Here is a 72,089-nt window from a genome sequence, read left to right on the forward strand (position 1 = left end):
TCTCTTATTTCTATATCAAACTTTTGCAGAAGCAACACCCATCTTATGAGTCTGGGTTTTGAATCCTTCTTTGTGGGGAGATATTTTAGGGCAGTATGGTCAGTGTACACAATCACTTTTGATCCTACTAAATAAGATCTGAACTTGTCAATGGCATAAACCACTGTAAGCAACTCCTTTTCTGTGGTCGTGTAATTCTTCTACGCGTCATTTAAAACACGGCTAGCATAATAAATGACATGCAGAAGCTTGTCATGCTTCTATCCCAATACTGCACCAATGGCATGGTCACTGGCATCACACATTAGTTCGAATGGTAATGTCCAGTCTGGTGCAGAAATGACTGGTGCTATGACCAGCTTAGCTTTCAGAGTCTCAAAGGCCTGCAGACACTGTGTGTCAAAGACAAATGGTGTATCAGCGGCTAGCAGATTGCTCAGAGGTTTTGCAATTTTTGAAAAATCCTTTATAAACCTCCTATAGAATCCTGCATGCCCCAGAAAGCTTCTGATTGCCTTAACATTGGCAGGTGGTGGTAATTTTCAATTACCTCTACCTTAGCTTGATCCACCTCTATTCCCTTGTTCGAAATTCTGTGTCCAAGGACAATTCCTTCAGTCACCATAAAGTGACATTTCTCCCAGTTTAAAACCAGGTTAGTCTCTTGGCACTTTTTCAGAACAAGTGCTAGATGGTCAAGACAGGAGCTAAATGAGTCTCCAAATACTAAGAAGTCATACATGAAGACTTCCAGAAATTTCTCTACCATATCAGAGAAGATAGAGAGCATGCACCTCTGAAAGGTTGCAGGTGCATTGCACAGATCAAATGGCATCCTTTTGTAGGCAAATACTCCAGATGGACATGTGAATGATGTTTTCTCTTGGTCCTGAGGATCTACTGCAATTTGGTTGTAACCTGAATAGCCATCCAAAAAGCAGTAGTATTCATGACCTGCTAGTCTCTCTAGCATCTGGTCTATGAATGATAAAGGAAAATGATCTTTTCTGGTAGCTGTATTAAGCCTTCTGTAGTCAATACACATATGCCACCCTGTAACTATTCTTGTGGGAACCACTTCATTCTTTCATTATGAACCACTGTCATACCTCCCTTCTTGGGGACAACTTGGACAGGGATCACCCAAGAGCTATTAGAAATAGGATAAATAATCCCAGCCTCTAGTAACTTAGTGACCTCTTTCTGCACTACCTCCTTCATGGCTGAATTCAGCCGCCTCTGTGGTTGAACTACTGGCTTAGTATCATTCTCCAATAGGATCTTGTGCATGCATCTGGCTAGGCTAATGCCCTTGAGATCACTTATGGACCACCCAAGAGCTGTCTTGTGTGTCTTCAGCACCTGAATTAGTGCTTTCTCTTCCTGTGACTCTAAAGCAGAGCTTATGATCACAGGAAAAGTGTCATCTTATCCCAGAAACGCATATTTTAGAGATGGTGGTAGTGGTTTGAGCTCGAGTTTAGGAGGCTTTTCCTCTTCCTAAGGAGTTTTTGGAGGCTTTTCTGTTTCCTCTGGTTCCTCCAGATCAGGCTGGACATCTTTAAAGATGTCCTCTAGCTCTGATTCGAGACTCTCGGTTATATTGACCTCCTCTACCAGGGAGTCAATAACATCAATGCTCATGCAGTCTTTTGAGGTGTCTGGATGCTGCATAGCTTTGACAGCATTCAACTTAAACTCATCCTCATTGACTCTCAGGATCACCTCCCCTTTTTGGACATCAATGAGGGTTCGTCCAGTCGCTAGGAAAGGTCTTCCTAGAATGAGAGTTGCACTCTTGTGCTCCTCCATTTCCAGCACCACAAAGTTAGTAGGAAAGGTAAATGGCCCAACCTTGACAATTATGTCCTCAGTTACGCCTGATGGAATTTTAATGGAGCCATCAGCAAGTTGGAGGCATATCCGGATTGGTTTAACTTCATCAGTCAAACCAAGCTTTTTGATAGTGGATGCAGATATCAGGTTGATACTTGCCCCCAGATCACATAGAGCTGTCTTGGTACAAGCATCCTCTAATGTGCATGGTATCATAAAGCTTTCGGGATCTTTAAGCTTCTCTGGTAAGCTTTTCAGAATGACTACACTGTATTCCTCAGTGAGGAGAACTTTTTCAGTCTTTCTCCAATCCTTCTTATGACTTAAGATCTCTTTCATGAACTTAGCATAAGAGGGTATTTGCTCAAGTGCCTCTGCAAATGGAATCTTTATTTCAAGAGTCCTGAGATAGTCTGCAAAGCGGGCAAATTGTTTATCCTGTTTTGCTTGACAGAGTTTCTAAGGATAAGGCATCTTGGCTTTATATTCTTCAACCTTAGTTGCTGTAGGTTTATTTCCTACAGAAGTGGTTGGAGAAGCCTGCTTAAGGGGTGGTGCACGAAATTGTAAATCACAATTTCTTCACAACTTCGCACAACTAACCAGCAAGTGCATTGGGTCGTCCAAGTAATACCTTACGTGAGTAAGGGTCGATCCCACGGAGATTGTTGGCTTGAAGCAAGCTATGGTTATCTTGTAACTCTTAGTCAGGATATCAATTATAATTATCAGTTGACTTGCAAATGAATAAGAGAGCATGAAATAAATACTTGTTATGCAGTAATGGAGAATATGTTGGAGTTTTGGAGATGCTTTGTCTTCTGAATCTCTGCTTTCCTACTGTCATCTTCTTCACGCACGTAAGGCTCTTTCCATGGCAAGCTGTATGTTAGTGGATCACCGTTGTCAATGGCTACCATCCGTCCTCTCAGTGAAAAAGGTCCATGTACATGGCTAATAATCTGTCGGTTCTCACTTGTGTTGGAATAAGATCCAATGATCCTTTTACGTCTGTCACACGCCCAACACTTATGAGTTTGAAGCTCGTCACAGTCATCCCTTCCCGGATCCTACTCGGAATACCACAGACAAGGTTTAGACTTTCCGGATCTCAAGGATGCTGCCCATGGATTCTAGCTTATACCACGAAGACTCTGGTCTCACGGATCTGAATGCTCTATTGTCAAGAGAGGCAATCAGACTTGTGAGCCAGGAACCCAAGAGATACTTATTCAATCTAAGGTAGAATGGAAGTGGTTGTCAGGCACGCGTTCATAGGTTGAGAATGGTGATAAGTGTCATGGATCATCACATTCATCATGGTTAAGTACGAATAAATATCTTAGATAGAAACAAGCATGTTTGAATGGAAAACAGAAGTAATTGCATTAATTCATCGAGACACATCGAGACACAGCAGAGCTCCTCACCCCCAACAATCGGGTTTAGAGACTCATGCCGTCAGAAATACAAAGTTCAGATCTAAAATGTCATGAGGTACAGAATAAATCTCTAAAAATTGTTTAAATACTAAACTAGTAACCTAGGTTTATAGAAAATAAGTAAACTAAGATAGATAGTGCAGAAATCCACTTCCGAGGCCCACTTGGTATGTGCTGGGGCTGAGACTTGAGCTTTTTACATGCCTAGGCTGTTTCTGGAGTTAAACGCCAGGTTGTAACCTGTTTTGGGCGTTTAACTCCAACTTGTAACCTGTTTCTGGCGTTTAACGCCAGAATGGAACATGGAACTGGCGTTAAACACCAGTTTACGTCGTTTATCTTTGAGCAAAGTATGGACTATTATATATTGCTGGAAAGCCCTGGATGTCTACTTTCCAAAGCAATTGAGAGCGCACCAATTGGACTTCTGTAGCTCCAGAAAATCCATTTCGAGTGTAGGGAGGTCAGAATCCAACAACATCAGCAGTCCTTTTTCAGCCTGAATCAGATTTTTGCTCAGATCCCTCAATTTCAGCCAGAAAATACCTGAAATCACAAAAAAACACACAAACTCATAGTAAAGTCCAGAAATATGAATTTTGCATGAAAACTAATAAAAACATACTAAAAAGTAGCTAGAACCTACTAAAAACTACCTAAAAACAATGCCAAAAAGCGTATAAATTATCCGCTCATCACAACACCAAACTTAAATTATTGCTTGTCCCCAAGCAACTGAAAATCAAATAGGATAAAAAAAAGAGAATATACTATAAATTCCAAAACATCAATGAAGCTTAGTTCTAATTAGATGAGCGGGACTAGTAGCTTTTTGCTTCTGAACAGTTTTGGCATCTCACTTTATCCTTTGAAGTTTAGAATGATTGGCATCTATAGAAACTCAGAATCCAGATAGTATTATTGATTCTCCTAGTTTAGTATGTTGATTCTTAAACAGAGCTACTTTATGAGTCTTGGCCGTGGCCCTAAGCACTTTGTTTTCCAGTATTACCACCGGATACATAAATGCCACAGACACATAACTGGGTGAACCTTTTCAGATTGTGACTTAGCTTTGCTAAAGTCCCCAATTAGAGGTGTCCAGAGTTCTTAAGCACACTCTTTTGCTTTGGATCATGACTTTAACCACTCAGTCTCAAGCTTTTCACTTGGACCTGCATGCCACAAGCACATGGTTAGGGACAGCTTGATTTAGTCGCTTAAGCCTAGATTTATTTCCTTGGGCCCTCCTATCCATTGATGCTCAAAGCCTTGGATCCTTTTTACCCTTGCCTTTTGGTTTTAAGGGCTATTGGCTTTTTCTGCTTGCTTTTTCTTTTTCTTTTATATTTTTTTTCGCCATTTTTTTCGCAAGCTTTTGTTATTCACTGCATTTTCTTGCTTCAAGAATCAATTTTATGATTTTTCAGATTATCAATAACATTTCTCTTGTTCATCATTCTTTCAAGGGCCAACAATTTTAACATTCATAAAATTCAATATAAAAAATATGCACTGTTCAAGCATTCATTCAGAAAACAAAAAGTATTGTCACCACATCAATATAATTAAACTAATTTCAAGGATGAATTCGAAACTCATGTACTTCTTGTTCTTTTGTGTTTAGAACATTTTTCATTTAAGAGAGGTGAAGGATTCATGGAGTTATTCATAGATTTAAGACATAGACACTAGACAATAATGATCATGTAGTAAAGACACAAAACATAGACAAACATAAAGTATGAAAATCGAAAAAAAACAGAAAAATAAGAACAAGGAAGTTAAGGAATGAGTCCACCTTAGTGATGGCGGCTTGTTCTTCCTCTTGAAGATCTAATGGTGCTCCTCTATGTCTCTTCCTTGCCTTTGTTGCTCTTCCCTCAAGGCTCTTTGATCTGCAATCAAATGCTCTACCACTGAACTATGGACCCTTGAGATAAACCTCTCTATCTCTCATGACTCAGATGTGGAAGCAACTGCCTTCCCTTTCCTCTTTCTAGATGTTTCTCCGTCCTTAGGTGCCATAAATGGTTATGGAAAAATAAAAAGCAACTTTTTTTCCACACCAAACTTAAAAGGTTTGCTCGTCCTCGAGCAAAAGAAGAAAGAAGGGAGTAGAAGGAGAAGTGGAGGAGATGGAGGTGTGTGAATGAGTGGGTTTGGGAGGGGAATGGTTTGAATTTGAATGGTGAGGTAGGTGGGGATCCTGTGGGGTCCACAGATCCTGAGGTGTCAAGGATTTCTCATCCCTGCACCATTTAGGAGTGTAGAACGCCCTCTTAGTGCAATCCTGGCGTTTAACGCCAGACTGCTGCTTGTTTCTGACGTTAAACGCCAGCTTGCAGCCTGTTTCTGGCGTTTAACGCCAGCTTGCAGCCTGTTTCTGGCGTTTAACACCAGCTTGATGCTCCTTTCTGGCGTTAAACGCCAGTCTGATGTTTCTTACTGGCGTTTAAACGCCAGTAAGCTTATCCTCCAGGGTGTGCTATTTTTAATGCTGTTTTTGATTTTGCTTTAATTTTTGCAGTTGTTTTTGTGACTTCACATGATCATCAACCTAAAGAAAACACAAAATAACAACGGAATTTTAACATAGATAGATAAAATTGGGTTGCCTCCCAATAAGCGCTTCTTTATCGTCTTTAGCTGGACTATTACTGAGCTTTAATCCAGTCTCAGTCTTGAGCATTCTTGCTCAACATTGCCTTCAAGATAATGCTTGACTCTTTGCCCATTAACAATGAATTTTTTGTCAGAGTCACTATCATGAAGCTCTACATATCCATATGGTGACACACCTGTAATCACATATGGTCCTCTCCACCGGGATTTTAATTTCCCGAGGAATAACCTAAGCCTAGAGTTGATTAGCAGAACTTTCTGCCTTGGCTCAAAGACTCTGGATGACAACTTTTTATCATGCCATCTTTTTGCTTTCTCTTTGTAAATTTTTGCATTTTCGAAAGCATTGAGTCTGAATTCCTCTAGCTCATTTAACTGGAGCAATCTTTTCTCTCCAGCTAACTTTGCATCAAGGTTTAGGAATCTGGTTGCCCAGTAGGCCTTGTGTTCCAGTTCCACTGGCAAGTGATAGGCTTTTCCAGACACAAGCTGGTATGGAAAGGTCCCTATAGGAGTCTTGAATGCTGTTCTGTATGCCCACAGAGCATCATCCAAGCTTCTTGCCTAATCCTTTCTACGGTTAATCACAGTCCGTTCCAAGATTCTTTTAAGTTCTCTATTAGAGACTTCAGCATGCCCATTTGTCTGTGGATGATATAGAGTTGCTACCTTGTGGGTAATTCCATATCGAACCATAGCAGAGTAAAGTTGTTTGTTGCAGAAATGAGTGCCCCCATCACTGATTAGTACTCTAGGGACACCAAATCTGCTGAAGATATATTTTTGGAGGAACTTCAGCACTGTCTTAGTATCATTAGTGGGTGTTACAATAGCCTCCACCCATTTGGATACACAATCCACTGCCACCAGAATATAAGTGTTTGAGTATGATGGTGGGAAAGGCCCCATAAAGTCAATACCCCATACATCAAACAACTCAATCTCCAAGATCCGTTGTTGAGGCATGGCATAACCGTGAGGCAGATTGCCAGACCTTTGGCAGCTGTCACAATTACGTACAAACTCTTGGGAGTCCTTATAGAGAGTAGGCTAGTAAAAGCCACATTGGAGGACCTTTGTGGCTGTTCGCTCACTTCCAAAATGTCCTCCATACTACTGCGCTTCTTCTTTAGGCACAGATCTACGGATTATTCCGTCTGCACATCTCTTGAAGAGATATGGTTCATCCCACAAATAGTACTTTGCATCCGAGATCAATTTCTTCGATTGCTGCCTACTGCACTCTTTGGGTATGAATCTTACAGCCTTATAGTTTGCAATATCTGCAAACTATGGTGCTTCCTGAATGGCAAAAAGTTGCTCATCCGGAAAGGTTTCAGAGATCTCAGTAAGAGGGAGGGACGTCCCTTCTACTGGTTCTATTCGGGACAGGTGATCTGCTACTTAGTTCTCTGTCCCTTTTCTGTCTCTTATTTCTATATCAAACTCTTGCAGAAGCAACACCCATCTTATGAGCCTGGGTTTTGAATCTTGCTTTGTGAGTAGATATTTAAGAGCAGCATGGTCAGTGTACACAATCACTTTTGATCCTACTAAATAGGATCTGAACTTGTCAATGGCATAAACCACTGCAAGCAATTCCTTTTCTGTGGTTGTGTAGTTCTTCTGTGCATCATTTAGAACACGGCTGGCATAATAAATGACGGGCAGAAGCTTGTCATGCCTCTGTCCCAACACTGTACCAATGGCATGATCACTGACATCACACATTAATTCAAATGGTAATGTCCAGTCTGGTACAGAGATGACTAGTGCTGTGACCAGCTTAGCTTTCAGAGTCTCAAACGCCTGCAGACACTCCTTATCAAAGATAAATGGCGTATCAGTAGCTAGCAGATTGCTCAGAAGTTTTGCAATTTTTGAAAAATCCTTTATAAACCTTCTGTAGAATGCTGCATGCCCCCAAAAAGCTTCTAATTGCCTTAACATTGGTAGGTGATGGTAATTTTTCAATTACCTCCACCTTAGCTTGATCCACCTCTATTCCTTTGTTCGAAATTTTGTGCCCAAGGACAATTCCTTCAGTCACCATAAAGTGACATTTTTCCCAGTTTAAAACTAGGTTAGTCTCTTGGCACCTTTTTAGAACAAGTGCCAGATGGTCAAGACAGGAGCTGAATGAGTCTCCAAATATTGAGAAGTCATCCATAAAGACTTTCAGAAATTTTTCCACCATATTAGAGAAAATAGAGAGCATGCATCTCTGAAAAGTTGCAGGTGCATTGCACAAGCCAAATGGCATCCTTCTGTATATAAATACTCCAGATGGACATGTGAATGCTGTTTTCTCTTGATCCTGGAGATCTACTACAATCTGGTTGTAACCTGAATAGCCATCCAAAAAGCAGTAGTAATCATGACCTGCTAGTCTTTCTAGCATCTGGTCTATGAATGGTAAAGAAAAATGATCCTTTCTGGTGGCTGTATTGAGTCTTCTGTAGTCAATACACATGCGCCACCCTGTAACTGTTCTTGTAGGAACCAGTTCATTCTTTTCATTATGAACCACTGTCATGCCTCCCTTCTTAGGGACGACTTGGACTTGGCTTTCCCAGGGGCTATCAGAAATAGGATAAATGATCCCAGCCTCTAGTAATTTAGTGACCTCCTTCTGCACCACTTCCTTCATGGCTGGATTTAGCCACCTTTGTGGTTGAACCACTAGCTTAGCATTATCCTCCAATAGGATCTTGTGCATTCCTCTGGCTGGGCTAATGCCCTTAAGATCACTTATGGACCACCTAAGAGCTGTCTTGTGCGTCCTTAGCACTTGAATTAGTGCCTTCTCTTCCTGTGGTTTTAAAGCAGAGCTTATGATTACAGAAAAAGTGTCACCTTCTCCCAGAAATGCATATTTCAGGAATGGTGGTAATGGTTTGAGCTCGGGTTTAGGAGGTTTCTCCTCTTCCTGAGGGGTTTTCAGAGGTTCTATTATTTTCTCTGATTCCTCCAGATCAGGCTGAACATCTTTAAAGATATTCTCTAGCTCTGACTCGAGACTCTCAGCCATATTGATCTCCTCTACCAGGGAGTCAATAACATCAACGCTCATGCAGTCATTTGATGTGTCTGGATGCTTCATTGCTTCAACAGCATTCAACCTGAATTCATCCTCATTGACTCTCAGGGTCACTTCCCCTTTTTCGACATCAATGAGGGTTCGTCCAGTTGCTAGGAAAGGTCTTCCTAGGATGAGAGTTGCACTCTTGTGCTCCTCCATCTCCAGCACTACAAAGTCAGTGGGAAATGCAAATGGCCCAACTGTGACAATCACATCCTCAATCACACCTGATGGGTATTTAATGGAGCCATCAGCAAGTTGAAGACAGATCCTGGTTGGTTTGACTTCTTCAGCCAAGCCAAGCTTTCTGATAGTGGATGCAGGTACTAGGTTGATACTTGCCCCAAGATCACATAAAGCTGTCTTGGTACAAGTATCCTCTAATGTTCATGGTATCATAAAGCTTCCAGGATCTTTAAGCTTCTCTGGTAAGCTTTTCAGAATGACTGCACTGCATTCTTCAGTGAGGTAAACTTTTTTAGTTTCTCTCCAATCCTTCTTATGATTTAAGATCTCTTTCATGAACTTGGCATAAGAGGGTATTTGCTCAAGTGTCTCTGCAAACGGAATATTTATTTCAAGAGTCCTGAGATAGTCTGCAAAGTGGGCAAATTGCTTATCCTGTTCCGCTTGGCGGAGTTTCTGAGGATAAGGCATCTTGGCTTTGTATTCTTCAACCTTAGTTGCTGCAGGTTTATTTCCTACAGAGGTGGTTGGAGAAGCCTTTTTAGAGGGGTTGCTATCAGCACTTGTATGTGTCTGATCCCTCACTGGCGTTTGAATGCCAGGGTTGGAAGCTGGATTAGCGTTGGACGCCAACTCCTTACCTGTTTCTGGTGTTTGAACGCCAGAACTGAGCTTCCATTGGGTGTTTAACGCCAACTCCTTGCCTGTTTGTGGCGTTTGAACACCAGAACTGAGCATGGGTTGGGCGTTTAACGCCAGCTCTTCACCCTTTTCTGGCATTTGAGCACCAGAATTATTCCTCTCTGGGCTCTTACTATCCTCAAAGGGATTTTCGGTAGCAGTTTGTTCATTTCTTGGCTTCCTGCTGCTTTGAAGTGAGGTATTTAATATTTTCCCACTTCTTAATTGAACTGCTTGGCGCTTTTCTGTTATTTGTTTTGATAACTGCTGTTTTGTTTGCTTCAACTGTACTTCCATATTCATATTAGCCATTCTTGTGTCTTGTAGTATCTCCTTGAATTCGGCTAGTTGTTTTGTTAGAAAATCTAATTGCTAATTGAATTCAGTAACTTGTTCTGCAGGACTGAGTTCAGCAGTTACTATTTTAGCCTCTTCTTTCATGGAAGACTCACTACTTAGGTACAGATGCTGATTTCTGGCAACTGTATCAATGAGCTCTCGAGCTTCTTCAATTATCTTTCTCATGTGTATAGATCCATCAGCTGAGAGGTCCAAAGACATCTGAGCTTTCTCTGTAAGCCCATAATAGAAGATGTCTAACTGCACCCACTCTAAAAACATTTCAGAGGGGCATTTTCTTAGCATCTCTCTGTATCTCTCCCAGGCATCATAGAGAGATTCATTATCTCCTTGTTTAAAGCCTTGGATGTTCAGCCTTAGCTGTGTCATCCGTTTTGGAGGGAAATATTGATTCAGGAATTTTTCTGACAGCTGTTTCCATGTCCTTATGCTAGCCTTAGGTTGGTTATTTAACCACCTCTTAGCTTGGTCTTTTACAGCAAATGGAAACAGTAATAATCTGTAGACATCCTGATCTACTTCCTTATCATGTACTGTGTCAGCAATTTGTAAAAACTGTGCCAGAAACTCTGTAGGTTCTTCCTGTGGAAGACCGGAATACTGGCACCTTTGCTGCACCATGATAATAAGCTGAGGATTCAACTCAAAACTACTGACTCCGATGGAGGGTATACAGATACTACTCCCATATGAAGCAGTAGTGGGGTTAGCATATGACCCCAGAGTCCTTCTGGACTGTTCATTTCCACTTAGGTCCATGATGGAGAAAGGGAGATGTTGTGAATTGGAGATTCAAATAGTATTAAAATATTTTTTTTTAGAAAACAGAAATTAAAAAATAAAATAAAATAAAATGAAAAATGGGTGAGGATTTTCGAAAAATGAAGAGAGAGAAAAAGTGGTTAGGAGGTTTTGAAAAAGATTTGATTTTTGAAAAAGATATGGTTGAAAAGATTTGATTGGAAAAGATATGATTGAAAAAGATATAATTTTTAAAATTGATGACTAATTTAATGCTAAATTTTCGAAAATTATGAGTGGAATGAGGAAAAGATATGTCTTAAAATTGAAGATATTTGTAGGAAAATAAGTAAGAGAAAATATTTGAAAAAGATATGATTTTTAAAAACTTGACAACTAAGATATGATAAGGTAAAATTTTGAAATTGAAATCTGATTTTTTTTTTTGAAAAATTTCAAAATTTTTGCTAAAAAATAGTTAGAGAAGATATTTTTTTTATTTTTGAATTTTATGATGAAAGAGAAAAACACACAAAAGACACACAACTTAAAATTTTTAGATCTAATGTTCCTTATTTTCGAAAATTTTGGAGGAAAAATACCAAGGAACACCAAACTTAAAAATTTTAAGATCAAAACACAAGGAAGACTCAAGAACACCTTGAAGACTCACAAGAACAACAAGAACATGAAGATAGAACACCAAACTTAAAATTTTTAGAAAATCACAATGAAATTTTTGAAAACTAAAGGAAAATTAACAAGAGAACACTAAACTTAAAAATTGACACAAGATTTAATCAAAGAAAAATTATTTTTGAAAAAGTTTTTTAAAAGGAAGATACCCAATTACCAAGAACATAGGCACAACGCTCTAGCCAATTGAGCTACAAATTTAACGTATTTTAATAAGGTATTTAATAAATAAATTTTTGAAAAGATTTTAGAAAGAAAGACTCAAAGGAGTAACTATTCACAAGAACATAGACACATTCAACAAATGCATGGACTAAACAAAAGAGAAGTATTTTTGAAAAATTGAAGGAAAATAACAAGCATGCAGTTCGAAAATTATGAAAAAATAAAAAATAAAAACATGCAATGGACACCAAACTTAAAATATGAAACTAAACTCAAAGAAAAATTAAAAATTAATAAGGAAAAATAATATTTTTGAAAAAAATTTTTTGAAAGGAAAAATATGAGATGCAATCCTAGTGACTCTAAACACAGCAAAATAAATTATTCCTAATCTAAGCAACAAAATAAACCGTTAGTTGTTCAAACTCAACAATCCCCGGCAACGGCGCCAAAAACTTGGTGCACGAAATTGAAAATCACAATTTCTTCACAACTTCGCACAACTAAACAGCAAGTGCACTGGGTCGTCCAAGTAATACCTTACGTGAGTAAGGGTCGATCCCACGGAGATTGTTGGCTTGAAGCAAGCTATGGTTATCTTATAACTCTTAGTCAGGATATCAATTATAATTATCAGTTGACTTGCAAATGAACAAGAGAGCATGAAATAAATACTTGTTATGCAGCAATGGAGAATATGTTGGAGTTTTGGAGATGCTTTATATTCTGAATCTCTGCTTTCCTATTGTCATCTTCTTCACGCACGCAAAGCTCTTTCCATGGCAAGCTGTATGTTGGTGGATCACTGTTGTCAATGGCTACCATCCGTCCTCTCAGTGAAAAAGGTCCATGTACATGGCTAATCATCTGTCGGTTCTCACTTATGTTGGAATAAGATCCAATGATCCTTTTGCGTCTGTCACACGTCCAACACTTATGAGTTTGAAGCTCGTCACAGTCATCCCTTCCCGGATCCTACTCGAAATACCACAGACAAGGTTTAGACTTTCCGGATCTCAAGGATGCTGCCCATGGATTCTAGCTTATACCACGAAGACTCTGGTCTAACGGATCTGAATGCTCTGTTGTCAAGAGAGGCAATCAGACTTGTGAGCCAGGAACCCAATAGATACTTATTCAATCTAAGGTAGAACGGAAGTGGTTATCAGGCATGCGTTCATAGGTTGAGAATGGTGATAAGTGTCACGGATCATCACATTCATCATGGTTAAGTACGAATAAATATCTTAGATAGAAACAAGCGTGTTTGAATGGAAAACAGAAGTAATTGCATTAATTCATCGAGACACAGCAGAGCTCCTCACCCCCAACAATGGGGTTTAGAGACTCATGCCGTCAGAAATACAAAGTTCATATCTAAAATGTCATGAGGTACAGAATAAATCTCTAAAAGTTGTTTAAATACTAAACTAGTAACCTAGGTTTACAGAAAATGAGTAAACTAAGATAGATAGTGCAGAAATCTACTTTCGGGGCCTACTTGGTGTGTGCTGGGGCTGAGACTTGAGCTTTTCACGTGCCTGGTCTATTTCTGGAGTTAAACGCCAAGTTGTAACCTGTTTTGGGCGTTTAACTCCAACTTGTAACCTATTTCTGGCGTTTAACACCAGAATGGAACATGGAACTGGCGTTAAATGCCAGTTTACGTCATTTATCTTCGAGCAAAGTATGGACTATTATATAATGCTGGAAAGCCCTGGATGTCTACTTTCCAAAGCAATTTAGAGCGCGCCAATTGGACTTCTGTAGCTCCAGAAAATCCATTTCGAGTGCAGAGTGGTCAGAATCCAACAGCATCAGCAGTCCTTTTTCAGCCTGAATCAGATTTTTGCTCAGATCCCTCAATTTCAGCCAGAAAATACTTGAAATCACAAAAAAATACACAAACTCATAGTAAAGTCCAGAAATATGAATTTTGTATGAAAACTAATAGAAACATACTAAAAAGTAGCTAGAACCTACTAAAAACTACCTAAAAACAATGCCAAAAAGTGTATAAATTATCCGCTCATCAAGGGGGTTGTTATCAGCACTTGCAGGTGCCTGATCCCTCATTGGCATTTGAATGCCAGAATTGGGTGCTGTATGGGCGTTTAACGCCAGATTGCCACCCAAACGCCAGAATTGGCCATCCACTGGGCGTTTAACACCAACTTCTCACCCTTTTCTGGCGTTTGAACGCCAGAATTATTCCTCTCTGGGCTCTTACTATTCTTAGAGGGATTTTGGGCATTGGTTTGGTCATCCTCTGTCAGTTGTTCCTTTCTTGGCTTTCTGCTGCTTTGAGTTGAGACATTCAATATCTTCCCACTCCTTAAATGAACAGCTTGGCACTCTTCTATTATTTGTTTAGATAACTGCTGTCTTGTCTGATCCAATTGTGCTTCCATATTCTTGTTAGCATTTTTAGTGTCTTGTAGCATCTCTTTAAATTCTGCTAACTGTTTTGTTATGAAAAGCAATTGCTGATTGAGTTCAGAAACTTGTTCTGGAGGACTCACTACTTAAGCACAGATGCTGATTTCTAGCAACTGTATCAATGAACTCTTGAGCCTCTTCAATTATCTTTATCATGTATATAGATCCACCAGCTGAGTGGTCTAGAGATATCTGGGCCTTTTCTGTAAACCCGTAGTAGAAGATGTCTAACTGCACCCATTCTGAAAATATTTTAGAGGGGCATTTCCTTAGCATCTCTCTGTACCTCTCCCAGACATTATAAAGAGATTCATTATACTCTTGTTTAAAGCCTTGGATGTCCAGCCTTAGTTGTGTCATCCTTTTTGGGGGGAAATATTGATTCAGGAATTTGTCTGACAACTGTTTCCATGTTCTTATGTTGGCTTTGGGTTGGTTGTTTAACCACCTCTTAGCTTGGTCTTTTACAGCAAATGAAAACAGCAATAGTCTGTAGACATCCTAATCCACTTTCTTATCACGTACTGTGTCAGCAATTTGTAAGAACTGTGCCAGAAACTCAGTAGGTTCTTCCTGTGGAAGACCGGAATACTGGCAATTTTGCTGCACCATGATAATGAGCTGAGAATTTAACTCAAAATTGCTGGCTCTGATGAGGGGTATACAGATACTACTCCCATATGAAGCAGTAGTGGGGTTAGCATATGACCTCAGAGTCCTTCTGGACTGTTCATTTCCACTTAGGTCCATGATGGAGAAAGGGAGATGATGTGGATTGTAAATAAAATTTTTTTTTTGACAACCAAAATTAAAATAAAATAAAAATAAAATAAAATAAATAAAAAATTGAATATAAGTTCAAAAATTAAAAGAAAAATAAATAAAAAAAATTGAAAACTAAAATAATTAATTAATTAAAAAGATTTGAAAAGTTGTGGATGAGGATTTTCGAAAAATGAAGAGAGAGAAAGTGGTTAGGAAGTTTTGAAAAATATATGATTTTAAAATTTTAAAGATTAAAACTTTCTTAACAAGAAAACACCAAACTTAAAATTTTTCAATCAAACTAATAAAATAGGACAAGTAATTCGAAAATTATACAAAAAAGAAAAAGGATTTTGAAAAATTTTATAAAAGATTTTTGAAAAATATAAAAAGAAAATTGAAAAAGAATTTGTTTTGAAAAAGATTTAAAAAGAAAAAAAAAATTTAAAATTGAAATTTTGACTTGACTAACAAGAAACTACCAAATTTTAAAAATTTTGACTAAGTCAACCCAAGGAATTCGAAAATGATGAGTAAATAAAGGAAAAGATTTTTTTTTTGAATTTAACGAGGAAAGAGAAAAATAATAAAAAGACACAAGACTTAACAATTTTGGATCAAAACAAAGAAAACAACCAAGAACACCTTGAATGTCAAGATGAACACCAAGAACACTTTGAATGTCAAGATGAACACCAAAAACTAATTTTTGGAAATCTTTAAGAAAATTAAAACACAAAGGACACCAAAGTTAAAAATTTTTATACTTTGGACACTAATATTCGAAAATGCACAAGAAAAATAAGGAAAGACACAAAACAAGAAAAACTAAAGATCAAACAAGGAAAATAAACAAGAACAACTTGAAGATCAAGAAAGAACAAGGAACATAAAACTCGAAAATATGAAGAATAAAAAGAGCATACAATTCGAAAAATTGAAGGAAAATAAAAACATGCAATTGACACCAAACTTAAAACATGAAACTAAACTCAAACAGACGACTCAATTATTAGTTTATTGGTTTTTATCTATTTCTTAAAATTTTTCGAAAAAAATCTAAAAAAAGAAAACAAGGATTTTAAAATTTTAACAAAAACAATAATAAAAAAACTCAAAGAAAAATTAAAGATTAATAAAGAAAAATAAGATTTTTGAAAAGAAAATAAAAGACTCAAATTTAGTGACTCTAAACCAAAAAGATAAATTTTTTCTAATCTAAGTAACAAGATGAACCATCAGGTGTTCAAACTCGAATAATCCCCGGCAATGGCGCCAAAAACTTGGTGCACGGAATTGAAATCACACCTTTGCAACTCCGCACAACTAACCAAAAAGTGCACTGAGTCGTCCAAGTAATAATTCCTTACGCGAGTAAGGGTCGATCCCACGGAGATTGCCGACTTGAAGCAAGCTATGGTTATCCTGTAACTCTTAGTCAGGAGATTAGTGATAAAAATAATTTCATTTGTAAAAAATAAAAGAGCATGAAATGAATGATACTTGTTATTCAGTAATGGAGAACAGGTTGAGGTTTCAGAGATACTCTGTCTTTTGAATCTCTGCTTTCCTACTGTCTTCTTCTCCAAACACGCATGGCTCCTTCTATGGCAGGCTGTATGTTGGTGGATCACCGTTGTCAATGGCTACCATCCTTCCTCTCACTGAAAATGGTCCAAATACGACTTCTGTACGGCTAATCATCTGTCGAATCTCTCGTCTCGGATGAAAAATGCTCTGAGTACAGCTTCCGCACGGCTAATCATCTGTCGGTTCTCACTTGTGTCGGAATAGGACCTCTCTGTCCTTTTGCACACTGTCACTGTGCCCAACGTTTGTGAGTTTGATGTTCGTTTGTTCTAACCTGTACCACGAAAGTTCTGATCTCACGAGTTTGAATGCTCTGTTGTCAGAAGATGCAAGTCAAACTTGTGGATTAGAAACCCAAGAGATATGCACTCAAGTTGTCGCCCAATGACTACGTTGAGCTCGGATAGAATGGAAGTGGTTGTCAAGCACGCGTTCATAAATTTGAGAATGATGATGAGTGTCACGGATCATCACATTCTTCATATTGAAGTACGAGTGAGTATCTTATAACAGAAGCAAGCGTGATTGAATAGAAAACAATAGTAATTGCATTAATCCATTGAAACACAGCAGAGCTCCTCACCCCCACCTATGGGGTTTAGAGACTCATGCTGTAGAAGATACAATATGAGATGTAAAATGTCATAAGTTCCAAAATGAATCTCTAAAAGTAGTTCTTATACTAGACTAGTAACTTAGGTTTACAGAGAATGAGTAACTAGGTGTAGATAGTGCAGAAATCCACTTTCGGGACCTACTTGATGAGTGTTTGGGCTGAGCTTTCAAGCTTCCACGTGTATGTGCCTCAAATTGGAGTTAAACGCCACCCTGGGTGCCAAAATGGGCGTTTAACGCCAAGAAGTGTGCCAATTCTGGCGTTTTACACTAGAAAATGGTTTCTGCTGGTGTTTAATGCCAGTTTGGGCCATCAAATATCGGACAAAGTATGGACTATTATATATTGCTGGAAATTCCAAGATGTTAGCTTTCCATCCCAATTGAGAACGTGCCAATTGGATTTTTGTAGCTCCAGAAAAATGCGTTTGAGTGCAGGGAGGTCAGAATCCAACAGCATCTGCATTCTTTTCTCAACCTCTGAATCAGACATTTGCTCAGGTCCCTCAATTTCAGCCAGAAAATATCTGAAATTATAGAAAAATACACAAACTCATAGTAAAGTCCAAAAATGTATTTTTGAATAAAAAATAATAAAAATATAATAAAAAATGAATAAAAATGCTAAAAACTATATGAAAACACTACCAAAAAGCGTATAAAATATCCGCTCATCAGAAATCCCACAACAGCCTCCTTGACCTCATCTACATCATCCAAACCATACTTCTCCACAGGAGAAGCCTCAGACCAGTATAAAAAAAGCGGGGAGAAGAATTTTCATCCAGGAAAAAGGGGTAGTGACCATCTACAGCTTGAACTTTAAAGAAGAAGTTTTTAAAGTCATGAAAGGACTCATCAAAGAGATTGAAAATTTTCCGACCTTGAATGGCCTGGAAGGAAATCTACTGCTGTTTATTATTTTGCTCACTGAAGGGCTTAGTCATATGAAAAAGATTAAAGAAAATCTTTAAAGAGGTCGAAAAGTCCAACTCTCGACTAACAAGCTGTTAGATTTTCATAAAACCCCAAAAGTTGGGATGGAGTTGAGTTGGAGCAACTTGGCAATGATTTAAAACTTCCACCTCAAAGTCAGAAAAAGGCAGGAGCACCCCCAGGTGGGTAAAAAGACTCTCATACATAAAAAGGAAATGAGGGTCAGCATCAGCAGCCTTCCCGAAACAAACCCGGTCTCTAGGACCCGAGGCAATCAATTCATATTTGGGTTCATCCTCATCAAGAACACAAATTCTATGGTGAGTACGGAGGTCAGTAATGTAATCAGTATCAACGAGGGGTTCCTCCCCGAGAACAGTAACATCCACCCATCGTGAAAGAGACTCGAGAGAATACATCTTTTTAGTAAAAAAGGGGCGACGAAACCTACAAAGAAAAAAGGGGAAGGGTCAAACACAGGGTCTCTACAGGGCCAAGATAAGTTTCTCCACAAAACAGAAGCACTAGGCCTACAGTTAGACTCACTATGAACACTCCCCTAAACAAAGCACGCGAACAAAAAAGCATTCATTAGTAAAAGAACTGACCTTTGCTTGCGAAGATGAGCAGATGCGACGGTGACTCGAAGAAGGAAGAAGTTTCTTTTCGAACAGAAGAAGTTTCTTTCAGAGAGTGAAGGCAGAAAAGTTTTTCAGAAAGAAAACAAAGAAAGAGAGGGAAAAGTATTTATAAATACCCCAGGGGCATAAAGGTAAAATCAATACGGCCATTAAAGAGATGCGCCGTTACCAATGCAACTGCTCCCCGCGTGTAAATACAAAACTCCTAACGGACGCGACGTTTGATTAGACGCGACTGTTGAGAAATTTTGAATCACGTCGGTTTCGAAAAACCACGTCGGTTCCTCACCACATCGGCTACAAGCCCGAGTTAAAATACTCGAGTCTAACTCTTAAAGAAAAGAGATTATACTCGAGTAGGGGCACTGTTCATACCCTAACCCAACACCAAGGCCCAAGTCCAAGCAAAAGGCCCAATCCAAAGGATGGTCCTCATTCGACACCGACCTTCTCTCAAGAAGTCGAATCTAACCACGACTTGCTCTAAGGAAGTCGGGAATAAAGATTGGCCGGCAGATAATACCCATTCAAATAAATAACTGCCCCTAAAATCTCTCAACCCACTTCCAGGAGCCATATCCCAACTTCCCTAAAATAAAGGGACAGTTATTTTCCTTAAAAGGTGGAACTACTCCAACGGTGGTTATTGGTTCACCATTATAAATACACTGAAACCCCTCAAGTATATCTAAGTTCCAATACTCTCTAAACTTGCTTAGACCCTTTCTAGCTTAAGCATCGGAGTGTCTTTGCAGGTACCACCCCCCATTTCCTCACACATACAAGTCGGACGGAGGCTCTCAGACGCGGAAATAGTCGAAGGGCTTTCTCCTTCAGACGATTGGGCCAACCCAACGAGTCCAATCAACTAATCTCCGGTTACCCATTATAACAATATTATATATATAAATTTTGGTATTTTTGTTATTCCATTAATTATATCAATCATTCACATGCTTTTCTTTTTTGATTTTTTCTCTCTGTTATGATAGATATCTATAATAGACATATAATATCTTTCCGTGATAATAACACTATATTATAAGATATAGGAAGCAAGCATCAATATAATGGATGAATAGAAAAAAAAATATATCTTGTGATTGTTGATCATATTTTAAGAAAATTTTAAAATGTATTGATATATTAGTGTTTTAATATTTTTAATCATTAATTTTAATTATAAAAAATATATAATATATATAATAATTAAGATCAACGAATAATAATAATAATAATAATAATAATAATAATAATGTCATATTTAGGTGGAAATTAATATTAGCCAACCGTACTATTTCTTATTACATTTTATATATATTTTTATTTTATTTATATTTTTTTATTTAATTTTTAAGTTATCACAATATCCTCAACTACAATTTATTAAATTCGATATGTTATTATAGCATAGACCCACTAGCCACTCCTGAACAAAATCACATTTCTGAGATTTTAATTTGGAATTTTAGACCCATATATGTACAATGTATCTACTAATTAAAAAATCATTATTCATATTTGATTCGAGTGAGTTTTATAAAAAATAGATTAAGTGAAAAATAGTTAAGATAAAAGATTCGGGTAAGTAAACTTGTGAAGAAATATTTTTATTGTGAAACGTGGTAAAATTCAGTTAATACTAATGTCATTGTAACTATCTCGTTAAAAATTTTTGGCAAATCAAATTTTTTGGACAACAAAATCTTAATCACCTACTAAAAAAATAATTATTAATATTACTTGATAACTATTATTAGCATTAACAATAACATTAATAAAAATATTAATAATTAGGCACAACAATAACTGTTACAATAATAATAATATATTAATAATAACAGTTAATAATATATTCAAAATAAATAAATAAATAAATAATAATAATAATAATAATAATAATAATAATAATAATAATAATAATATATCATTATATGAAAGAGCTCTTCTGAATAATACATATTAATATTAACATGATCATAATAATAAATTATTATTGTCATACTAAACAGTATTATACAAAATAATAATAATAATAATAATAATAATAATAATAATAATAATAATAATAATAATAATAATAATAATAATAAGAAGAAGAAGAAGAAGGAGGAGGAGGAGGAGGGTGACAGCTATCACATGATATTATTATTTGTAGTCGCATCAATAAAAAGAAAGGTACAATAACATTTGAAAAATAATGTCCGAAACGTGCATATAATTATTAATTTTATTAGTTATTACATATGTATACAGCCAACGGCGGATTTACTCCGGGGGCTAAGGTGGTCATTGTAACACTCTAACTATCAAAGCTCGCACTTCCGGCTGCGCGACTCTGATAGTTCGGACATTACGACGACACTTATATTTATTAATACTAAAATATGAGCCTGTTTAAAACTTTAAACCGCAATACCGCTTCCAAAGATACTTTCGTTCGATAACGTACATCCATAAATACCATACAACTTACAAAACTCATAAAGAGTACATCCATATATACATACATATATATATATATATACAAATATATTTACAAGCATTAACCAATACAATCCATATCCCTCTCACAGAATATATCAAGATAAAGGCGAGGGTACAATAAATAATCTACATCAATACAGAACATATCAATAACTAAATAAACTCTTCGTGACTTCTGCGCCCATATCCTGAAAGGGGAAAAATGTAGGGGGGTGAGAACATCATCCTCGAAAGGGTTCTCAGTAGAGGGTTTTTGGGAATTACTGTAATAAGATACGTGAAGATAAACCGTACCAGTGATTCATAACCGTCTTATGCCTCTTTTCAAAAACAACGGTTTACAATGAAAGTAAAGTCGAAAATCTTTTCGGAAAGAAGAACCGTTCAATTCTCAAAAACTCAAAAGCCTTTCAAAGCGGTTTATCTAAGCGAAACCAAAATAGCCTTTCATATTTTATTCCAAACCAGAAACACAAAACCGAAATCAACCATCAGTTCATCTCATTCCAACCACGGCCCTAGGCCCAAACAATCCAACCAACAACCAATCACCACAATCCAACAGAGTCCCAGATGCAAACACAGATAGGAAGTTCAAGCACAAACAAACAGTTATTACAAGTAAAACAGTTAGCAATTAATCACATAGGCAAACCAAGTATAATATGCACACCCAACCAATGTCACACAAATGCATATAATGCATGCCTGTCCCTAGTGGCTGATGATATCATCTGTCGGTTATAGAGCCAACCCGACAAGTCCTGGTAGCTAACCATTGGACTGTCCCTCTGTCGTGCATCCCCAACTCGAGTTATACTCATCATAAACTTGATCATAATCATGATCCATATCCATCACCCTCACTGGTGAATATTTATCCATCACCATCACTGGTGAATATTTATCCATCACCATCACTGGTGAATATTTATGGGGGCGAGCTCATCCGGGCCTTTCACAGTGCCCGGCCACACTTACGACATTGGGTTAACAGAGCTTCGAGTCTCAACCTGAAGCACATGGTGGCTAGCCATTGCTACTACCCAGGGAAACCCTCATCTCCAATAGTAGAAGTGCAAAAATCACAATTATCAATAATTCAGCATATACATGCATTCATTCTCATCCATGGATCAACATCCATCTCAGCCATCCGGCTTACGGTTCAGTCCAGAACCAGCCAATATTGATAATCACACACAGCCATTCCGGCTCACGGTTCAATCCAGAACTAGTCAATATTCATAATCATACATAGCCATTCCGGCTCATAATAAAACAGCACTTCCACATTCAAAATCATCAAATTCATGAAATCGGCATTTAAGCCATAAATCATTTTCTCAATTCATTTCACTTTGAAATCAAGTTTCAACTCTTTTCAGCCTTGGCTTTAAAGATCTCATTTCTCAAATTATCTCAGGCTCATAAGCCAATTTTACTCAAGGAAAATTCCCTTTTTGAAATAAGCCACTCTCGGCTTCCTCTTTCCAAAACTTCCAAAACCATGGAAAGTTAAAGATTTATTTCAAAGCATTCAAAATCACCCATACAACAATGGGATTTCATAACAAAAGTTTCTCGGCAGAGTCCCAAGTCTTTAGGGGAGAATAACATAACTCATTTCGCCAAATTCATTTAAAATCATTAAAACATTGGCTTTCTGATTTGAGTAAGCAAATAGGATCTAAGCCGAACCGAGTCATGTAATCATTTACTTCTTTCAAAGCCGCTTCCTTTACTTAGGCAAAACCAACTTCAACCCCCATGATAAATTCTAGAACGTTTCAACTGTTCAAAATTGTTTTAGTCTTGCAAGAATTCAGAATTCAAAGAGTACTTAAAACCTTTCTCAAAACATTTCAAAATGAAACTTGTCAATAGACATTCAGGTTCTTTCAAAGTCATTGAAACTTCTTTAATTGAAACCCCCAAGTCAAATTCAAAGGCACAAACCCTTTTCACATCCAAACAGCTTTAAAACACAAGTTTCATCTAAATAACCTTCTCCTGAAAGAGATACAATGCCTTTCTTAAGAAGCAAGACTAAATCACAATTTCCTCTTTATTAATTCATTTCGAAAGCATGAATCATCCTTTTCTCGATAATTCAAATAAAATAGTAGAAGTCTTTAACTCATCATTTTCCAAACAACATTTCAATAAAGACTCGGATTTTATAGAAATTTCGGCAGCACCTCCCCTAAAACTTGGACTTTTGCCACCCGGTTCGGGTCCCAACTAAACCGTTTCTCATTCCTTTTCAACAGCTCAAAACCAGAAATCAATTCAAAAGCAAGCTAAATCCAACAGTCGCCTCAATGGCATACCTCAAGGAAACCATTTCAAAATCAACTCAATATCAACCGATTTAACTCATTTATAAAGCTTTAAAGAATCGGTTCAGCAATAAATCATTTATCAAAACCAGAGCAATTAAAGCAACCCAGGCTGGATTTCAAGAGCATTCTATCTTTCACATCATCAAAATAATTGACTCAATTCAAACCAATCCTCAACGGATTAAACTCATTTCAAATATTTAAAGAATCAACTTCAAACATTATATTTCACAAGCCACACAACAATTCAGCCAAGCCAACATCCATAATCATTCGAGTCAATCAAATAATACATAAGGCAGATACAATCACTAATTACACCATATCTCACATCAGTATCCATATGTAATAATTCCAATAATAAACTGTAGTTTTCGGAAAGCGCCCCTACCTCAAAACGCAAATCCATAACTCAAACACGTCACAGAGTCCTTTCCGCCTCAACCCGAACTGACGGCAACTAAAACCTCAGCTCCCAGTCACGTTCGCAACAACCATCGCAACACTATTCGCAACATATAATAATCAGGACTCGACCCCACGTTATCAAAACTCATATTCATTAACCGAACACAACGTAATACTAACGCGAGGCTTTTCAAAACATAATTTCTTACCGGAATAACAACACGAAGCAGTTCCAATTTCGAACCAGCGGCAGCAACAGCTCCGGCGGCGGCCAGAAACTCCGGTGGATCAACTAGAAAAACCGCACTGCATCAAAACCATCTCAAAAACCAAAGAGGCAGAAACCTCAAATAAAACCCTTACCGACAAACTTTTCCGGCGACGGCAGGAGTAGCCAGAAGCTCCGGCGGTGGTCCCGGGAGTCGCAGAACCACTCCTGGCGACCAGAACCCTTTTCTGATGGCGCCAGTTCCGACCGAGGCGGCGCCGGTGATGCGATCGGGGGCCAGGCACGGTGTTTGGGTTCCCAGCACACCTTCAGATCTCTCTGTCTCTCCTGCTCGGCGTGACTGAACGGCCTTCCTTTCAACGGTGCACCGGCGGCGAACCCTAGCAGTGGCGGAGGTAGGTGGCAGTTTCTGACGGCCATGGAAACTCCGGCAGCGTCGCGGGTGGTCTTCCCCCTCTCTCCCATCGGGTCATCTCTGACAATAGCGGCACAATCATCGGCAAAAGCTCAACGGGACAGCGGCGGCGCGAGCTTGGCGGCGGTGAGGCGTGGGTCGATCTCCCTGGTTCGCGAGCTCTCTCTCTTTTGCGACGAGAAGGCAGCGACGGCCCAGCATCCTCACGCGCGGCGGCCCGGCGATGGCTCCACGGGACAGCGATGGTGCGATTGGGTACCTCGCGGCGAGGCATGGCATGGTGGCGGCAGTGCCATGGCGCAGCGGACAGCTCCCCCTCCAGCTCGACGGCGACGAGACGCGCCTCCCTCTCTCCCCACGCAGCGAACTCCTCTCCTTCTCCCTCAATTTTGTTTCTTCCTTCCTTCATCTTGCAGCTGCTGCTGCGGTAGTTTTTTGTTTGAGGAAAGGAGGAAGCAAAATTGCGTTGCTGCTGCTAGGTTGGGTGAGGAGGAAATCGGGTCGGGTACGGGTTACTGGGTTAGGGTTTCATTTTGAAAATTAGGGTTAAGGGCATTAGGGTAATTTCACATAAAATTGGGAATAATATAGTAATTGAAACCCAAATTAAATCCAACACTATTTGTACATAGAAAATACTATTTGCTCATCAATTTCACAAATTATTTTCAATAAAATGTCCAAATCTAAAAATTAGAAATAGTATACTTAATTTCTTCATTTTCCAAAATAGCAGTAATAATATTTAAAATATTACTTATCTAATTCAAATCATATAAAAATCCTTATTATTTCATAATTATCAACCTTATACTTTAAATATAGAAAATAGCCCAATAATTATAAAATTGGATAATAATCATAACTTATCTCAAATCCAATAAATCAAAACTTGCCTTAATTATCTTTAATAAAATAATCTCTGAAATTAAGGCTATAAATAACTGTAGGATTTGAGACTTGATCATAATAAGACTTTTTTCAAATATTCTGGGTCTTACATTCTACCCACCTTATAAAAATTTTTGCCCTCGAAAATTGATACAAAATGAAAGAAATTCCATAACAGTTCACCCTTGAACACATTTAAGGAAGAAGCAAAAATATCTCAAAATATAATCATATATACGATTTTCAAATACTTTGATTGTCATAAGCATAAGGATGTAAAGGTAGGAGTGTGATTGCAAAGCAAACGTTACAAGGTAGGCTCAATGCAAAAGATAACATGGGTCAATCATGTGATAGAAGGGCAAGGCATCAAAGGCTATAAAACAGGATGGAGTTAAAACGACGTGCTTAACCTCCGCACACTAATCTCATATCAACCTCAAAGTTTCAACTTTCCAACTCCATCAAGCACTTTATAAACCCCAAATGCGATCATTAGCCTGACAACCACAAAGCCGTTCGCAAGGAACAAAACGCCCACAACTCATACGTTGCACACCTACCGCTTCAACTTCCGTATACACATCACGTTTTAAAGAACTAACGTATCGCGTTACTACTTCTACAAGTCGCACGTGATATCAAAACAATTCTCGAGTCTACTCAGAAGGATACCGGATTTAGAACGGAGAGACAATTGTCAAGGGTAATACTCATAGATTTAAGGGAATGTATCCAATTCCAGAATAACAAGGATGTTCAAGCAATGAAGTTTGCTAGACACAATTCAATTATCAACTTCAAAGATAACCCTTAGATCAAAGAAGCTCAATAGGATCAATAAGAAGAAAACCAGCGCATCAGTTTGAAACAAACTCAAGCTGAGTCGAGAAAGCATGAGGTTTACAGAAGAGAATATTTCAAACCTAAGACAAAACTCACAGAACTTAAGAGAATGATTAAAAAAAATACTTCCAAATACATTGTTCATAAAAGAATTGAAAACTTGCGGAAAAAACCACTTCGCAGTCTGAAATAGAAGGTTAGGTAACAATATCCTTCAAGAGAGTAACAAAAGCATAATCGTGTCTTTGCTTTAATGCAAATTTACGTTGAAGTAGACTTTGTAGAGTTCTAAAACAAAATGCACACAAATTTGACTAATAGCTAAAATATTTCCTCAAACATTTTAGAAAGATAGTTAGGTGCACAACCTAACCAAAAGCAATCATAAAACTCGGAAGAGAAATCAAATGCTTGTTCAAAAATTTCCAAAGTTCATATTCAAACAAGCGTGTATAACATTCATAGCAAGGGTGAAAGAGGAAATCAAACTCTTTTTAGAAAAGAAATTCCGAGATAAAAATTTGCTTACAATTTGGTAAAGGAAATAAGTGGTGCATTAGAACAAACCAGTTTCCACTAAACAAGGAAGCTTTCCAAAACCTCATTTAAAATGGCGCATGCCAACTTTAAAATAATTTTGTCAAAATTGGACAATGGTTTCAATCTCAATCAAGCAACAGAAAATAAATTCCGTTTAATATTTCTTCAAAGAGAATTCAAAATTCCTTTAAAAAGGTTCAAAACAAGACTCCAAAAGTGTTCTTGAAATCACCATTTTAGAAGAACATTCAAGAAGTTTAAGATGTACTAAAAATGAGTCAAGCCTTGCAAGAAAGGATCTTAAATAGTTCAAACAAGATCCACTAGGTATGAGACATCAAATAAGCTTTCAATTGATCCAAAAGAATACAAAAGTCATAGAAAAAGACAACTCAATCATTTGTAATTTCTCAATGATAAATCTTTGACTAAAAACTCTTGTAGAAATAATGGGAGGATAAACGATGCACTAACTTGAAACGAATCAAACTGATTCATATAAGAATGAGATTCACCAGAGAAGAAAAACCAAGATCAATGGTAAAGTTCACTAAATGTAAAAGATTAGTTAAAACAAAGTCAAGTATGACATTCATAGAGATAAAAGCTTAAGAAGGAACGAGTCCGTTCATAAGAAAAGCTATGAGTCCGACATTTTCAAAAGAACAACAATGGCATAAACCATATAGCATGCTGAATCAAACTCAATTCAAAATAAGTTAAGTAGAGCTTATCAAACGAAACTCAACCGAGACAAAAGTGGTAAATCCTTTCTTTTCAAAATTTTGAAAAATATTCAAATACATAATCAAATGAAGATGTGCCTTGGAACTATAATAAAATTACTAGAAGGTCAAATTGTAATTTAAAGTAAATGCAGTTCCATAAACCAGTAAAAGTACGGTCGAGGTATTAGGAATAAATAGTTGTTAAACTGTATAAGAAATCTTCAAAGTTCCACATATAGATAAGTGTATATCTAGTCAATAGCAATTTTTATAAAAATCTCAAATTTAGCTGTAATCACTGTCAAATAAGAGGAAAACTGAATCAACAAGTTCTCTAAGAATGAATCAAGTTCAAGAAGAATACTTGAATCAAGACAAGTTCAAGACTATATCAAAGAATACTTGAATCAAGAAGAACTCAAACAGAGGAAGACAGATGCATCAAGGATTTCAAACAAGCATATGCACTTAGGATCAAACAAGAATACATATGAATAGAGGAATAGAGTGGAACATCAAACTACTTTTCAAGAGGAGTAGCAAACAAGAACTTCAAGTTAGGATATGAAAGAACAGGTCGACTCGAACAAAATTCAAGACACACAACTGAATAGCCTCGAGAAATAGTTTCTAGCGTTCCCAAAACCCGCGATTCGCTTTACTCAAAACTCGTATATCATCTATGATAACCCATTAGTGCTCTCATATACATAATTCTCTAGTATTAAGCCGGCCAAACTTAATACCAAGAATTATGCAATGCAAGACTAACAGCGTTAATCAATAGACCGTCATGTGCATAAAGCTCTAATTCTCATCATTCGACAAGACCTAATACATGACAAACTCTCAGAGCATGCAACTGAAGCATAGGCAGTCCATTCCTCAGGCTCTACAGGAAGAACTGCTCTGATACCATAATGTAACACCTAACTACCAAAGCTCGCACTTCCGGCTGCGCGACTCTGATAGTTCGGACATTACGACGACACTTATATTTATTAATACTAAAATATGAGCCTGTTTAAAACTTTAAACCGCAATACCGCTCCCAAAGATACTTTCGTTCGATAACGTACATCCATAAATACCATACAACTTACAAAACTCATAAAGAGTACATCCATATATACATACATACATATATATATATATATATATATATATATATATACAAATATATTTACAAGCATTAACCAATACAATCCATATCCCTCTCACAGAATATATCAAGATAAAGGCGAGGGTACAATAAATAATCTACATCAATACAGAACATATCAATAACTAAATAAACTCTTCGTGACTTCTGCGCCCATATCCTGAAAGGGGAAAAATGTAGGGGGGTGAGAACATCATCCTCGAAAGGGTTCTCAGTAGAGGGTTTTTGGGAATTACTGTAATAAGATACGTGAAGATAAACCGTACCAGTGATTCATAACCGTCTTATGCCTCTTTTCAAAAACAACGGTTTACAATGAAAGTAAAGTCGAAAATCTTTTCGGAAAGAAGAACCGTTCAATTCTCAAAAACTCAAAAGCCTTTCAAAGCGGTTTATCTAAGCGAAACCAAAATAGCCTTTCATATTTTATTCCAAACCAGAAACACAAAACCGAAATCAACCATCAGTTCATCTCATTCCAACCACGGCCCTAGGCCCAAACAATCCAACCAACAACCAATCACCACAATCCAACAGAGTCCCAGATGCAAACACAGATAGGAAGTTCAAGCACAAACAAACAGTTATTACAAGTAAAACAGTTAGCAATTAATCACATAGGCAAACCAAGTATAATATGCACACCCAACCAATGTCACACAAATGCATATGATGCATGCCTGTCCCTAGTGGCTGATGATATCATCTGTCGGTTATAGAGCCAACCCGACAAGTCCTGGTAGCTAACCATTGGACTGTCCCTCTGTCGTGCATCCCCAACTCGAGTTATACTCATCATAAACTTGATCATAATCATGATCCATATCCATCACCCTCACTGGTGAATATTTATCCATCACCATCACTGGTGAATATTTATGGGGGCGAGCTCATCCGGGCCTTTCACAGTGCCCGGCCACACTTACGACATTGGGTTAACAGAGCTTCGAGTCTCAACCTGGAGCACATGGTGGCTAGCCATTGCTACTACCCAGGGAAACCCTCATCTCCAATAGTGGAAGTGCAAAAATCACAATTATCAATAATTCAGCATATATATGCATTCATTCTCATCCATGGATCAACATCCATCTCAGCCATCCGGCTTACGGTTCAGTCCAGAACCAGCCAATATTGATAATCACACACAGCCATTCCGGCTCACGGTTCAATCCAGAACCAGTCAATATTCATAATCATACATAGCCATTCCGGCTCATAATAAAACAACACTTCCACATTCAAAATCATCAAATTCATGAAATCGGCATTTAAGCCATAAATCATTTTCTCAATTCATTTCACTTTGAAATCAAGTTTCAACTCTTTTCAGCCTTGGCTTTAAAGATCTCATTTCTCAAATTATCTCAGGCTCATAAGCCAATTTTACTCAAGGAAAATTCCCTTTTTGAAATAAGCCACTCTCGGCTTCCTCTTTCCAAAACTTCCAAAACCATGGAAAGTTAAAGATTTATTTCAAAGCATTCAAAATCACCCATACAACAATGGGATTTCATAACAAAAGTTTCTCGGCAGAGTCCCAAGTCTTTAGGGGAGAATAACATAACTCATTTTGCCAAATTCATTTAAAATCATTAAAACATTGGCTTTCTGATTTGAGTAAGCAAATAGGATCTAAGCCGAACCGAGTCATGTAATCATTTACTTCTTTCAAAGCCGCTTCCTTTACTTAGGCAAAACCAACTTCAACCCCCATGATAAATTCTAGAACGTTTCAACTGTTCAAAATTGTTTTAGTCTTGCAAGAATTCAGAATTCAAAGAGTACTTAAAACCTTTCTCAAAACATTTCAAAATGAAACTTGTCAATAGACATTCAGGTTCTTTCAAAGTCATTGAAACTTCTTTAATTGAAACCCCCAAGTCAAATTCAAAGGCACAAACCCTTTTCACATCCAAACAGCTTTAAAACACAAGTTTCATCTAAATAACCTTCTCCTGAAAGAGATACAATGCCTTTCTTAAGAAGCAAGACTAAATCACAATTTCCTCTTTATTAATTCATTTCGAAAGCATGAATCATCCTTTTCTCGATAATTCAAATAAAATAGTAGAAGTCTTTAACTCATCATTTTCCAAACAACATTTCAATAAAGACTCGGATTTTATAGAAATTTCGGCAGCACCTCCCCTAAAACTTGGACTTTTGCCACCCGGTTCGGGTCCCAACTAAACCGTTTCTCATTCCTTTTCAACAGCTCAAAACCAGAAATCAATTCAAAAGCAAGCTAAATCCAACAGTCGCCTCAATGGCATACCTCAAGGAAACCATTTCAAAATCAACTCAATATCAACCGATTTAACTCATTTATAAAGCTTTAAAGAATCGGTTCAGCAATAAATCATTTATCAAAACCAGAGCAATTAAAGCAACCCAGGCTGGATTTCAAGAGCATTCTATCTTTCACATCATCAAATTAATTGACTCAATTCAAACCAATCCTCAACGGATTAAACTCATTTCAAATATTTAAAGAATCAACTTCAAACATTATATTTCACAAGCCACACAACAATTCAGCCAAGCCAACATCCATAATCATTCGAGTCAATCAAATAATACAAAAGGCAGATACAATCACTAATTACACCATATCTCACATCAGTATCTATATGTAATAATTCCAATAATAAACTGTAGTTTTCGGAAAGCGCCCCTACCTCAAAACGCAAATCCATAACTCAAACACGTCACAGAGTCCTTTCAGCCTCAACCCGAACTGACGGCAACTAAAACCTCAGCTCCCAGTCACATTCGCAACAACCATCGCAACACTATTCGCAACATATAATAATCAGGACTCGACCCCACGTTATCAAAACTCATATTCATTAACCGAACACAACGTAATACTAACGCGAGGCTTTTCGAAACATAATTTCTTACCGGAATAACAACACGAAGCAGTTCCGATTTCGAACCGGCGGCAGCAACAGCTCCGGCGGCGGCCAGAAACTCCGGTGGATCAACTAGAAAAACCGCACCACATCAAAACCATCTCGAAAACCAAAAAGGCAGAAACCTCAAATAAAACCCTTACCGGCAAACTTTTCTGGCGACGGCAGGAGTAGCCAGAAGCTCCGGCGGTGGTCCCGGGAGTCGCAGAACCACTCCTGGCGACCAGAACCCTTTTCTGATGGTGGCAGTTCCGACCGAGGCGGCGCCGGTGATGCGATCGGGGGCCAGGCACGGTGTTTGGGTTCCCAGCACACCTTCAGATCTCTCTGTCTCTCCTGCTCGGCGTGACTGAACGGCCTTCCTTTCAACGGTGCACCGGCGGCGAACCCTAGCAGTGGCGGAGGTAAGTGGCAGTTTCTAACGGCCATGGAAACTCCGGCAGCGTCGCGGGTGGTCTTCCCCCTCTCTCCCATCGGGTCATCTCTGACAATAGCGGCACAATCATCGGCAAAAGCTCAACGGGACAGCGGCGGCGCGAGCTTGGCGGCGGTGAGGCGTGGGTCGATCTCCCTGGTTCGCGAGCTCTCTCTCTTTTGCGACGAGAAGGCAGCGACGGCCCAGCATCCTCACGCGCGGCGGCCCGGCGATGGCTCCACGGGACAGCGATGGCGTGATTGGGTACCTCGCGGCGAGGCATGGCATGGTGGCGGCAGTGCCATGGCGCAGCGGACAGCTCCCCCTCCAGCTCGACGGCGACGAGACGCGCCTCCCTCTCTCCCCACGCAGCGAACTCCTCTCCTTCTCCCTCAATTTTGTTTCTTCCTTCCTTCATCTTGCAGCTGCTGCTGCGGTAGTTTTTGGTTTGAGGAAAGGAGGAAGCAAAATTGCGTTGCTGCTGCTAGGTTGGGTGAGGAGGAAATCGGGTCGGGTACGGGTTACTGGGTTAGGGTTTCATTTTGAAAATTAGGGTTAAGGGCATTAGGGTAATTTCACATAAAATTGGGAATAATATAGTAATTAAAACCCAAATTAAATCCAACACTATTTGTACATATAAAATACTATTTGCTCATCAATTTCACAAATTATTTTCAATAAAATGTCCAAATCTAAAAATTAGAAATAGTATACTTAATTTCTTCATTTTCCAAAATAGCAGTAATAATATTTAAAATATTACTTATTTAATTCAAATCATATAAAAATCCTTATTATTTCATAATTATCAACCTTATACTTTAAATATAGAAAATAGCCCAATAATTATAAAATTGGATAATAATCATAACTTATCTCAAATCCAATAAATCAAAACTTGCCTTAATTATCTTTAATAAAATAATCTCTGAAATTAAGGCTATAAATAATTGTAGGATTTGAGACTTGATCATAATAAGACTTTTTTCAAATATTCTGGGTCTTACAGTTATGGTCCCATTTTTTAAAAAAAAAAATTAATACTATTAGTTTATTATTATTATATAATTAAATTAATTTTAAATTTTTTTAATTAAATTTATTTTTTAAATATTTTAAATTAATCGTGTTAATCTTTTTATTTTTTTCTTGTTGATGGCACCAAAATTTGTTAATGTGGCACGCTAAGTAATACTATAACATACACATAGGAATTTTAATTGACTATTAGCATGATAAATTTATGAAATTAGATCAAATCAAAATATAATTTAGAGAATCTGAGACATTGGAATCTCTCAATTTAGGTTTGATTTAATTTAATTCCATAAACTTATCATGTTAGCTGCTAATTAGGATTATTATGTGTGTTATGATGTCATTTAATGTATGATATCAATAAATTTTGACGCCATTAACTACGGAAGTGATAGAAGGACTAAACCGACTAACTTAAAATTTTTGAAAGACGAATTTAATTAAAAAAATCTTTCAAGAATTAACTTAAAAAATAAGTAATTTTTTGGTAACTAATTTGACTATTTACTCTTTATATTTATATATTACTATAAAAAAATATTTAGTTTAGCTACTTATCTAATAAGAGTCAAATGAATAATGTAATTGACAAATTAAAAATAATCTTGAGGTTTCTCTTTAAATATTCAAAAAGTAAAAAAATTTAAAGATTTTGATATAATATATATATCAAAATCTTTAAATTTTTTTACTTTTTCAATGATTTTTTTTCGTAGGCTGATATGTTGAATGAATTTTGAACTTAAATATTTTATTTTTTTTTTATAAAAAAATTCCATTTGCAAATTCTTAAGATAAATTGTAAAACACTCGTTAATAAATTAAAACCTTTACATTAATCTTGTATCAAAATGGTTTTCATGTTATTTCTTTACAATGAATTCAACTAATATTTTTTTCCCTAGTGAGAAACAAATCTCAATAAATAGATATTTTTTTAATCTTATTATAAATCAAGGTTCTGAAAATCAGTTTGAACCGGTCGGTTGAACTGGTCAAATTGTAAACCGATATAAATTATAATTCGGTTATATGTCAAAACCCCAAAAATAAAAAATCAGAGTTGAATTGTTAAACCGGCCGAAAACCAATCAGTCAGACCGAATTGGAACCTGGCCGGTTTTTTGAATTTGACAAAAAATGCTGCTGTTTTGTGAGCTGATCCACTAATTCCCTAACCATTACCAACACAGCAACCCTAACTCACTCCAATGGCGCAGCAGCAGTACACAGCCACACACTCCCTCCCTCCCATCAGCCTCGAGCTCATCGTTCCTTTCAAATGCCAGTTCACTCACTCCCTCACTTCCGTTCAGCCGCTAGACTACTCCTGCCGCCGTCGCAAGTTGGAGTTTCGAGGCTCACTCCCTCACTCCTGCTCGTGCAGCTAACGATTCAGCAGTGGAAGCATAGTCGCCGGGCTCACCTCCTGCCTCCGTCGCGAAGCTCTGTTCCACAGTTGCCGGTGCCATCTCTGTTCCACCAGTCAGCGCTGCTCCCCCTCTTGTTCAGTATCTGCTCTGTTCTAGCTTCTAGCTTCTAAGTTCGATTTTAGGATTTTCTATCATATATCTGTGTATTCTTAATTTACTTTGGTGAATTTGTTAATTATTATAGCATTGTTCTGATTTATGTGATTTATGTTAATTATAATTTATATTTCTGATTCTGATTATTCTTGGAATTTTGATTTTCTTCATTATAATTTATATTTCTGGATTGTTTGTGATTTGATTTCTATGACTTCTTTAAAATTTTGTGATTCTTGGGACAGGCTTCAATTCAAGATGGTATGGTATCGTTTCTGTGAATCAATTTCATTAGGGTTTGGTTTATTGATTCTTTCACTCTACTCCCAGGGAATGGTGGTGGATTGGATTATTGTTGATAAGATTTTATGACTTGTTTCTGTAGATGTTGTTGTGATCAATGTGGTTGTTGGTGGGGGAGTGGTCGAAACGCAAAGCAGTTTCCATGGCTGAAAAACTTGAACTAGAGAATCTGTATAGAGTTTCATTATCCTTTTTCTTTCAATGCATGTGTACTAGTAATTTGTAATTCAAGGAAGGTAGCTTGCTTAGAATCTCCATTAGCCTAGGCATTAGTAGTGTTATTCTGTTTCAGTAAACTAGTAATGTCTCTTTTGTAACTGCCTATTAACTCTAAAATTCTTACTTTGCAGGAAACTAAAACCAAGATCAAAGAGCTTACTTTGCTAGAAAACATCAAGAGCAACCCATCAGAAAGTAATAATATTTTTTATGATCTAAATTTAATGTTAGAATTTATAGATTAACCTTTTTTCTTTGAAGTAAATAAAAATAATATTTTTTCCATCATCAAGAATATATTCAAACTTTTCAGGTAAGACTGTTAACTAGAAATATAGCAGTGTTGATGCATATGTTTGTAGTTTTTATGCTTCAGTTCATATGTTGTGATTGTGTTGGTTTTTTTGTTATTTGACTTTTGAATTTGTATTTGAATGAGATAATAACATTGTGATTTATGTAGTATTTTTAATTTGGATAATATTTTAAAATGTATATTAGACTATAATTATGTTTTAATGTGTTTATTTATATTTTATTTATTATTTTATTATAAAACAATATTTTCGGTTGAATTACGGTCGAATCAGTTGAACTAATAAACCAGTAAACCAGTAGTTAGAGCGATTCGATAACCGGTTCAGTTCTCAGAACCTTGTTGTAAATAAAACAGATACGAACAAACAAAGGAGTATATATAATTAATCAAAGTTCTGAAAAATCGGATTGGACCGTCCGATTCGACCAAAAACCAATTCTTTGGCCGGTCTGAATAATGCCCAAAACTTTGTAGAAACCGGACGAACCAACGAACCTTTTGAACCGGGCCGCTTTTTAGGTTACTAGTTTGGAATTTTATATATATTAACAAAAACAAAAGTTTCAGAACCCCTTTCCCTTTTCTCCCACACCCACGGCTCAAGCACGGACCTACGTGCAATGAAGAGGGGGCATTTACCCCCATAAAATTTTTAAAATACACACACACACACACACACACACACACACACATATATATATATATATATATATATATATATATATATATATATATATATATATATATATATGTTGTTATATTATGTTTATTTTAAAATAAAATATAAATATTTTTTTGTGTTTTATGTTAAAATTTTGTTATTAAACATAACATATAATAATAATAATAATTATATTATTAAATTTGAGTTAGTATAATAATAAAAAATAAATAAATAAATAAATGAACTCAAAAACTAGTAATAATATTAATTTTATTATATTAGTTAATTAGTTGATAATTAAATTAAAACTTAATTTTTTAATTAAATATAACTTAAATTATTAGTAATTTTTTTAAAAATTATTTAAGATAAAAAATATATTATCTATATATTAATATTTTATATTAATATTCATTATTAAAATAGTCTTAATTATAGTAATTACTTTGGTTAAAAAAATTATTTATACCATAAAGACTATAATAAATAGACTTAACAGTTAAATATGGGATAATAAAAAATAAAATAATTTTTTAAGAATATATATAAAAAAATTAATATTGTCATGTTAAAAATAAAAAGATAGTCATTATAAGTGACTGTGTGTATATTTTTAGTTTTTATTAATATGTATAGATAGTTATAATTTAAAATTTTAAATATATCTAAATCAATTTGGATTAGTCGAGTAATCAGCTTAGTCATCGTCCGCTTAAGCAAGTGTTGGGAGTTCGAATTTCATATCGTATAGCAACTTATTGGCCAATTACAGACTTTTAAATGAAATTCAAATTCATAACGGATTAGTCCTTAACTTGTTGAGTATTGTAGAAAACCAAAAAATATATATATATACCTAAATTTTATTATATTTTTACCCCGCTGCAAAATTTTTCTGGGTGCGTTACTGCCTCGGCCCCATCCCCACCCCTTCCCTCCCTCTCTCTCTCTCTCTCTCTCTCTCTCTCTCTCTCTCTCTCTCTCTCTCTCTCTCTCTCTCTCTCTAAGTTCAAACTCACCCGCCGCCTTCTCCATCGCCAAAAACTCACGTCCACCGCTGTCTCACCGCTGCTGTCGCATATGCTCCAGTCGCCATCCCCACTACTCAAGCTCGTCTCCTCCGTTGCAACGCGTTTCGCATTGCCACTTGTCTCCTCTATCTCCCCTGTTCTGCCATCGCCACTACTCGTCTCCTCTGTCTCCTCCGTCGCACAGTCCCTGTTCTGCCGCGCTCCAAGGCTGACCAATTTGAGCTTGTTGGGCTCTTCGAAGCTTGGGGGTAAGGTTCATCTTGGCGGTACTTGAACCGGGACAACTTCCACTCAAACTCCAAAAGATAGACTGCTGCAGAGAGAGAACTGGCATAAGGAAATTTCAGGAGGGATGGCCCTCCCTGCTCCAGTTCGCCGCGCTCCATCTTGTGTGTGCGTCGTGCTCCCTCTCCCTCACCTTTGTGCTCTATGCTGTGAAATTTATTTTTAGTTATTCTTATTTTCTGAGTTAATTCTTGTGTGTCTGAGTTGATTTGCTGAGGTAGTTATTGTTGATTGTTAATTTTTTGAGTTTAGTGTGTTCTTGAGTTTGGTATGTTCCTTAGCTTTTCCTTGTTGACTGTATGTTGAGGTGTCTTCTATTCTTCTAATTCTTGTTCTGGTTTTTTTTTTGTGACTAAATAGAAAAGAAAGAAAAAAAATAGAGACAAAGCCAAATTAATTGGCTAGATTCATATCTAAATCTATTAGATGTTGAAGCTCACTCCATGGTTGGCTCCAATTTGAGTAAATGTCCGCGCCAGAAGCAGCTGCTTTAGCCATACAATCTGCAACACTATTTGCATTCCTCTGAATTAAAAGAATAGAGACTCTCCAATTCCAATTCATAACCTCCTGTATATGCTTTGCCAAATCCCATTCCGGAATATCCTTACCAAGCATTCTTTGGTTTACCAAGAAAAGAGCTTCTAAACAGTCTGTTTCACAAATAACCTCACGAAATCCACTCTCCCAAGCAAGAAGTAAACCTCTCCAAATTGCATACAATTCAGCAAAAAGAATACTGCACACTTCAACTTTCCCAGTGCAACCTTTCAACCAACATCCATCAGGACTGCGAATGATACAACCAAAACCAGCAAAGCCAAAAGGAGCAAAACAACTAGCATCACAATTCAATTTAACAGAATGAACTGGAGGTGGAACCCAATGCAAACAAAGTGAAGGAGGAGACAAAGATTGATGCATAGCAAAAATAGTGTGAAACTCCCTTACTGAACTACGAATCAAACTCACCACTTTACTAGCACTCCAAGAATCATCTATATTAAATAAGTCATGATTCCTGCTTCTCCAAATCCACCAGATGGTCGAAAAGAAAAGAAAAACATCTCCACTCCTTGCACCTTTCTAGAGCCAATCACGTAAATATGAGTTATCTGAATACAGGCCTAAAAGGTTCCAGACCTCCTTGGCACTAGGGCACTCCCGAAGACAATGAAGAATGGATTCAGAACCATTCTGACACCGATGGCAGGTGCTAGATAAAGCTATGCCACGACCCAAACGAAACTCTGTCGTAGGAATAGCATTATGAAGACTGAGCCAAATCAAAAACTTGTACTTCTTAGGAATATGCAGTCGCCATACCCACAACCAATTATCATGCTCATTCCAAGGAAACTTTCTTTTTGCTAGCCAACTGTACCCACTCCTAGCTGAGTAGAGTCTAGAAGATGCCATACCCCACGACCAACCCGAACTCTCTCCAGCATTCAAATCCGGATTATAAGCATTCAAACGCTGTTTGACATCTTCTGGAATGATAGAGAAAATATCATGGAGATTCCATTGACCATCTTTCTAAACGTTTCTAATAGTTAAATCAGAGTCAGATATATATACAAAAGGGACATCTTGAGCAATTGGGCCCTCAATACTCCAATTGTCAAACCAAAAAGATTGATCAAGTGACCCAACGCACCAAGAGAAGGCATCCTTAAGAGCACCAAAAACCTTTGAGATACTCTTCCAAACATGAGAAGCATTGCAAGGAACAGGGCCATCTAAAACTCCCTCATTCCTCAGATACTTTGCCCTCAATAGAGCAACCCAAGGTTTGTCCTGACAATGAAAAAGTTGCCAAACCAATTTATCAAGTAAAGATATATTAACACACACAGGATCTCTAACACCCAGGCCACCAAATTTCTTTGGAGTGATCACGATCCTCCAATTAACAAGAGAAAGACCTCTACCATCAACTTGACCCTTCCAAAGGAACTGTCTCATCATAGAAGACAATTTATCACAAACCTAATTTGGAAAAAAAGATACCTGCATATGATAGACAGGAATGGATGCTGTAACAGAATTGATCAGGAAAAGTCTCCCTGCTTTATTTAGAAGCCTTCCTTTCTAGTTAGCTAATCTTCCCCTCACCTTTTCAATCACCGAATGAAAAGAAGCCCTACTGGTACGGGAATGATTAAGGTTAACTCCAAGATAACTTCCTAAGTCCAAAGCAAAACGTATTGAAGAAACACTAGTAAAAATATCTCTTCTACGAGTAGTCACATTTTTAGAACAAAAAGCTTTAGACTTTTTAAGATTCACTTTCATGCCAGATGCCTTGCAAAAAAGGTTAAGAGAATGTATGACCATTTGGACCTGACTCTTTGTAGCCTGACAGAAAAGTAAGAGATCATCTGCAAACATCAAATGAGAAAATTTTGGGCCACCCCTAGTGATAAAAACTGGTTTTCACACACCCTCGACCACCTTATGAGATATATAGCAAGCAAGTCTTTCCATACAAAGCACAAATAAGTAAGGAGACATTGGATCGCCCTGTCTAAGCCCCCTTCTAGGAGCAAAACTATCCAATCTATTCCCATTCCACATAATAGAAAGAGATGATGCACGGACACAATTCATAATCAAATTAACAGTGATGATAGGAAAACCAAAAGCAATGAGAGTACTCTCCAAAAACCTCCAATCATCCTATCATAAGCTTTTTCAAGATCAATTTTAAAAGCAAGAGTACCTTTCTTGGATTTTTTGTGCTTCATGAAATTCAGAATTTCTTGGGCCACAATAATATTATCAGGAGCACCACGACCCGGAATAAAACCTCCTTGCAAAGGACTAACAATATCTGGAAGAAAAAGCCGAAGTCGATTAGTCAATACTTTGGTGATAATTTTATAAACAACATTACACAAGCTAATATGCCTGAAATCCTTCATAAAGGTAGGGTTATCAATTTTAGGAATAAGTACAATCAGAGTTTCCATGATGCTAGGATTTAAGTACTCTCCCAAGAAAGCGCTCCGGACAATATTCCAAATCTTAGTGCCTACTATCTCCCAATATTCTTTAAAAAAATAAGCTTGAAAGCCATCTGGACTAGGAGCCTTAAAAGGGCTCATACTGAATACTGCTAACTTGACTTTCGCAAAAGAGACAGGGTCAATTAACCTAGCACAAGCCTCGGTGCTTAGAGTGGGTATCGGAACATCCCCTAAACAATCAACCTCAACCTCTTCCGTTGTACCAAAGAGTTTCTTGTAAAAAGAGAGGGCTTCTTCCTGGAGAATATCTGGATCAGTAGACCAAGACTCATCTCTAACATATAATCCATGTACTCTATTATGGTTTCTACGCACCAAAGTCTGAAGATGAAAGAATTTAGTGTTTCTATCCCCATACTTGATCCACTGCTCCCTAGATTTCTGGTACCAAAAAAGTTCTTCTTGCAATAAAAGCCTATTGTAATCTTCCCTCAGTTCAGCTTCTTTAATTCTCAGAGATAACACATCGCTAACCTCCAAACGCCGTCGAATCTGATCAATCTGATATTCCAGCTTACTTTTTTTGCACAAAAATATTTCCAAAAATCTTTGAGTTGAAGTCCAAAGAAGCCTGTTGAACCATCTTAAGCCTTTCAGTAACGCCTCCAAACTCTTGATTCCAAGCCTTACTAATAACATGTTTATAAGAAGGATGTGTTGCCCACGCAGCTTGGAACCTAAAAGGACGAGAACCTTTCACTCTGGGGCCACCATGTCAATGAACTAAAATAGGACAATGATCAGAATGAAGCCTGCTAAGAATTTTAGAATAACCCTCAGGAAACATTGTCATCTACGCCTCATTAACTGGAGCTCTATCTAACTTTTTAGCCAAGTTCCTGCCAGCCTGAACTGCTCTATACCAAGTATATCTCCTACCAGTCACTTTAAGATCAAAGAGCTCACAGTCATCTAGAGTAGCAGCTAATAGACTAGCTCTGTGAGAAGAAAAATAAGCACCTGTACTCTCATCTAGCGCCACAATCTCATTAAAATCACCAACGGCCATCCACGGTCCATTATGGTCTGAATTAATAGAACACAAATGATCCCAAAGCATATTTCTTTTTTCGAATTGAGGACTCCCATACACTGCACTACAAAGCCAAACTAAGTTACCCACACTCACTTTCACTATGATACATTGGTCAATTTGGTCAATAACCACACAAGAAGCATTAGCAATAGAAGATAGAAACCAAATGCCACCCCTGTGTCCTACTGCTTCCTCAATACCAACACAATGAAAACCTAACTTATCCCAAAAATTCTTCAAATTATTAAACATGGTATGAGTCTCAAAGAGAAAGAAGAAAGATGGTTTATATATTCTCACCAAATTTTTGCAATGCACATGGGCCATCTTGTTAGACGCATCCCTCACATTCCAGGCTATGATATTGAAACTATCCATAAAAAACAGTAAAAAGGGAGCTCCAATAACAAACCCGAGACTCAACATGATGTTCCTGTCTCCAACGATCCCGCCTTTAATGGACTCTCAAGTTGCAGCACAATTTTCGCCGTTGAAACTTGCGCCACACCCATCGTCGATGCTCCATCCTTATCTACTGGTGAATTCTGCAAAGAGTTTGGGCGAGGACGCTTTCGCACAGTGCCATTTGTTGTCTCACCTTGCTGCTGATGGTGAACGTTGTGTCGGGTCCCCGAAGAAGCCACACTAACCAGTTTTCCAATATTGATGCCCCTGCTTAATTTTACTTTGGATCCAGTAGCATGTGTTGTACGTTGGTGATTAGGCCTTGTCCAAGTATTGGTAGCCTTGTTAGGAGTCTTCTTTGCTTTTGGTTGGACCTGATGGGTGCTAGGAGAAGGCTTTTGACCCATTTTATATTTTCCTTTCCTAATCACCTGAGTCCAGCCTTCCAAATCCTCATGTTGTGCATGGTCTACATGAACAGCATGCAAATCACTCTCCACCAAATCCAGGACAGCAACATTTACAGTCTCATCTCCAAGATTCTTGCTAAAATTAAAACTTTCCTTTTCCACATGCACTGGATTTTTTGAATTTGAACTTTCTGGCTGCTTTGCTACATCGCCGACCACCCTGGCATTAGTTCCTCCTCCCGCATTACTGGCAGTCTTGCACACCTTCATATCATGACCAAACTTGAGACAGGAGCCACAAATAAGGTGAAGACTTTCATATTCAACCTCATATTCAACACCTTCAACAAGAATCTTCTTAGTCACTGGCAATCCTAAATCTATCTGAACACAGGCTCGAGCATATCGTCCTCTTTCAGCTAATTTTGTTGCCAAATCAATCTTGACGGGAATGCCAACTACAGCCGCAACACGGAGCATTGCATCTTCTTGGTAGCACCAAATTGGTAATCCAGAAATTCTAATCCACACTAAAGTTGCTCCAAAACAGTTTTCACTTGATCTAAACTCTTGATCCCAAGGCTTCACTGCCACATAATTTCCCTCAATTATCCATGGGCCTCCTAAGAGAACCTTTTCTCGCTCCTCAGCCACATCAAACTTCACAAGAAAGTAGTCAAACCCTACGTCCAATAAATCAAAACCTCCCTTAATCCGCCATACCGTTCGGAGTTTATGAGACAATGCAGTGTAGCTATAATGTTTACCTAACACCTTAATCACTATAGCATCCTTATATGGTTCTGCCAAACAATTCTTAGCTTCTTGGGTAAACGTGACACTTGGTGGCAAGAGATCTCCTTGCTTCCCAGAAACTACCGCAATGTTATCTCCCAACAAAGTTTCTACGAGTGAAAAAGCTTTAGCAATCTTAGAACCCACAACTTTATCCCTGAAAGAAACCTTCAAAGGCTTAGAAACCCCTCCCGAAGTATGATCCTCCTTTTTTCCTGATGCAAGCCCTCCCCCGCTCTCCCCCTTATCTCTTCTGCCGACATTATCGGCTGCCTCACCGTGTTTCACCCTCAAAGTCTCTTCCCCGCTCACTCCACCGCTCATCTTCAATTTTTAAAATTAATTCTTGTTCTAGTATGGCTGTTGATATGTTTGTAATAATTTTTAATAATTTTATTAAAAAAGCATATATATTTGAATCTTGTGGGTTTTGGCCCGTGATTTTCCATGTTAAAAAGAAGCAAAATTAACTAAATTTTTTATTTTTTTAATTTTTTTTTCAAAATCCTCCCCTCTTACTGTTGTACTATTGGCGGAGCGTCACACTGTTTTGTTTTCTTTAGTTTTTTTTTTCCCTCTAATTGGGAGAGAATATTTGGAGTTGTTGTGTACTTGTGTTCCCTCTTTTTTATGATTTTTTCCCATTTCCCATTCATTATTGCCCCTTAAAACACAAGAGAAGAAGATATATTAATAGATTAGATTAATAAAAAAGAAAGGGAGACATATATTTTGACCATTTTTTTAAAAGAATTTTCAAAGCAATAATAAATTAACAAAGGAGAAGATTATGAGACCTCAATCACTTGTGTATCTTCAAATCCACTAATATTGTGTTTGGATATTTCTTTATTATTAATATTAGTAAGAATTGAAAGTACTAGATCCATTACACAAGTCTAATAATACTTTTAATTTATATGATATATATGATAAAGATACACAATTTTAAGTTTAATTTTTGTGGGCTAACCAGATATAAATATGCCTTAATATTATTTATATATCTTTCAATTGGATAAGCAACTATCTAGAGCTATTTCATTAATTAGATACAAAAACACAACATTCATTTTGCAATAATTTCTTTTAATACAAATTACACACGCAATTTAGCAAATTATATTCATTTTTTATTTAATTAATATATTAACTAATTTACTAACGAAGTCAATATTTGTATAATACATAATAACATAAATAATTTAAACATTTTTTATTTTAACTAAGATTGTTTTAAAGTACAATAACAAAAAAGTTAATTCTATAAGTTTAACCATAAATTAAAGTTTTATATAGATTAATATTATCAATAGATCAAAATATCCTTAAGTCTTGTGGTCATCATTTTGACACTCTTATGTGATCACCATTTTAGCATTGCTGAAAATATGGCAAACCAAAATAAAAATTAAAAATAACATATAAAATTAATTATAATTTACACTACTCATTTATATATGATTGATTTAAAGCAATAAAACAAGAAACGAACATTTCAATAGTTGTCAGAATTGAAACTCAAATATTTCCTTTATATAATCATCATGATGATCTTGCATTGTTTCTTCAATAAATAAGCAAATAACTCTCTAAGTCAGCCAAAAAAGTCATTAATTACATGCAGAAAAGTAAAATTACTTTAAGATTTATAATTATTTCTAAACAGAATCAATAATCTTTTAGCTCAATTGTTACTTAAGAGATATACAAACATAATATACAAGTAAACATGCAATTCAAAATTCAAAGTGTTATAAAGGCACTTGACGTGCATGAATTAAAAAAAATAATTATAACAATCCAATTAAATTAAATGTACGTAATTCTTTAATTTTAAGCACAAGAGATTAAAATCAATCAAAATTTATTATCTAAACCATCAACAATACCAATCTCAATAATTAGAATAATATATTTAAAATTCACTAGCTAAAGCTAATTCTAATTTCAAATTAAGTTAAACCTAAAAATTTAGGTCCAATTAAATTTAAATTAAATCTGAACATCAAAATTAAAACTAAGAAGAATTTTTGAGTTTTAAATTATAAACACATACCTTTTGTTTAGGTGAACCTAATCATTTAGTTCTTCAATTATCGAATTTGCTGTGTCATATAATCAGCTATGAGATGCATCTGAATGCTGTAAGAGAGGTACTGTCGGAGAAGATATGATGGACTCTAGTGATATTAATTCAAGTTTTCCTTGTAACATTTCCACCACTTTACACATTTTTGGTCTATCTGATGAATTCATTTGGATGCACCATAAACCGACAAATAAAATCTTTTTTATTATATCTTCATCATCTTTTCCAGAAGCAAATCTCAATAGACGAATTTTATCTTCTTTGATATCCTTCAAAATCCAATCAGAAAAGTATTCAGTACTATGAGATTCTCCAATATCATAATTATCGTTTCCTCCAATCATTTTAAGAATTAGCATTCCATAACTATATACATCTGACTTGTGAGAAACTCTACCATTCCTTCGACTAAACATTTCTGGTGAAATATAACCCGGAATCCCTCTTCTGTCTAATATAGACACAACACTTTCATCCTTTTTGCATATTCTAGCTAGTCCAAAATCAGTAATTTTTGGACAAAATTTTTCATCAAGAAGCATATTTTGGGGTTTGATATCAAAATGCAAAATTCTTGTATTGCACCCTCGATGTAAGTAGTCTAACCCTTGAGCAACGCCAGTTACAATCTGAAGTAGTGTTTTCCAATCTAACTCGGAAGATCCCTCTTTACATTTATATTTATCCAAAGAGCCCTTAGACATGAATTCATAAATAAGAGCCTGTTTATTCATTTCATAGCAAAATTCCAAAAGTGAAACAATGTTCACATGAGATGTTCTACTGATAGTAACAACCTCATTTACAAATTCTTCTGCACTTCCTTTCATCTCCTTAAGTATCTTCACTGCCAGTTGACAACCATCATTTAAACATCCTTTGTATACAATACCAAATCCTCCTTTTCCTAACTCTTCTTGAAATGAGTTTGTCATCTGTTCTACTTCTGCATAAGTATATCTCACTAGTGTTGCATTATTTATTTGCTCCCCAAATTGTCGAACAAGAGATGTTTCTTTGTTCAGCATTATCCTACTGAAATGCCTCTTGCAATAATAAGAAATTGCAACAAAGATCATTACAATAACGCCAACACCAACTGATATACCTGTTTGCATACATTGAAGTGAGGAATAATTACAAAATAAAAATTTAGATTAAAAAAATGCCAAATTAAATAAATGTATTGTACAATATTTTTTACAAATTAACTTTTAAGTTTAATATTAATTCACATATTATCTAATATATCCCGAAACAATATATATATATAGCGTTTTAGATTTATACTATATAATATAATTAATTTAGCTCTTTATGCCCGGATCTTAATCTAGTATATATATATTTCTATAAATTTTTAAGTTTAACATAGTTTTAATTTTGTTATTTTTTTGTTTCCCATAAGTTTAACATTGCTCAATGTAGAGATAATAATGAGCGTACCTATAATGAAAGTAGAAGAGAGCGAGGTTTTTGGCGAGTGAGACTGCTGGAGAAAAGCATTGCCTGTGGTAATGACAATGGTTTTTTTTTTAGAACGGTGGAAGACTTCCCGATAAATTATTGTTAGACACATCCAGAATCTTGAGTTGTCGTAGACTTGTCAAGATATCTAGTATAGAACCGTTCAGTCTATTTCCACCAAGATACAATCCTTCCAGAACCGTTAAATTCTTGAATGAGAGAGATATTGTTCCCGTCAAATTCAAGTTGGTCAAATTTACGGTTCTGATGTTGCCCTTATCATCACAGGTGATAAAATTCCAATCTTGACACGGATTGTTTCCTCGCCACGATTGTGCCAGCAGAAATGGATAATAAAGTGTCTGAGCAACTTGAAGCAGAGTGATGACTCTGTGATCACAAGGTCCAGGATGGTCTAAACAGAATCTATTAGAAGTGAAATTTAGCTTTGGAGCCCGACTCTTATTAAATGCAGGAAGAGGACCCTGCAACCAGTTATTTTCCAATGAAACTTGAGAGATATTATTGAGCAATCCCAGAAAAGGTGGAACTACACCCATTAACCGATTGTTTGCAAGCAATAGATATTGCAAGCTGGTGGAATTGGATAAGTCTGGGATAGAACCCTCGATGGAATTCCCCTCAAGATTCACTTCAACCAATTTTGGCATGGATGAAAGAAATTGAATCGTACCCGACAACTTGTTATTATGCTTTTGGTTGCTGAGATCCAATCTCTATAGCTTGGTTAGTTTTGAAAAAGACTCAGGCAACACTCCAGTGAGATTGTTTTCTGAGAGATAAAGAAGAGTCAATATGGAAAAAGAATCAAATGTGTTTGGCAAGAAGCCCATGAGGTTTGTAGCCGAGAGTCCGATGGATACAAGGCGTGAGTAGTTATTTAAGTCGGTGGGGAATATCCAAGGTGGGATCTTGGGGTTGTTTCCCAAGTCAATGAGCGCCAAACTTTCTAAACCCTGAAAGCAACCATGAGGGATGGAGGTGAAATTGTTGCTGGACAAAAATATTTGTTCGAGGTTGGAGAGGCCCGAAAAAGAAGGCAAAGGACCACTGAAAAAGTTGTCTCGAAGATCGAGGCAGGAGAGTGCGACAAGAGATTCATTGAGATTTAAAGGAAGTATTCCGTTGAGCCTCCTTGACTTGAGTTCGATCCGTTCTACGAAACGGAAATTTTGTGGAGTGTAACCACAAACCACGCCAGTCCATTGGCATATGGTTGTACTGTTGTCAAACCAATTAGAAGGAAGATTTTGTATGGCTTCTCTAAACTGCAAGAGGTATACGGTTTCTTTATTATTAATCTTATCATGGGACAAGACACATGCGCACATGATAAAGAAGAAGAATGTTGGTAAGGTTTTGTTACGAGGCATTGTGATTAAGAATAATGAAGTAGAAGAATGATAAAGTAGTTTTAAGAAGAAGAATGATGAAGTTGTTTTGATTTAACTTTGGCTTTGGAGGGTATTTATAGGAGTTTAGGCATAGTTGTAAGAACCAGACCGAACCGATCGGTTCGACCGGTAAACCGATGAACCGAACTCTCAACTGGTTCGGTCCAATCTTTAAATCGCTTAAGAAATAGAACCGATCAAAGTTGATAAGAACCGGTTAAAGTCGGTGAAAATAATATTGATGAAGATGTAGTTTAAACCTGGATCTTCTTTGTACTTACATGCTCTCCTTGCCACTAAGCTATGTTGATCCTTATTATTTTAAAGAGGAGTGCTAGGGGCCAGCAATTTTTGTGTTTTGTAACCATCAATTGGCCATTAATAGTGTTTTTAATGGTGTGAGATTACATCCAATGGTGGGAGATCACTCACTTTTCTTTTGATGGTTAAGTGCTGGCTACAAAATACAAAAGTTGCTGGCCCCTAGACTTTTTCTATTTTAAATACTAATTATTAATTATATAGTAAAAATGTACAAAAACTTTTTTAGATATTATTTTAATTTTATACTCATTTATATTTAAATTAGTTATATTTTTTATTATTCATAAGTATTAATATAAATGTAATTAAATATGTATAAATAAAAATATCAAATATTTTTATTAATTATAATATAATTATTTTTTATGATTATATGATATTTATTAATATTATTTTTCAATAAATACATATAGTATATAATAATATAATAAATATAAATTAATTAATTAGTTATTAAAATAAAAAATATTTACTTTACTAAAAAAATAAAATTAAAAAAAGTTTGTTGTGGAAAAATACTAGAATTTTATATTCTTATTTAATAATAACTAGATTATAACTTGTTGATTATAATTTGTTGAAACTTGATTGTTTTTAAAATATTAATGAAGATATATATATATTTTAAAATTTAGTTTTAAGTTTTAGACTATTTTATATTTTTTATTTACGTAAGACCGGTTTTGCCTGTTCAACCAGTAACTCATCATTTGAACTAATAAACCAATAAATCAGTTACCTAACCGGTTCGATTATCGATTCGGTTTTGACAACTATGGTGCTAAGCATAATTGTCAGAACCAAACCGATGATCGAACCGATTAGGCTATTGGGTCACTGGATTACTGGTTCAACTGGTGGGTCACTAGTTAAACCGGTAGAACCGCTACTATATAAATAAAAAATATAAAATAGTCAAAAACTTAAAACTAAAATTTAAAATACATATTTTTACTAATATTTTAAAAACAATCAAGTTTCAACAAATTATAATTAACACATTATATTATAATCAACAAATTATAATTCGGTTATTATTAATAAGTATATAAAATTCTAATATTTTTCATAATAAATATTTTTTAATTTTATTTTTGTATTAAAGTATTTTTATATTTATTATATTATTATATATTGTATGTATTTATTAAAAATAATATTAATAAATATTATATAATCATATAAAAATAATTATATTCTAATTAATAAAAATATTTGATATTTTTATTTATACTAGTTTGATAATATTTATATTAATAATTATGAATAATAAAAATATAATCAATTTAAATATAAGTGAATATAGAATTAAAATAATATTTAAAAAATTATTGTATAATTTTATTATATAATTATTAAGTAGCATATAAAATAATAAAAGATAATATAATTTGGTGGCAAGAAAAATATGTAATACAAAAATTTAAAGAGGATCCAAATTTAAATTATATCTTTATTAATTTTAAATTTTTTTCTCAAATGATTCAGTTAAATTGGATTTTATCGGTTTTAATTGATTCTCATTAATTCTAATCTTTAACGGTTTAACCGGTCTTAGATGATAAAATTTTTTCATACACGTTGTAGGAATTTTTGACTGGTAATTTTGACACATTGTAAGAATATTTCAATAGTGTCATTATTTAAAAGGGGGATTAACTGATCAGATCATATAGTAGTTGGAAATTTTCCACACTTCAGTACCTGCCAAATACATTCAATTAGTTTACTATAATTGAAAAATTTTGGCATTTATTAACATACTTGACCAATGTAATTTTAAACTAAAACAGTAATACATCCAATTAACTGCAAAATAATTAATGAGGTGATTGTGATTATATAGGTAGGCCACCATAGTTACCCAGTTTAGTAGCCTCTCCTCCCTATATCTTTTTTTGACTTCTAATGGATCCCATCAATTCTTTTAAGGAGAGATCCTACTGATACATGCACCGAATGAATCACAAATTATACACAATATTATTATTATTATTATTATTGTTATTATTATTATTATTATTATTATTATTATTGTTTTTTTTAGTAGTTAGGATGATGTTATTGCTGATAAAAAAATTAATATTGATTTATTTAGTGTAGTAATTTAATTTAGATATTATAATGAAATGTTATATTATTATTATTATTATTATTATTATTATTATTATTATTATTATTATTATTATTGTATAAATTAACAAAATAGTTATAATAAGCTTTTTTAATTTATCAAATATTAAACCAGTATTTTTCAAAAAAAAAAAGCTTTACTAGTTACAAAGTCTATTTTTTTAATCATGCTTTAAAAATTGTAATTTAAAATAATTTAATACAACAAAAATTCAAATAAAAAAATTAAAAAATATGTATGATAGATGAACTATGAATAAATTTTGTATTATTAATTACATACTTCTATAATAATTCAATGTTGTATACAGTGGTGGATTTAGAAATTTTATAAGAGGGGCCAAATTAAATACAAAATAAATTAAAATATAATAAAATAAAAAAATCAACAAAATATAATTTATAGTATATAAGTTAACATTAATAATTATATTATATAGAAATTAACATTTGACTACATATTTTAGAATTTTTATATTTTTAAATTTATTCTGTGATATTTTATATAACTAAAATTATAAATTTATCATCTGAAATAAATTTTGAAGCATTCTCTTCTTTAACATATATAATCATATAATCTGCTAAAAATTTATCTTTTATTTTATTTTAAAGTCTTGTTTTAATAATTTTTATTGTTTAAAAAGTCTATTTAATTGTTTCTATTGTCATAGAAAGAATCAAAATAAGAAATTTTTTTATAGTTGTTATTTTTTTACATTAATACAAACCTATATTTTTTAATAACTTTTTAATTATTTATATATTTATACATTTTTATTTTTTTTAACCTATTTATTAATTACTACTAATATATTATAATACACATTATAATTTATACATATTAAGTTACTAATATGTAAATTTTTTTAGTGTATTAATATACTAAAATATATTTAATCTATAATATATATAAGTTACGAATTTGGCCATTTATGCAATATAATATATAATTGATGCAGTCAATGTAAATTTGTTAATGTATTCAAATGAATAAACTCTAAAAGTTGGAACTCTTTTAAGTAAATATTGAAAAAATCTTTTTGCTATAAATATTATAAAGAATATGCCTTTTAACGGAAAAATTTAAGAAACTATTTTTATTTGAGTCATTTTAGAATATGTATGTAATATATTTTATAATCTACAGATTATATTAATCTTTCATTTTCTTATCTTAAACCTATTTTTCCTTGAGGACATATATACATATATATTTTTTTGGGGTAAACAATTGAATTGGTTTCTAACAAATTTTACATCGGCTACTTAAATCTCAATAAATTTTAATTATTTTAAAAATTATTGATAATTATTTTCGTTAGACGAATTGATTCCTTTGTTAAATTTAATAAAATTTTTAATATGTATATTGAACCAATAAATTTTATCATAAGATAAATTGATCAATTCAATCTTGAATATTTTCAAAATAATAAAAAATTTGTTAAATATTAAAATGTTCGATTTAAAATTCTTCAAAAATTAATTTGAGTATTTTTTTATATTTACCACTAAATAGAGTAGATACATATATTTATATTTTTCAAAAAAAAATGAAAAAAATATAAAAGTAAAAAAAAAACTTGAAAAGTAGAAATTAATAAAATAAAATATTAATTAATATTAAATGTATTGCTTTGATCGTACATAAATCGCATTCTCTCAATTTAAAAGCGATTAGCTTATTAATTTTTTTCTAGTTATCAACTTCTTTCCCTTTAAAAATAACCTATCCATTAATCCATATGAAGAGTATCTAGTATCTACTATCTACCGTTAAATCCTAACTCTGTTTAATATATTTGACCCTTTTAAGATTCTTTTATCCACGCACTCTTTAACTTTTTATATTAACATGCGCTCTCACGCTCTTTCTCCAGAATTCCCACTCAATAAGAAAAATGCGTGTAAATCACTAACTGTGAACAACAGCTCAACAACACAGCCTCTCGTGAATATCAAATCTCTCATGTTAAAAAAATAAGTCAAAAATTGAGTAAAAGTTTTTTTCTCTAAATTTGTGAAAAATATTTTTAAGTTTTATTTTATTTTAATTTTTTAAAATTTTTTTATTTACATCAAATGTATCTTTATAGTTAATTTTTTAAAAATTTTAGGACTTGTGTATTAATAATACTTGACAATTAGAAGTCATTTCACTTATGTTAAAAGTTGTCTTTGTAAAATTATTGATAAATTAATTTTAAATTTATGAAAAAACTAATTATTAGGGATACATTTGATGCAAATTAATATAAAATAAAATTTGGAGGTATTTTTAAAATTTTTAATAAAATTCAGGGACAAAAAATATACTTTGCTCATGAGAATAGTAATCAATTCGGATTGGTCGAGTGGTTGACTCACCTGCTCCTAAACAAGTGTCGAGAGGTTCAAATATCGCCTTGTGTATATATCAATTTGTTGGCTAAAACAAATTTTTAAATAGAGTTTCGATTTACGACAGATTAGTTTTTTCTTACCAAACTAAATAATATATTGGGAAATTAAACAAAGAAACGAGAATAATATGTCATAGGAACTTAGACCGCTTATGCGCTGGTAAACGAAAACCATCTCGACCGAATCAGAGTAAACAACAATGTCGAATCAGGCCGCCCCTTGCCTTGAAAGAATTCACAGGCAACCACCTGCTTTCCCAAAATCAATGAGGGAAGATCTGCTGCTTACTGCTCACGGAAACATCTAACCTATACTATAGTCAAGTCGTCCGCGTATCTTTCTGATCTATCTGCCTTCTATTTATTAGATTATTGGCTTTGACCAATTCAAGGTGAAAAAAAGGGGTTGGCTAGCTCTAAAAATATAAATTTCTTTGGAAAAAAAATGAATAATTACTAATTTAAATAAAGAGTTAATAGTCAAAATCGTCCCTTAAAAATACTCCGATCTTTATTTTGGTCCTCGAAAGACAAAATTAATCGAAATCGTCCCCGAAAGATACACGACTTGGTCACGTTAGCCCTTCCGCCAGTTGGATGATGACGTGGTGGGTTAATGCCACGTGTCACAAGATGATTGGTTGACGTGTTAGATCAGTGACACGTGGTGTATAAAAAAGTTATTTATAATCAAAATAGTGCTTGAAAGTTCAGACATAAGTCATTTTCATCCCTAAAATTTTAAAAATTAATCAAATTAGTCCTTATATAATTTTTTTATTTTTTCTTGATAATATTAAATTTGAAATATTTTTTGATACTACTAATTTTAATAAAAATGTAATTGACAAACAAAAAATTAGTAATAGTATCTTTTCTTCTTAAAAATTTTTCAATAAAATTATCTCTCTCCTTTAATTCTTCTTAAAATCTCTCTTATTCTTTTATATTCTAAAACATTTTTCTTACATTATTACATTTTCCTGGAATATATATATATACTCAAAATTAAAATGTATGTATTTGTTAACCTAAACAAAGTTATATGCTCAAAATCAAAATTTATGTATGTTAACCTAAACAAAGTTATACTACTATTTTTTTCTACTACATCTTTTTTTTTATATTATGGTATTACTTATATATAGGATGTAATGGTAGTGATATTAAAAGTCAAAATTCAAGAAGATTCACAAATTTTGCTTCAATTTTAAACTTTACAAAATATTAAAAATTTGTTGCTTAATTATTATTATTATTATTATTATTATTATTATTATTATACGAATTGCTTCTTAAGCGTACTACATGCAAAGATCATAACTTTTTTTTGTGTGTTTCATATATTTGAGATAGATTATATAATTTTTCTTTTAATATCACTACCATTACATCCTATATGTAAGTAATACCGTACAACAACAACAACAAAGCCTTGTCCCACTAAGTGGGGTCGGCTACATGAATCAAACAACGTCATTGTGCTCTGTCATGTATCATATCTACAGAGAGACCGTTTACATGTAAATCTCGTTTGACCACCTCATGGATGGTCTTCTTAAGTCTTCCTCTGCCTTTCGCCCCTTATCCATCTTCCATCTCATCCACCCTCCTGACTGGATGTTCTATCGGTCTTCTTCTCACATGTCCAAACCACCTGAGACGCGATTCAACCATCTTTTCCACAATGGGTGCTACTCCAACTCTCTCCCTTATATCTTCGTTCCTTATTTTATCCAATCGCGTATGACCACTCATCCATCTCAACATCTTTATCTCTGCCACACTCAGCTTATGTTCGTGCTTCCCTTTAGCCGCCCAACACTCCGTACCATAAAGCATAGCCGGTCTTATAGCGGTGCAATAGAATTTACCTTTAAGTTTTAAAGGCACTTTTTTGTCGCATATAAAACCAGATGCACTCCGCCATTTGACCAACCTGCTTGGATCCTATGATTCACATCCTGTTCAATCTCTCCATTATCCTGTATGATGCACACAAGATACTTAAAACTTTTAACTTTTCGTAGGATGTTTTCTCCAATCTTCACCTCTATATTAGGGTTTTTCCTTCTCATATGTAAGTAATACTATAATGAAAAAAAATATGTGGTAGAAAAAAATAGTGGTATACCTTTGTTTAGGTTAACATACATAAATTTTGATTTTGAGCATATAACTTTGTTTAGGTTAGCAAATACATACATTTTAATTTTGAGTATATATATATGGCCATGGATTCCTTGCTCCCATATTTTTGTAGGTTTATCATTAACCATCATAAAAATAATTACAAAATGTACCCCGTTTTTTTTTTAAAAAAAAATTATTAAATAGATTTTGATCCCTTTAACTTTTGTTATTTACACTTTTTCCCTTTTTCTTTTAGTTTCAGATTCAAAGGAGAAGAGAGGTCTGCTAGGGTTTATAGGTTCAATTTCAAACAACACCATTTTCTTATCTTCTTCCTCTGTTGTATCTCTGGTTCGCCGCCACAACACGCATCAGACGCCGCCACTCCCTGCGTCTGCCGTCGCGCCCTGCTTCCGCCGCCGCGCGCTGCTTCCACCGCCGCCGCCGCGCAGGACTCTGCCTAAACGCTTGGAGGTTAGTTAATCATTATGCCTTTTCAATTCATCATTTCGTATGTTTTCAATTCACAGTTGACCAGTATATTTATTTTTATGTTGATATGTGATTTTACTCTATGGTATTCCTGTGAAATTTTTATGATGAATTTTCAAGTGGGTTACCACTGTCTATAGTGGTTAATGGAGTCTTCTTGATCGCATCTGTGAAGTGAATATTTTTTAGCTGCCAAAATTGTTTGAGGGGATTGCTCATAATTCTCATTATAAGTATGCTGAATTTGGTTTTGAGAAGCAAATATTTGGAAATTAATGAGACATAAATATTAAATGTGTTTTTAGTCAAATTGACTCAATTTGGACTACATAGTTTTGGATGAGTTTGATGTGTGAAATTACACATTAAATTTCAAACCAAGATAACCTCATTTGTAAGTACGGTTTTTACTCCCTAAATTCTTATTGCGAGTACAGTTATAAGTTGAAAAAACTGAAAAAGCAAATACAAAGTGACACTAAGCCGAGGAAATGTGGTATTGCTATTAGAGGCTGTTGTTTCTTTCTTTTTTGTGTCACGAATTTCAGTGGCTAACAATGATAATTATTAATTAATAATGATAATAAATATTTGAGGACCACATAAGAAGAGAAATGGAATAATGCATCTGCTTGAGCCGGAAAACAATATCAAAGTATTTTTAATTTCTATTTTAATGGCCATGATGAGTTTGATATGCTTTATTTATTTATTTTCATGTCTGCTTAGGAAGTAGAGGAAAGTGTAAAAGTGCTAAAAGATGCAGCTAAGACGAGAAAGGTAGCAGCAGAGAAGATTCTGTCTGCACTTTCTGTCATTGAGAAAGCGAAAATTGATCCTTCTGGCTTTCTTGAAACCCTGGGTGGCAATGAATCTCCTGGGAGGACATGGATGCTAATTTTCACTGCTGAAGTAAACATATTTCTATTACTTTTTTGTTTGCTCGTTCTTTGGCTATAATCTGTTTCTCCCTTTGCATGCTTATACTTGGCAGTTTATACTTACCATACTTTTGTGCGGTGTTTTAGAAACAATTGAAGGGGGGTCGATATTTTCCTCTCACAGCTGTTCAGAGGTTTGACGCTGCTGTAAGTCTCACTTTGTATTATCTATCTATTTTTCACCTGATGCTAGCACCACATTTTTGTCTATGAGAAGCTTTCAATGTTCTTTGTTATTTTGTGCTACTTATTGATAAAGCAAGAAACATCAGAAGAATGTTATTGATAACTGATAAGTGCATCGTTGGGCATGAGGGATAAGCTATTTCTCTGTACATTGATTGTCAGTTCATATTGCAGTTAGTTTTTCATTGCCTTTGATAATACTGGTTTGTATCCAATATCAAACACAATGTATTTTCTGTATAAGCTTTTAGAAGAATAATTGAGTCAAGCATTGCAGTATTGCACCATCTGGAGGGGAAGGGATATATGGTCCACTTCGGGTGAAGACGATCTTTAAAGATTTGTTTTCAATTCATCATTTCGAATATTTTCAATTCACAGTTGTCCATTCTCATTTCTGGATTCTTTTTCTTCTAATGTTTCACGTATTCAGTCTTCATTGGAGCTTGATCATTATTTGTATCCCGGATAAAGGTGATGAATCAGGGCCAATCATACTTCATCTGGATTCTTTGAGTCTTCACTCTAGCAGATCACTATTTGATAACATCAAAAGGTTAGGATGAAGTAGCACTTGATTTATTGTATACCATATATGTGACATATCTACTTCATTTGTGCTCTAGTTATTAGTTCTTAAACATATCACAGCTTCCATATCTTGTGACTTCACCACCATCCTATGTTACAAGTAGGTGTTTTTCTTATGCTCTTGTAACTTGTAAGCATATATATATATTTTTTGTTAAATCATGTTAATTTTTTTTATACGGAGAATCAAGTGTCACAAAATGGTCCTCTGACCTTGTATCTTAATGACATGATACAAGTTTGAAAATTTAAAACATATGCAGATTTTACAGTTGAATGAAAGGATTGAAATAATGAATAGTTATTAATTATTATAACGCTTGTAATGTTGTTGTATTTAATGGCACCACTGAACATGGTTTGTCCAAAATAGTTGTCATGTTGTTCCAAGTCATTAGCAATTAAGAACCCTAAGATTCCAAACACAATACTTTTAATAAATAAATTTCCTCACATTCGTGTTCTATGGATTTGAGTACCTCTCTCTCTCTATAAATTTGACACCACTCTATACAAATGGCCAAAACCTCTTCTGTGTGCTGATGCAGCAGCTGGCATAGGAAAGTGCCTTTCACAATAGAGAAAGAGAAAATTAAACACCTCATCTATCTCATCATGCACATTTTGTACTTGATGAATTGCCACAACCACCTTTTTGAGTTTTTCTTCTTTCTTCTGAAAATAACACTGCTTTTTCCTCTTATTAGCACTTTGATCTCACTCAGAACATAAAGAAAAGGGTTGTTACTTGCTAAAAAACTTAAAGCAGAAAAGTAATATAAGAAAATGCTTGGCAATATAGGACCAAGGTGGAACTTGGCAATATAGGACCAAGGTGGAAGCACAGCATGAAGACATTTGGGAATGAGTAATTATCTTTTTAGATATTTTTAATATTTTTTTTGAAAGACAAATTACTAAGCTATGTTTCATTAGTTTTTACACTAATTTATCTTTCTATATATTACTAATTTCCTTTACTTTATCGGTTAATATAAATTATTCATAACCTATATATTTTATTTCCGTAAATAACGATGATATATACAGAGAAAAAAATGTGTTTCTATTTTCTTATTAAAAAACAGAGAAGGTGAGTGCAATATATATACAATTTATGTAAAATCTACTACTCATTAAATCTTTTAAAATCTATGAGATTTCTAATGACTAACAGAATTATGATGACTCACTATTTTTAGAATAATATATGAGAATAGAAACATGTGATGAAAAATAGTAGTAGAAAGGAAGGAAATGCTGATTATGTTTTTTGAGTTTGTTGTTGGTTATATGAAGATAGTCGATTTAATATGCCCCCACAAGCTGAAGATGATATAGGTTAAGAATTTTCAACTTGAAAAGATTAGCATGAAACGATTGAGCGGAGGAAGATTTGATAAGGATGTCGGTCAATTGTTGAGAAGAAGGAACTGAAAGTAATTTCATCACACCCGCTTGAACTTTTTGTAAAAAAAAATGACAATCGACCTTTAGATGTTTGAGAAGGACCTGCATTGCAACATTGTAGTGAGTTTGAGAAGGAGAAGCCATGATCTAACTAAGCTGCTGGGTTTGCAAATTGTTTGTTTCTCATCAGAAATTCCAACTTATCACTAAGACAATAATCAAATAAAGATAATTGGATAATGAGATCAAGGCATCATTACAGTACTAAGAACAAGCAAATAACAGAATGCCTCGTTGATTTTATGATTCCAAGAGATATTCCAGATCTTGATTCCTTCGTTTGTTATGGTAAAAGTAATAATCTGTTGGCCAGATTTTTTCTTGGATATACCAGATTGCTAATTCATATCACAAGACAATGTTAAACACATATATTTGAATAAAGATTTTTTCTTATATACAAGTCAATTGGAAATTTGATATTTGTACTTGTTTGAATTAAAAATCACTATAAAGATCATTTTTTTCTTGATATTTAATAAAAAGATAAATTAAAACTCCTAATTATAGACTGATAATTTACAAATAACAAAATAATTTGTTAAGATTAGCTCTGCTAATAACTAAAAATTCTATCTGAAATAGCATTTTCCTCATTGATTATATATGCATATAGTTTCTGTGAGCAGTTGAGCACCTAAATTTGGTTCCATTGAAACAATTTAAATCATAGTCCATTTAGACAAGAATAAGATATTCAATTAAGAAACTTTGCTTGGCAAGCTTAAAGGGGTTTGGCATGATCTTCAGCAACCATAAACTCATTTATTGATGGCCAAGTTAACCCTTATATTGACCACTGATGACAAGTCATCTTAGCCTATTTTAACTAGTCTTTTTCTTTTGTTTTCATTAGAATTATGCACTTTCTTGAGCTACAAGCAAGCCAATTAGGTAGATTTTCATGTTTCCTTTGATTTAATCAACCATGTATGAATTCATGCTATTTCATGAGGTTTTATACTATAATTGTCACATATTATGAAAGAATGAATATCTCATGATTTCAAGCATAGCTTTGATGTGTTTGGTTGATTAATGATAGGTGAAGAAAGCTAGGAGTAAAGAGAAGACAATGGAATAAGTGAAATTGAACCAGGAAGCAAAAAGCTGGACCTAAAGTTAGCATCAAACTTTTGCACAAACTTTTGGTGGAAAAGTTTGCGCCAACGTTAGACCCCTAACTTTGAGGCTAACGTTGGCATGAAGAAAACACCCCTGGGCACCAAAAGTTTGCGCCAACGTTAGACCCCTAACTTTGAGGCTAACGTTGGCATGAAGAAAACCTCCCTGGGCACCAAAAGTTTGCGCCAACGTTAGCCCCCTAACTTGGTGGCTAACGTTGGCACATGAAAATCACAAGGGGAGGAGCAAAAGTTTGCGCCAACATTAGCCCCCTAACTTGGTGGCTAACGTTGGCGCCACAAGTGCACAAGGTGAAGCTAACGTTGGGGCCAAAGTTAGACCCCTAACTTTGGCACCAACGTGAGTAGCAGCAAATTTTGTGGGCTGATATGAAAAGTTAGACCAAAAGTTAGCCCCCTAACTTTTGCTCCAACTTTTGGTCCAACTTTTGCAAAACTCAAACCCGGTTCAATTGGTTCACTTTGGTTCTTCTCCAAACTTCAAGAGCAATCAACCAAGGCCTCTTTCAACCCAATTCCACTAAGAGCAAAGGCCCAACTCAAGGCTTGAAGATCATTGGAAGAAAGTGTATAAATAGGATAGAATTCAAGTTCTTCAGAGAGCTTTTTTTTGGAATTTTCATAATAGTTTTCGGAGAGTTTTGGATATTGAGTGATCTTTAATTTCTTTGTCTTGGGGAGGGAGAATTCACTTCTCTTCCTCTTAGTTTTATTGCTTTCAATTTCAATTACACTTGTCTTGGATCTTGGGTTGGAGATTTGAAGAAATTCTGTTTCAATCTCATCCTTGGATCTTTCTGTTTATTTACTGAATTTGAATTTCTGTTTCCCTTACTTGCTTCTCATCTAATTTCCTTGCAATTTACAATTTCCTTGCAATTGTTCTTGTTGGATCTAGGAAGGCATTGAGATCTAGACTTGGTTTTCTAGTCTCTGGGTCCTGAGATCTGATTTCCCATTTCAATTCTCTGTTTACTGCTTTCCATGTTCATTTACTTTTCTGCTTCATATCCGATTCAATTCCAAATACCTTTTACTCTTCTGCTTGATGCAAATTTACTTTTCCTTGTTTAAATTCTGCAAATCCAATCCCCAATTCCCTTTACAATTCCAGCCGTTTACATTTCTTGCACTTTAAGATTCCGCAATTTACATTTCTTGCATTCTAAGTTTCTGCTATTTAATTTCTTGTTCTTTAAGATTCAGCATTTTAATTCCCTGTTCTCTTTACTTCCATGCAATTTAATTTCTGCAAATCACAAAACACTCAACCAATTCTTGATTCGCTTGACTAAATTAACCACTAAGCTAAAATTGCTCAATCCTTCAATCCCTGTGGGATCGACCTCACTCCCGTGAGTTTTTATTACTTGATACGACCCGGTGCACTTGCCGGTTAGATTTGTGTGTTTTGGGAGAAATTTATTTTCCTACCAAAATACTCATCAAGTTTTTGGCGCCGTTGCCGGGGATTGATTAGATTGACAATGATTAAGTGAGGTGGTGATCTAGATCTAGCATTTTTATTTTCTGTTCCTTTAATTTGCAATTAACCCGCTAACTGTTTGAATTTTTGCTTAAGCTAACTAAAACTTCATTCTAGCAGTAGATTGAAGTGTCACTGGTTTGTATGTTTCTTATGTTTTGATTGTATGTCAGGTACAAGAAGAATCACACCCACCTTTCATGAACAAGACGAAAGAACTCTCAGGAGGTTAAAAAGAGCTGAAAGAGAAAAAAATGTTGCTGGAGAGGAAGAATCAGATGAAGAATATCATGAATTGGAGGAACACTCAACAAATCCAACAAATCCACCAGTGAGAATGGCCAACAATAATGGTCAACCCCAGAGGAGAGTCTTGGCTTCATATACATTTGCTAATCCAAGGCATTGTGGGAGTAGCATCCTCACCCCAAATGTCGATGCAAATAACTTTGAATTGAAGCCCCAACTCATCACCTTGGTGCAGAACAACTGTTCTTATGGAGGAGGCCCCTTGGAAGATCCAAACCAGCACCTATCCACCTTCCTGAGGATATGTAACACAGTGAAGACCAATGGTGTACATCCTGACAGTTACAAATTGTTGTTGTTTCCATTTTCCCTGAGGGACAAAGCTTCTCAATGGTTGGAGTCATTTCCAAGAGAAAGCATCAACAATTGGGAGGATCTAGTGAGCAAGTTCTTAGCAAAGTTTTATCCTCCTCAAAGGATCATCAGGCTCAAAACAGAGGTTCAAACATTTACTCAGATGGATGGAGAGTCATTGTATGAAGCATGGGAGAGATACAAAGCTTTACTTAGGAAGTGTCCACCAGAGATGTTTAATGAATGGGATAAACTCCAAAATTTCTATGAAGGACTGACAATGAAAGCTCAAGAGGCACTTGACTATTCAGCAGGAGGCTCAATGCAACTCATGAAGACAGATGAAGAAGCTTAGAACCTCATTGACATGGTGGCTAACAACCAATATTTCTTTGGCCATCAAAGACAACGCCAACCATCACTAAAGAAAGGAGTGTTAGAAATGGAAGGGGTTGACACCCTCCTAGCTCAAAACAAGATAATGCAGGAGCAGATTCAACAACAATTTGAGCAGATGGCTAAAAAGATTGATAGCTTGCAAGTTGCAGCAGTGAATACAAGCCAACCATCAACCACATGGGGACAAAATGAAGAAAACCAAGAAAATCAGCAGCAGGAACAACCTCAATATGTGCACAACCAAGGCTCAGGCCAAAATGATGATTATGGTGACACCTACAATCCATCCTGGAAGAACCATCCAAATCTCAGATGGGGAGATAACCACACCCACAGCCAGCAACCGTGGCAGAAAAAATCAAACCAAAACAACTCAAGAAACACAACTTACTCAAACCACGACCAGCAAAACGCTAATAATAATCAATACAAGAAACCACAAAATACATATCAACCACCCCACCACAATCCACAAACTCATCAAAATAGCATTTCCGCACCAACATCTAACCCCCAAAACTACCACACTACCCCTACAAATAACTTCCAGCAACCATATTCCACCTCCATCATACCACCAATAGACCATCATGAAAGTAGAATTTCAAGTCTTGAGGCAGCCATACAAGCAATTGCTCAGTCCACTCAGAGCTTGGTCAAAATGCAAGAGAGAAATGAAGCTACCATGAAGAGCCTTGAACGACAAGTGGGACAATTGGCCAAACAAGCTGAACGGCCAACCAATGTTCTCCCAAGTGATACAATTTCCAATCCAAAGGACAAAGGAAAAGCTACAAAGTGGGAGGAGTGCAAAGCAATCATAGTGGGAAGTGAAAAGACTAGGGAGAAGGAAGCCATCAATCAAGAAGAACACAACAGAGAAGTTTCACAAGAAGAGACAGAAGAGAGAAGTGAAGAGGAGAGAAAGACCAAGAATGCAAAAAGCTCAAAGAAAGATGAGGACATCCTTGAAACACAACTACAAGAGAAGAAAGAAGGGGTGAAGCCACATATCCCCAAACTTCCATACCCTCAGAGGTTCAAAAAAGAGAATGAGGATAAGCAATACTCAAAGTTCCTAGACATATTCAAGACTCTCAGCATCAATATTCCTTTCTTAGAAGCACTTGAACAGATGCCATTATATGCCAAATTTATGAAAGAAGTACTCACAAAGAAAAGATCCCTGAAGGAAGGACAGATTGTTGAGATGACAAAGGAATGTAGTGCTATCCTCCAAAGAGAGTTGCCAGAGAAGAAAGATGATCTTGGGAGTTTTTACATACCTTGCACCATAGGAAACATAACAATTGAGAAGTTATTTTGTGACCTCGGTGCAGGTATAAACTTGATGCCTTTGTCTCTAATAAGGAAACTTCAAATTTCTGAGCTGAAGTCCACACGAATAGTTCTCCAAATGGCTGACAAATCCATTAAGCAAGCACTGGGAGTTGTGGAGAATGTGTTGGTAAAAGTGGGAAAATTCTTTCTCCCAGCTGATTTTGTCATCCTGGATATGGATGAAGACCCTAACACCCCCATCATCTTAGGGAGGCCTTTTCTTGCTACGGGCAGAGCACTGATAGATGTTGAAAAAGGGGAATTGTTGCTGAGAGTGCATGATGAACACCTAGCATTCCATGTTTTCAAAACCCCACATGAGCCCACTCAAGAAGAAGAGTGTACGGAGGATAAGGCCAGAGATCAAAGTTTGAAGGAGGTAGTCAATGAGTTAGCTCCAAGACTTCCAAATCCATACTTGAAAGAAGTAGAGATGGTGCAACAGACCAAAGAAATCAAGGAGGAACTAGATCCAAAACCCCCAGATGAGAACCTCAACATTCCAGATAAAGAACCATCAAGGCATGAATCATCTCTTAAGAAAGAAGAGAAGAAGAAGAGGCCAAAACGGTGGAAAAACAAGAAAAACCCCACTGAAGGCTTTTCACCAGGGTATAAAGTAGTGTTAAACACCCAACCAATAAAGGTGTCCTCACAATCATTTGAATGCTATACTGTAAACCGGATCCTTTCACTTGAACACCTAGAGGTCATCAAAGAGGAGACCGGAAGAAAGTTCACAGTAAGAGGAGAAAAGCTGAGGCACTATGATTTTCAACCTCCATGATCAAAGAACAAGATGTCAAGCTAGTGACATTAAAAGAGCGCTTGTTGGGAGGCAACCCAACCTGAGGTAGTTTTCTTTTCATACCCTTTTCAATAAAAATGTTGAATAATTGGTATGCATTGCAAGGAGCTAAGTTTGGTGTTGCACACCAAAATAATTTAAGGGAGAATGAAGGATTCTAAGTTTGGTGTTCCACCAAAATCTCATTTAAAAGCATACTCTCACCTCCTGCATAATGCTAGCTCCAAGCAATCAGACAAATTATTCAACTATTTAATTGCTTTTAGTTTTGGTTCCATAACCTTTAGCAAGGCCAAAAGAAGTCATAAGTAGACAACATGTTGCATTAGAGACAGTGGCAAGGAACTAAGTTTGGTGTTCCCACACCAACTTAATCCAAAAGCCGCATTTAATTCATGCATAATAACCAGTCACCTAAGGGCTTGAGAAGCAAGCAACTTTTGAGAATTATGCAGGGAACTAACCACCAATTGAAGACATAATGCACCATGACTCAAAAGGGGATCAACAAAAAAAAGAAGAACAAAAGAACTGCAAACCACTAGGTTGTATCTATACTTAACTTCAGCTGTTGAGAGATGCCATGATTTGTATCTTGCTAAAGTGTTCATCTAGAACAAGTAGAATCAATTTTCTTAAAATAAGTAAGCTAGTCTAAGTGTGTGCTTGTGTGTTTACTTTCACTTGACAAGAAGCATGTTTTGTCCCCTGCATCTTTAAGTTCAATAAAAGAAATGTTTGAATGTGAAGCAAGATAGTCTCTGTTAGATAGAAGTAGAATAAAAGTAAATGGTGGTATGTGTGTAGTTGTATAATAGCTCACTTTTAGTGAATAAAGAGCTAGGATATCTCATTCTAAGTAAAGAGTGGCCTACTGTCTATGAATCTCAATTAAATAAAAAAATTCCTTGGTTAGAAAGAAAAACAAAAAGAAAGAAAGAAAAGAGATAGCCAAAAAGTAGCAGAACAAAAGGAAACAAAAAGAAACAAAGCTGGACACCAATAGCTTGAACTTTAAAATATATGCCTGTGGTGTCTTTGTACTAGGATCTGCTTGGATTAGTAAGCTCTTAGGAGTGCATCAACACTCGGTGACTTGGGTTAACTAATCCGGGATCATCAGCTGAAAGTCCACTATCAAGAGCAACCTAACTACAAGGCATTTAGTAACCCAAAGAGGTGCTGGGCATCAATGTTTTAAGAAGGAATGTGAGCCAAGTGTCTATGGTGAATAATGTGTCAAGTATAAAGAAAAGGAAATGAACTTGCTACACATGACACTCAAATAAAGCTTATAAACAAAGTAATAGCCAAGGATAAAGGAATAATGAGAGGTCATAGCAGTATGTTACTTGAAGCTTGAAGGAGACTTTCTAGGCCTAGGAGTCAATAAGAAGTGAGTATTTACATATCCACACAAAATCCCATGAACTATCAATAATACTCTGCTAGCATGAACATCCTCTTCCATTTCATTCTTTCTTCTCAATAAATCTTTTCTTGCTTGGGGACAAGCAAGCTTTAAGTTTGGTGTTGTGATGACAAGTCATCTTAGCCTATTTTAACTAGTCTTTTTCTTTTGTTTTCATTAGAATTATGCACTTTCTTGAGCTACAAGCAAGCCAATTAGGTAGATTTTCATGTTTCCTTTGATTTAATCAACCATGTATGAATTCATGCTATTTCATGAGGTTTTATACTATAATTGTCACATATTATGAAAGAATGAATATCTCATGATTTCAAGCATAGCTTTGATGTGTTTGGTTGATTAATGATAGGTGAAGAAAGCTAGGAGTAAAGAGAAGACAATGGAATAAGTGAAATTGAACCAGGAAGCAAAAAGCTGGACCTAAAGTTAGCATCAAACTTTTGCACAAACTTTTGGTGGAAAAGTTTGAGCCAACGTTAGACCCCTAACTTTGAGGCTAACGTTGGCATGAAGAAAACACCCCTGGGCACCAAAAGTTTGCGCCAACGTTAGACCCCTAACTTTAAGGCTAACGTTGGCATGAAGAAAACCTCCCTGGGCACCAAAAGTTTGCGCCAACGTTAGCCCCCTAACTTGGTGGCTAACGTTGGCACATGAAAATCACAAGGGGAGGAGCAAAAGTTTGCGCCAACATTAGCCCCCTAACTTGGTGGCTAACGTTGGCGCCACAAGTGCACAAGGTGAAGCTAACGTTGGGGCCAAAGTTAGACCCCTAACTTTGGCACCAACGTGAGTAGCAGCAAATTTTGTGGGCTGATATGAAAAGTTAGACCAAAAGTTAGCCCCCTAACTTTTGCTCCAACTTTTGGTCCAACTTTTGCAAAACTCAAACCCGGTTCAATTGGTTCACTTTGGTTCTTCTCCAAACTTCAAGAGCAATCAACCAAGGCCTCTTTCAACCCAATTCCACTAAGAGCAAAGGCCCAACTCAAGGCTTGAAGATCATTGGAAGAAAGTGTATAAATAGGATAGAATTCAAGTTCTTCAGAGAGCTTTTTTTTGGAATTTTCATAATAGTTTTCGGAGAGTTTTGGATATTGAGTGATCTTTAATTTCTTTGTCTTGGGGAGGGAGAATTCACTTCTCTTCCTCTTAGTTTTATTGCTTTCAATTTCAATTACACTTGTCTTGGATCTTGGGTTGGAGATTTGAAGAAATTCTGTTTCAATCTCATCCTTGGATCTCTCTGTTTATTTACTGAATTTGAATTTCTGTTTCCCTTACTTGCTTCTCATCTAATTTCCTTGCAATTTACAATTTCCTTGCAATTGTTCTTGTTGGATCTAGGAAGGCATTGAGATCTAGACTTGGTTTTCTAGTCTCTGGGTCCTGAGATCTGATTTCCCATTTCAATTCTCTGTTTACTGCTTTCCATGTTCATTTACTTTTCTGCTTCATATCCGATTCAATTCCAAATACCTTTTACTCTTCTGCTTGATGCAAATTTACTTTTCCTTGTTTAAATTCTGCAAATCCAATCCCCAATTCCCTTTACAATTCCAGCCGTTTACATTTCTTGCACTTTAAGATTCCGCAATTTACATTTCTTGCATTCTAAGTTTCTGCTATTTAATTTCTTGTTCTTTAAGATTCAGCATTTTAATTCCCTGTTCTCTTTACTTCCATGCAATTTAATTTCTGCAAATCACAAAACACTCAACCAATTCTTGATTCGCTTGACTAAATTAACCACTAAGCTAAAATTGCTCAATCCTTCAATCCCTGTGGGATCGACCTCACTCCCGTGAGTTTTTATTACTTGATACGACCCGGTGCACTTGCCGGTTAGATTTGTGTGTTTTGGGAGAAATTTATTTTCCTACCAAAATACTCATCAAGTTTTTGGCGCCGTTGCCGGGGATTGATTAGATTGACAATGATTAAGTGAGGTGGTGATCTAGATCTAGCATTTTTATTTTCTGTTCCTTTAATTTGCAATTAACCCGCTAACTGTTTGAATTTTTGCTTAAGCTAACTAAAACTTCATTCTAGCAGTAGATTGAAGTGTCACTGGTTTGTATGTTTCTTATGTTTTGATTGTATGTCAGGTACAAGAAGAATCACACCCACCTTTCATGAACAAGACGAAAGAACTCTCAGGAGGTTAAAAAGAGCTGAAAGAGAAAAAAATGTTGCTGGAGAGGAAGAATCAGATGAAGAATATCATGAATTGGAGGAACACTCAACAAATCCAACAAATCCACCAGTGAGAATGGCCAACAATAATGGTCAACCCCAGAGGAGAGTCTTGGCTTCATATACATTTGCTAATCCAAGGCATTGTGGGAGTAGCATCCTCACCCCAAATGTCGATGCAAATAACTTTGAATTGAAGCCCCAACTCATCACCTTGGTGCAGAACAACTGTTCTTATGGAGGAGGCCCCTTGGAAGATCCAAACCAGCACCTATCCACCTTCCTGAGGATATGTAACACAGTGAAGACCAATGGTGTACATCCTGACAGTTACAAATTGTTGTTGTTTCCATTTTCCCTGAGGGACAAAGCTTCTCAATGGTTGGAGTCATTTCCAAGAGAAAGCATCAACAATTGGGAGGATCTAGTGAGCAAGTTCTTAGCAAAGTTTTATCCTCCTCAAAGGATCATCAGGCTCAAAACAGAGGTTCAAACATTTACTCAGATGGATGGAGAGTCATTGTATGAAGCATGGGAGAGATACAAAGCTTTACTTAGGAAGTGTCCACCAGAGATGTTTAATGAATGGGATAAACTCCAAAATTTCTATGAAGGACTGACAATGAAAGCTCAAGAGGCACTTGACTATTCAGCAGGAGGCTCAATGCAACTCATGAAGACAGATGAAGAAGCTTAGAACCTCATTGACATGGTGGCTAACAACCAATATTTCTTTGGCCATCAAAGACAACGCCAACCATCACTAAAGAAAGGAGTGTTAGAAATGGAAGGGGTTGACACCCTCCTAGCTCAAAACAAGATAATGCAGGAGCAGATTCAACAACAATTTGAGCAGATGGCTAAAAAGATTGATAGCTTGCAAGTTGCAGCAGTGAATACAAGCCAACCATCAACCACATGGGGACAAAATGAAGAAAACCAAGAAAATCAGCAGCAGGAACAACCTCAATATGTGCACAACCAAGGCTCAGGCCAAAATGATGATTATGGTGACACCTACAATCCATCCTGGAAGAACCATCCAAATCTCAGATGGGGAGATAACCACACCCACAGCCAGCAACCGTGGCAGAAAAAATCAAACCAAAACAACTCAAGAAACACAACTTACTCAAACCACGACCAGCAAAACGCTAATAATAATCAAATCATCTAATAATTCTTAAATATCAACTTCACATCAAGAGTGCATTTAATTTTTTACAATTTTTACCTTATAAAGGAAAATATGGATACCCTTATATGAATCACACTAACTCCAATTTCTAATTATTTAAAATTATTTTTTAATTTATAAAATTTATTATTTAATCTCCACCTTTGATTGTAAAAAAAATATCAATACCCCTAAAAAAAATATCAATACAAAAAAAAATCTTCTATTAATCTTTCTCATACTACAAGGTTTTATAACCCCCATCGAATGGTTTGTGGAGGTTCTTAAATTTGTGGAGGTTTTTAAAAACCTCCACAATCTATTAGGGGGAGGGTGTTGTGTATGTTTAGGTGATATTGAACTTTTATGGCAGTTATTGCTCAATGTTTGTGGCGGTTTGAAACCCCCACAAAAAGACTTTCATTTTAAAAATAATAGCTATTCTGTGGAAGTTTCAAACCTATCAATATAATTTTTAAAAATTAATCTACATTATTATTACACTACTAATCATTTATTATTAAAAAAAATATTTAAGCAAGACATTAAAAAGGTAAAAAAAATTAAAATAAAAGAAATACTTTAAAACAAAATATAGTACACTACCATCATTTTTCAATCACATTAATTACAACTACAAAATATTAAAAATAACATGATAAAATACAGACTTATGTCCAAACTCTTGAACAATGAACATAACTATAGAATATAACTATAGAAGAGATTATAACTATAGAATATTACTCCATAAAGCTACATGAGATGACATAACCATCAATAGACAAAAGAACATATCTTCAACCGCAAATAAAGTTAAGAAACTAGAAACACACTATACAAATACCACATGAGAGTCAAATTCCAGAGATAAAAGTCAAAATACTGCCTAAGTTTTTATTTCAGGGGTGTATAGTTCTTAAAATATAACTAATTACCAAAAGATAAGCAGACAAATCGTTAGTTATTCAAGAAAGCTAAACACTACCGTGTTATTTGCTTGCAGTAGAGACTGTCGCTGTACATGCAAATCTTAAAGAATAGAAACCCCAAGATCTTCTATCTCAAACATTGTTCTTCTACTGTCCTCAATACATTTCTTTAATTTTGATTGAAAGAACTCTTGATGATTCTAAATTTCAAATATAGAAGTAATCAATTCAACATGACCTCTTATACTCCATACTCCAAGACTACCTATTCTAGTATAAAGTTTCTATATTCTGATTAGTTTTTTCTTAAGATGTTTCATCCTATTATATATGTGTATTCCTCCCCTGGCAGAAAATGACTTGCATTTCATAAGATAGAATATATATATATATATATATATATATATATATATATATATATATATATATATATATAGCCGACACAAAGCACTTACAGGCCTGATCGCCAAGAAGTCCCTTTCAATTTGAGACTTTTGATTAATTGTTTCCCAATAAACCGAGCTTCGATGAATCATCTCCAGCTCACTTTCATTCTAAAAAGTCTAAGATCAAAAGAAATACCATAGTTAATAATATAGTTTATAATAGCACAAGGTAATGAAATGTGTAAAAGAAAAATAAATCATAGTCATACACCATGTAACAAGAACAATTTTTACCATGTTAAAAAGATAAAGATCATTACTCAAAAACCAAAATGAAAAGAAAACCTGCCGTGTTATGCAGTTCCTCTTGCCATGGTAGACGGCAGATATAAGGATTCCACTGAGAGTCCTGCATACAGAGAGAGATATTTCAGACATACAAGCAAGCTTCTAGATTTTACCAAGAGCAAAACTCAAAAGTTTGCAAAAGTTCAACAATTCCCAAATTTCAGATGAAACCTTTTACAGGAACATGATAACAATGGTACCTGACCCAATTTCCCCTCAATTAGAAGAAGAACAGCAAGTTTTGCAACATTCGCAACTTCCTCACTGATCAGAGATTTGATCTTAGCAGGGATATTATCTGCTGTTATTTGCTACAAAACCAATTACAAATACTATGTTATCAAGAGTGACTTGTCATTGTGACATATAAAAAGCAAGCCATAACATATAGTTCGAGGAAAGATTAAGAGTGGATGCCTACCACTCTATAAGAAACCTTCAAAATACAATCTCCGGCTTTTATCGCCTTAGAAGCAAACAGAGACCTAGATGCAAGACACGAATTAATAGTTACTAAACCACCATTAATTAATATGATAATATATAATATAAACAGAGAGATGTTCCATCTTCATTATATCATTTTGTGTTATAACTTATGTGGAATATTAACCCATAAACTACGCCTAAATTCACAACCATCCTTACTATTCGATTTCACGAATGATGACAAAGGAAACAATAAGCATGCAGTTAAGAGCTAGAACCTGGTAGGTTTTCATTTCTTACATTACAACATCAATCTTTTTCCAACTAAAGTGGGAGGAAAGTATGAAGCCTTCTTTTTCCAACATATAGAACAATCAAAACCATTGCTACTACTAGCAGTCTAATATGAACAAAGAATTTAATGTTACGGTGTCATGAAAAGTCAATTGTACTCACTCTGACAAACAAGTATCAATTTGTGAACTGAGCCTATTCAAATATTCAG

The 72,089-nt window shown here is 35.4% G+C and overlaps 2 protein-coding genes and 2 pseudogenes across 2 annotated transcripts; all 4 read right to left on the bottom strand.

Moving 5' to 3' along the window:
• The window catches only part of LOC148569158 (uncharacterized), a 15,725-nt pseudogene extending 5,891 nt beyond the window's left edge, over positions 1-9,834 (bottom strand).
• A 14,277-nt stretch (positions 9,835-24,111) lies between these two features.
• On the bottom strand, positions 24,112-24,734 carry LOC148569159 (uncharacterized). The gene is made up of 2 exons (XM_088484907.1): positions 24,404-24,734; positions 24,112-24,332 (listed from the first exon to the last, which is right to left on the bottom strand). The coding sequence occupies exons 1-2, from the start codon at positions 24,732-24,734 to the stop codon at positions 24,112-24,114; spliced, it is 552 nt and encodes a 183-aa protein (XP_088341033.1).
• A 6,886-nt stretch (positions 24,735-31,620) lies between these two features.
• On the bottom strand, positions 31,621-32,243 carry LOC148569160 (uncharacterized). The gene is made up of 2 exons (XM_088484908.1): positions 31,913-32,243; positions 31,621-31,841 (listed from the first exon to the last, which is right to left on the bottom strand). The coding sequence occupies exons 1-2, from the start codon at positions 32,241-32,243 to the stop codon at positions 31,621-31,623; spliced, it is 552 nt and encodes a 183-aa protein (XP_088341034.1).
• A 13,086-nt stretch (positions 32,244-45,329) lies between these two features.
• LOC107636958 (receptor-like kinase TMK3) lies at positions 45,330-48,206 on the bottom strand (annotated as a pseudogene).
• Positions 48,207-72,089: the final 23,883 nt, after the last annotated feature.

Source organism: Arachis ipaensis, chromosome B4, assembly GCF_059453495.1.
Source record: "Arachis ipaensis isolate K30076 ecotype BB chromosome B4, ASM5945349v1, whole genome shotgun sequence".
In the NCBI taxonomy this organism is placed as follows: domain Eukaryota; kingdom Viridiplantae; phylum Streptophyta; class Magnoliopsida; order Fabales; family Fabaceae; genus Arachis; species Arachis ipaensis.

Coding starts and splice junctions, on each gene's coding strand:
- LOC148569159 (XM_088484907.1), bottom strand. CDS start 24,734: ATGGGAGAGAGGGGGAAGACCACCCGCGACGCTGCCGGAGTTTCCATG. Junction 24,333..24,403: donor GTCGCCGGAAAAGTTTGTCG/GTAAGGGTTTTA, acceptor CGGTTTTTCTAG/TTGATCCACCGGAGTTTCTG.
- LOC148569160 (XM_088484908.1), bottom strand. CDS start 32,243: ATGGGAGAGAGGGGGAAGACCACCCGCGACGCTGCCGGAGTTTCCATG. Junction 31,842..31,912: donor GTCGCCAGAAAAGTTTGCCG/GTAAGGGTTTTA, acceptor CGGTTTTTCTAG/TTGATCCACCGGAGTTTCTG.